The sequence below is a fragment of the Amphiura filiformis genome, chromosome 14 (assembly GCF_039555335.1).
Source record: "Amphiura filiformis chromosome 14, Afil_fr2py, whole genome shotgun sequence".
Lineage (NCBI taxonomy): Eukaryota > Metazoa > Echinodermata > Ophiuroidea > Amphilepidida > Amphiuridae > Amphiura > Amphiura filiformis.
Genome location: NC_092641.1, coordinates 13,687,502 through 13,757,554, shown reverse-complemented (window position 1 = coordinate 13,757,554; position 70,053 = coordinate 13,687,502). Strand labels below are relative to the sequence as shown.

The 70,053-nt window shown below is 36.5% G+C and overlaps 5 protein-coding genes across 8 annotated transcripts in view; 1 reads left to right on the top strand and 4 right to left on the bottom strand.

The window, feature by feature from the left end:
* LOC140169749 (uncharacterized) overlaps window positions 1-7,237 on the bottom strand; it is a 20,647-nt gene extending 13,410 nt beyond the window's left edge. For 2 of the 3 annotated variants that reach the window (XM_072193051.1, XM_072193050.1), the window contains exon 1: window positions 7,200-7,235. The gene's annotated coding sequence lies outside the window, so the exon portion shown is untranslated. Of the gene's footprint in view, window positions 1-7,199 lie in introns of all 3 variants that reach the window. The other variant, XM_072193049.1, reaches the window with a different exon arrangement.
* The window catches only part of LOC140169215 (uncharacterized), a 13,141-nt gene extending 3,493 nt beyond the window's left edge, over window positions 1-9,648 (top strand). The window contains exon 2 of the mRNA XM_072192472.1: window positions 8,795-9,648. Within this exon, the coding sequence (XP_072048573.1) occupies window positions 8,795-9,648 (854 nt within the window). The remainder of the gene's footprint in view (window positions 1-8,794) is intronic.
* A 3,377-nt stretch (window positions 9,649-13,025) lies between these two features.
* On the bottom strand, window positions 13,026-66,352 carry LOC140169748 (uncharacterized). Of its 2 annotated transcripts, none has more exons than XM_072193047.1 (4): window positions 66,120-66,352; window positions 63,161-63,343; window positions 15,906-16,062; window positions 13,026-14,821 (listed from the first exon to the last, which is right to left on the bottom strand). In XM_072193047.1, exons 1-4 carry the CDS (start codon window positions 66,322-66,324, stop codon window positions 14,755-14,757), a joined length of 612 nt encoding a protein of 203 aa, XP_072049148.1. In that variant the 5' UTR covers window positions 66,325-66,352; the 3' UTR covers window positions 13,026-14,754. The 2 variants fall into 2 exon arrangements, with proteins under 2 accessions (XP_072049148.1, XP_072049149.1); XM_072193048.1 differs by lacking the exons at window positions 13,026-14,821; window positions 15,906-16,062 and adding exons at window positions 60,633-61,677; window positions 62,635-62,791.
* Window positions 23,981-39,220, bottom strand: LOC140169747 (uncharacterized). Its single transcript, XM_072193046.1, has 5 exons — window positions 38,876-39,220; window positions 27,851-28,100; window positions 25,982-26,164; window positions 25,141-25,297; window positions 23,981-24,273 (listed from the first exon to the last, which is right to left on the bottom strand). Exons 2-5 carry the CDS (start codon window positions 28,050-28,052, stop codon window positions 24,204-24,206), a joined length of 612 nt encoding a protein of 203 aa, XP_072049147.1. The 5' UTR covers window positions 28,053-28,100; window positions 38,876-39,220; the 3' UTR covers window positions 23,981-24,203.
* On the bottom strand, window positions 40,238-56,528 carry LOC140168938 (uncharacterized). The gene is made up of 5 exons (XM_072192249.1): window positions 56,474-56,528; window positions 51,724-51,953; window positions 51,424-51,606; window positions 40,964-41,120; window positions 40,238-40,723 (listed from the first exon to the last, which is right to left on the bottom strand). Exons 2-5 carry the CDS (start codon window positions 51,950-51,952, stop codon window positions 40,648-40,650), a joined length of 645 nt encoding a protein of 214 aa, XP_072048350.1. The 5' UTR covers window position 51,953; window positions 56,474-56,528; the 3' UTR covers window positions 40,238-40,647.
* Window positions 66,353-70,053: the final 3,701 nt, after the last annotated feature.

The window sequence follows — 70,053 nt, the reverse complement described above, 5'->3', positions numbered from 1 at the left end:
TGGCTGCCCAGTGCTGTTATGTATTTAGTTATTATATAGGCCTAATAATTATTATTAAATGTATCCATCATTCCTTTCTTTTCCCTTCTCTGTACTTATTCTTTCCTAGGCCTACACTTTATCACTCCCTCGCTCTCATTGTCCCCTGTCACCCTCCCTCTCTCATTCCCATCATTTTCCTGATATTTCTATTTATCTACTTGTCTTTATTATATCTTTTTATTTCTCCCTTCCTCCAGCCCTCTCTCATTCTCCATATCCCTCCTCCCTCTTCCTTCCTCCTCCCTCCCAAGACTTCTCACAGAGGTGAATCTGCCCCTCCCCAACCCCCTCCCCTCTTTGGGTACGCCACTATTTCTATACCAATCTCCTTCTTAAAATAAAATTAAATGGAAATTTCTTAAAAACAACCTTTATATGCCTATACTTATACTTACATGTATACGTATAGCGATTACCATTATAGTGTAATATAGATATATGGACTGGACATGGCAGCCTTCATACATTCCCTCATTTCAAATATATAGTTTTGGTTTCTCTATTGTTCAGAAACCAAAAATCAAGGGATTAAAATGTGGAGATGAACTGGTATGCAATCATAACACTATTGTGCTGGGAGGACACAAGAGGGTATATATAATCAAAAGTATAATGGCCTATAACCATACGTATATAATAGCCTATTGTGCTAACATTTTCATTATCGATATCTATCAACGCGGACGACTTTTGATGCTCTCTGCCGTATGTGGCACACTTCCATGACACCATAAAATTACACCCGAGTTTGATAAGTTATGCATAGACATCATGTGCATATATTGAGGGGTGGGGGTGGGGGTGTTTTGTTTATTTGTCTGAAATATAAACGATGCATGATGATGTAGATGATTTGATTATGAATTAGATTATTCCCCGGAAAGCACAACCCATACCTCTTACCTATGTTCCCTCCGCCACCTATATATAACCTCCTCCCTCCCCACACTCGATATCGACTCTTCCCTATTATTCCACTCCACTCTTGAGCCCCCTCTCCCCCTCCTTCCCTTCCCACTTCCAATGCTCTCTCCCCTCTGTTTCTCTTTCTCCCTTACCCTTACCCCCTCCCCTCACACACACATACCCTCTTTCCCTGGCGATCTCTTCTATCTCTCTCTCTCTCTCTCTATTCTCCAATAAATAAATTGAATAAAAGTTAGTTTAAACCAGCTTTCTATGATATTGATCTTCCGTCATGCGACATGCACATAAATAGAGTTGTGTATAATAGTGTTTATAACACTGAAGTCATAATCTGTCAAGTGCCTATTGTAATGTCTGTGGAAATATTTCGATGGTCTATATATTTTCACAGTGAAATCAGCTTAGGCTAATTCGTAGTCTCAAGTCAATGCTTTCAAACTAAATCAATGCTTTCAAATGTAGACTGCTTTGTTCGACTTCTCTGCTCGTGAATATTGCACTGCGAAATTTAAACATTTCTTTTGTATACTAAGAGTAGGTAACTTCAAATCAAATAATTTTACGATCCACACCACTTATAAGAAACTGAAACCAAAACCGAAACTGACTGACACAAATGTTCGGTTTTAAACAAAAGGTAGAAACAATGAGTTCGATATCTTATGATTCAAATGGTTAGGCAGGACAATAGGAAACCACGTGAACAAAACCAAAACCAAAACTAAAACTATATATTTGAAATGAGGCATTCCCTCATTTCAAATATATAGTTTTGGTTTCTCTATTGTTCAGAAACCAAAAATCAAGGGATTAAAATGTGGAGATGAACTGGTATGCAATCATAACACTATTGTGCTGGGAGGACACAAGAGGGTATATATAATCAAAAGTATAATGGCCTATAACCATACGTATATAATAGCCTATTGTGCTAACATTTTCATTATCGATATCTATCAACGCGGACGACTTTTGATGCTCTCTGCCGTATGTGGCACACTTCCATGACACCATAAAATTACACCGAGTTCCGAGATTCGTTTTATAAGTTATGCATAGACATCATGTGCATATATTGAGGGGTGGGGGTGGGGGTGTTTTGTTTATTTGTCTGAAATATAAACGATGCATGATGATGTAGATGATTTGATTATGAATTAGATTATTCCCCGGAAAGCACAACCCATACCTCTTACCTATGTTCCCTCCGTCACCTATATATAACCTCCTCCCTCCCCCCTCCCCACACTCGATATCGACTCTTCCCTATTATTCCACTCCACTCTTGAGCCCTCCTCTCCCCCTCCTTCCCTTCCCACTTCCAATGCTCTCTCCCAGCTGGGTAAGTCCATATGATATCAAGGAGGTCCCCCACCTGACCCCCTCAGATTTGCTATATATTTTAGTCATATGTTGTACCTGTAAAAATATTAAAAACCTGCAAATTTGAGGTCTGTAGCTCTTACGGATTTTCTGTGGCAGCCATTTAAAGTTGGAGTATGGGGTCTAAATTTGGATTCAAAAGTTGCCCTTTAAATAAATGTCATCTTTGGGAGTCTGTGACTTCTTTACAAAATAAGAGAGAGGTCTGAAACCTTGTATACACACTAACTGCATGCCCAATTTGTCAAAAAAAAAAAAAAAAATCTGTAATTGCGCGTTGTGTCACGGGGTCATTAAATATGCAAGAAAAAATGTAATGTTTTGTAAACTGGCAAGTTTAGCCCCTCTAAATTCACATTTTTTGTCAGATTAATTATTTTTTGTTGTCACTGATGCTAAATATAGGATAAATACAATACATATCCAAAAATTGAGGTCACAACTCATTCACATTTCGAACAGCGCCCTCACGAAGATGAAATTTATTGCAAATTCAACATTTTCAGGGGATCCAAAGTCGATGTGGTCCACCTTCAAAATTTATAAAACATTTTTTTTATATGACTACTAGTCTTAAATTACAACTTTGCAAAGTCCCAGTAATTGTCTAGATTGACTTCATATAAAACGACAAGCCCAAAGTTGACCATTTTCTTATGATTGCATGTACTGCAAATGTGCCGAATTTGGAAGGGTTAAAGTCAAATTGGCCCCAATATTGAAAATAAAATGGAAATTAAAGTAAATAGGGCCAATAACTACGCATCTAGTCATTTATTTTCAATATTGTGGCCATTTTGACTTTAAAACCTTCCGAATTCGGCACATTTGCAGTACATACAATCATAAGACAATGGTCAACTTTGGGCTTGTCGTTTTATATGAAGTCAACCTATAAAATTACTGGGATATAGCAAAGTTGTACTTTAAGACTAGTAGTCATATAAAAGTGATGTTTATGAATTTTGAAGGTTGACCACATTGACTTTGGGCCCCTGAAAATGTTGAATTTGCAACTTAAATTTCATCTTTGCGAGGGCGCTGTTCGAAATGTAAATAAATTGTCACCTCTATGTCTTGGATATGCATTGTATTTGTCCTATATCATCAGTGACAACAAAAACAATTATTCTGACAACAAATGTGAATTTAGGGGCTAAAACATTAATGTTTTGTATACTGGCAAGTTTTAGCCCCTAAATTCACATGTGCCGAATTCGGAAGGTTTAAAAGTCAAAATGGCCACAATATTGAAAATAAATGACTAGATGCGTAGTTATTGGCCCTATTTACTTTAATTTCCATTTTATTTTCAATATTGGGGCCAATTTGACTTTAAGCCTTCCAAATTCGGCACCTTTGCAGTACATGCAATCATAAGAAAATGGTCAACTTTGGGCTTGTCGTTTTATATGAAGTCAACCTAGACAATTACTGAGACTTTGCAAAGTTGTAATATAAGACTAGTAGTCATATAAAAAAATGTTTTATAAATTTTGAAGGTGGACCACATCGACTTTGGACCCCCTGAAAATGTTGAATTTGCAATAAATTTCATCTTCGTGAGGGCGCTGTTCGAAATGTAAATGAGTTGTGACCTCAATTGTTTGGATATGTATTGTATTTATCCTATATTTAGCATCAGTGACAACAAAAATAATTAATCTGACAAAAAATGTGAATTTAGGGGGGCTAAACTTGCCAGTTTACAAAACATTACATTTTTCTTGCGTTATTTAATGACCCCGTGACACAACGCGCAATTACAGATTTTTTTTTTTTACTTTTTGACAAATTGTCATGCAGTTAGTGTGTATACAAGGTTTCAGATCTCTCTCTCTTTTTGTAAAGAAGTCACAGACTCCCAAAGATGACATTTATTTAAAGGGCAACTTTTGAGTCCAAATTTAGAACCCCATACTTCAACTTTAAATGGCTGCCACAGAAAATCCGTAAGAGCTACAGACCTCAAATTTGCAGGTTTTAATATTTTTACAGGTACAACATATGACTAAAATATAAAGCAAATCTGAGGGGGTCAGGTGGGGACCTCCGTGATATCATATGGACTTACCCCTCTGTTTCTCTTTCTCCCTTACCCTTACCCCCTCCCCCTCACACACACATACCCTCTTTCCCTGGCGATCTCTTCTATCTCTCTCTCTCTATTCTCCAATAAATAAATTGAATAAAAGTTAGTTTAAACCAGCTTTCTTTGATATTGATCTTCCGTCATGCGACATGCACATAAATAGAGTTGTGTATAATAGTGTTTATAACACTGAAGTCATAATCTGTCAAGTGCCTATTGTAATGTCTGTGGAAATATTTCGATGGTCTATATATTTTCACAGTGAAATCAGCTTAGGCTAATTCGTAGTCTCAAGTCAATGCTTTCAAACTAAATCGATGCTTTCAAATGTAGACTGCTTTGTTCGACTTCTCTGCTCGTGAATATTGCACTGCGAAATTTAAACATTTCTTTTGTATACTTAGAGTAGGTAACTTCAAATCAAATAATTTTACGATCCACACCACTTATAAGAAACTGACACAAATGTTCGGTTTTAAACAAAAGGTAGAAACAATGAGTTCGATATCTTATGATTCAAGTGGTTAGGCAGGACAATAGGAAACCACGTGACCAAAACCAAAACCAAAACTAAAACTATATATTTGAAATGAGGCAGTGTATGTTATAGGTATATGGGCATTGCCTAGTTAACATCACTGTGTGAAAAATAACCAGCCAATATTTAAACTATTCTCCAAACTTCTAGCAAATATATTTCTTTAACATGACCTAAAATTACAGCTAGGTTAGATGTTCAGAAGGGGTCGCACTTTCGTAGAATATGAGTGAGGGCAAAGCATAGCTAGCTCATAGCTAGCCAACTCCCCGTGTTAATTAAATGGAGATTTGACCGAAAATATTGAGCTATATTGGTAACAAGCTACATTTAAACTATTCTATGAAATTCTAGAAAATATAGTTTTGTAACATGTCCTAAATTTTAGCTAATTTAGGTGTTTGGAGAGGGTCGCACTTTTGTGTTTTAGGAAGGATATGTAAACGACAGATAACACCAAAAATATGAAGAAATTATTTCCAAACCGTGTTAAGTCAACAATCATTATGTTGCTCATTTTCAAGAATGCTGGTTTACAAAAAGCAGGCCATTGTCTCATTTCGTGAACAAAGGTACACATACCATTGTTTCCTTTCGTTTCCTTTATAATCGGTTACCCAACTGAAGCTATAATACCAGCTTTATTGCGATATCGCACATGTAAAACAGACACTTGTGCACAACCAGAGAAGATCCGATTTAATCAGTTGAGCTGTTTCAATGAGTGTTATCTTGGTTTAATAGCTTTTAATGGGGTTTAAGTCCTGCAAAGGTCGAGATGAATTCTACTGTAGACATGACTGCATCATGTTCTTCTTGTCTATACTAGATCAAATTGTAACCCCCCAAAATGGATTATATAACAGGTCGGACTCTACTTGTTCTATTTGGATACTTTGATTTGCTTCATAACACGACAAACATAACAATTTGCTGCATTTTATAATGCGTTTTTTTGTCTTTTTGGAACGTCATTTTTTGCTACCAACCGCAACGTGATCGCCTTACGGTAATTCCACGATTGACCAATTCACAATACATTTCACCCTCCAGAGGGCAAACTAACCGATTTTCGACTAATGTAGCTTACCGTTGGCGTTCCCGTATCACGTTTCACGTAAATTTCGCAATCTCTCTAGTAATAGCAAAGAGTACCTATCCTTGAGAGGGCACTCTATTCACGTGTTTCTTTTCCAACGCCAAAAGATCACGAATTTTGGTGGTTTGCAAGTGAAAAGTGTCCGCACTATCGATTGATTGCGTAACTGTTATGAATAATTTATTAGGGTTTTCAATGCAATCACCTCGACCCATTAGATGTACTTGGAATAGCAATCAGGTGAGTTCAATGAACTACGCCATAATACTGATGGAGTTTTAATGGCGTTTAATGGCGTTTCTTCTCTCCATACACATTTGAACAAATACAATAGATGAAGGTCAACACGTATGACCTCCTACGTGACATGTTATATGAGATGTACAAAAACCCGAATATCATAAAGGTCAGTATTCGTTTGTGCATATGGACTGCACATAATACGAAGCTAAATATTACTCATTATATATTATGACAAATATTGGTATTATGACAATACGGTATATACATTGTATATAAAACGACTAATAGATCCTACTATCATGGCGTCAGGTCAATGGTTCATCATATCCCGTATGTTTCTTAAAATTCATTCATATTTGAGACAAATTGCTGTGCCCATTTTGTAGGTGCACAGGTGGATCCGTGTTTTTTTTTTTTCATTTCTTTTTAATGAAAGAATTAAGGTTTTCCACTACACGGCGGCCACAAGGGTGATACTAAATTAATGCTATATATTTAAATGAATACGTGTTCCTGGTTGGCTCTATAGCGATTTCACATAAAAGGTATTTCTAGTACAATGCAGCATCGGTCATTATAGACTCCAAAAATGGCTCTCCATACACAAATGAACAAACACAAATGAGGTTAGTCTCCTCCGTGACCAGCTTGATTTCGATGGAGTGGAACCAAATTGGCTGCGGAGGAGACGGGTCATTTTGCCATGTAAATTTCTTAGTGTCAGCCGGTTGGTAATAGTACAGTTTGCGCCATCATTAGCCTATATGTGTAGAAATACAAAACAGACAATAGCAAGAGTGTTCAGGGTGAATCTCGTTTTCCATTTAAGTGAAATAGGCTTACTATTGATACTAGTAAATTAAAAATACTCCTACCTCTAATTTGCAAAAGCTAGATGTCAAGTGTAACAGTCAACTCCCATGAGATAGCGAGACACTGAACGTACGGTAAACCCCACATGTTATACCTAAACGACAGGCAGCTTGCCAAGAATTAAAGAGCGCGCTCATTGGCTGAACTTTCGATGTGCATTTGCTGACAACTGAAATGTTTCTGCCCTAGTTATATAATTTCAGTGTAAAGTGGAGATTCCAATACATGTTAAATGATAACGGTGAACAATATAAATTATTTGTGCTTCAAAGTTAAATGTGATATTTTTTGCAATAGATAGGGATGCAAGAGGGCCAACTTAGTTTATCCCTCTTTGATTGAATGACACATATGTGCTAAGTGTGTCTATTATCAGATTTGAAAGGTTCCAAAAGTCAAGAAGTGGTTCTTAAGCCGGAAGCCGTGTATGGGTCACGTCAAGACATATAGGGTTCAAATTTCAGACTTGCTAAAATTGCTAAAAGCCTCAAAAAGTACTAGTCCTCGTCTAAAAGATTCAAAAAAAGTATAGTTTGACCTACTTGCGTCATGTAGTTCGTTCTTGAATTATAAACAAAAATTTCAAAGCTGCAGATTCGGTCAGTGTTTTTGGCAACATGGGGGGGGGGGGGGTGGGGGGGTCAAAAAATGAAAAACGCTCCGATCTCAACGAAATGGTTCGTCGTGTAAAAAGAAGCCAAATAAGGAATAGGTATCTAGACGTTTAGTTGCCCAGGAAATATCGCAAAATAGTCATAGTCAGTAGGTTGCAATGGGCAACAGTGGCGTTGACCTTAAGTGCCCAATTTTGTCAGTAACTAAGCATTCTAGACATTGAAATATATTCCTTACTTGAATTATAGCGGTGCACCTCGTGCACACATACACACGTATCAGTGTTACTCATTGTCATATACTAGGGATGCGACCGCTAGTTCGACTCGCTGCTAGTTAGATACACAGCTATCGTCCAACAGTCCGCTAGTCCAAATCTGAAATGCACTGCACCAGTCCGACACGCTGCTAGTCCGAGCTAGGAAAACACTGCTTCAGTCTGACTCTAAGCTAGTTCGAAATTGACAACCACTGCGCTAATCCGTAATTGAAAACCACTGCTCTATTCCGAATCTAGAGAATACTTCTTCAGTCCGGCACTGCGCTAGTACTGCACAGTGTTTACAATTCTGACTGAATTATTATTAGGTGATTCAGAAATTTTATTTTTGGTATCATTTTATAATGAATATTTAATTTGCAGCATTGACTTATTTCGCCAAAGATATCAAGGATCATAGACTAGTAGTCTGTTGGTTTGATATACGCTTCGAGATCCAAAAGTGTCGGTTTGAATCTGAGCTCCGCCCATAATGATGTTTTTCCCGTTGCGATCTGAGTTCATGCCGTCCTAAATCTTTACCACGTAATAAATAGAAAATAAATTGTAAATATGTAAGGACTATATCAAGATGATATTTAGTTTAGTGGTTTAAACCACGTAGCATTTTTTGTGATACTCACACAAAACTAAAGAAGCAATATGCCCAGGAGTTTACAGACCATCTCAACTCTTTGGACCCTGATATAAAATTCATAACAGAAGGTGAAGAAGATGGCGCCCTCGCGTTCTTAGACACCCACACTGTGATCAAAGAAGACAGGAGTCTTAAGATTAAGATCTACCGTAAACCCACTCATACGGACAAATATTTAAATTTTCAATCCAATCATCCTGTCCAACACAAGCTTGGTGTCATTCAAACTCTTTATCACCGGGCTGATTGCATTGTCACAAATCCTGAGGACAAGGAGGAGGAGAAGTCGCACATCAACGCTGCGCTTGAAAATTGCGGCTATCCCAATTGGGCCTTTGACAGAGCTGTCAAGCCGAACAAAGACAAAGACACGGAAAAGGTTAAACGTGAGACTATCACTGAGACAAAGGGACAAGTGGTTTTGCCTTATATAAAGGGTACATCCGAGGCGCTTAGAAGAACTTTTGGCACCTACAGGATAAGAGCGTGCTTCAAGCCTACCCAAACACTAAGACAACTGCTTGTTTCCCCAAAAGACAAAACCGAGAAGAAGGACATAGCGGGGCCGGTTTATTACATTCCATGCCAAGGACAAACCCGTAAGGGTCAGTGTTCCGAATCGTATATCGGCGAGACTGAAAGATCAATTCGCATTCGATTTTTGGAACACCGCCGCCCCAACTCTACCTCGTCTGAGGTCTCCCAACACATCCACATTGAGTCTCCCGGCCATCATGTAGACTTGGACAAAGTTCAAATTCTGGACAAGGAACCCAGATATTTTGAGCGTGGTGTGAAGGAGGCCATCTATATCAGAGTGAACCAGTCATCACTGAACAGAGACGGGGGCCGATACAAGTTACCTAGAGTGTACGACCCAATTTTGGGGTCATGTGTCCGAAAGGTCGCTGACCTCTAATTTGGTTTGCCAGTTTGCTGATGAAAGTCGAAGTGTCGACTGAAAATTCCAGGTACGCACATTTTTGTGTTGTGATCAAAGGTTTAAACCACTAAACTATGTTTACTACCAACACAGATGAACTTTCATTCTAAAGATGATATTTATTGCACATGGCCCATGTCCTTTCGTGAAAGCCGCTTTTTGACATTGGGAGGCAAAATGTCCGAGGTATCCTCGTTGTTCCCTTCCTCATCGACAAGCGGTATGATAGTAAAGGGAGTATTATAATGGAGTGATATAAACAAAGAAATAGATATGGAGAGCGAATTCAACGAAAGAAAAATGGTGGGTTTAAAAACGGAAAAAACGGGCGATGGATATGAATAAATTGATTATGGTCACGTTGGACATATTGAAAAAAGCTTTGTCACCCTGCCGCTTCCGAGACTCTACTGAGCTTTTTTTTTTTTTTGTTTTGTTTTTTTGTTTTTCAATTGTAACACATTGGGTGGGTTAACAGGCCCATTAAGGGCTGGGGTATGAACGTTTGGACAGTATTTATTTTGGGACATTGGAGCACGTCAGACATATCGAATAGCATTCTGAATACGAAGAATGTCATTCTGATATCAAATAATTTTGATTTTTTGAAATTCGCAATTTAATACACATTTTATGGCAAATCATTAAAATTGATATTTTGATATTTAACAGTACTTGAAGTAAACTTTATAAATCTGATGATTTATACGTAAAGTGTATGTAGGTGGGATGAAAAGCCGACGATCAATTGAAAATTTTGACCTATCGTATTGAAGATATGGATTTTTTTCCCAAAAAACAAAAAAAAAAAGGTCTTTTTGGGAAAAAATCCATATCTTCAATATGAAAGGTCAAAATTTTCAATTGACCGTCGGCTTTTCCTCCTGCTACATACACTTTAAGAATATATCATTAGATTTATATAATTTACTTCGAGAACTGTTATATAATTTTTATAATTTGTCATAAAATTTGTATTATATTGTGATTTTCAAAAAATTAAAATTATTTGATATCAGAAAGACATGCTTAGTATTCAGAATACAATTCGATAGGTCTGAGGTGCTCTCATGTCCCACAAAAAATACTGTCGAAACACAATAAACGCTCATTTGAGATCCCTTAAGAGATCCCAACGAATTTGCCAAAAACTAAAACTGTGTATAAAATGCCTAAAAGTAACGGAAGTCCCTAATTGAAAGTGCATATATAACTCTACCTACAGCTCGATAAACGTACACACCTGATTCACTATTGTAAAGTTAACGGTTTTATGTTTAATTTTAATGTTAATCAGAAAATAAATCGGTTGTAGTTTTTTAAACGGGTAGGTTTTAAAATGTTAATCAGAATGCAAAAAGTAATAAAACATTATTTCGAAGGGTAGGTTTCATTTTAAAAGTTACTAATTAAAATGAATTGTAATATTTTTACCTATAGGGGCAATTCGATGAAAGTACACAGTTCTTTTACTAATATCACGTTAAACAGAATTAATTCTAGAACATGTTATTAATAAAAATGCAAAAACGCCCTTTTAACTATATACACACAATTCATATCATAAATATCCAGAGTGCTCCGGCATATAGATTTTTTTCGATGCAAAGATGCGGTAAAATATCACATTTTTCACTAGGTCCATAAAAGACATAAAGATGATATTTTAAAAAGATTTCAAACTTTCTTCGTAACGTATGGAGATAGGTCTTTATCATGTTATATTTGGTTTGGCAAAAATGTGTCATGTATTGCTGCAATTAGCCAGCCAAAATAGGTTAAATTTCACTTTTTTACCCTGAAATTGACTAAAAACTGCATAAAACTAAGAATTGGCTGTTACCATGGCAACAAGCAAAAAATGGACGAACAATGCTCGTCACTGTAACAGGCTACCAAAGTACTTCAAACCCCCAAGGTATAAGCAAAATCTATTTTTTGACCTTTGCCAACCATACTGAAAAATTACCTGAAATTACACTTAAATATTTTAAAAACAGTACAATTTTGATATGTACCGAGTTTTGTTGGAAGGGTCACAAATATAACGGGCACTTCAATGTTCCCTGTCTAGCAAGTCCATGAAGTCTGGAACTCACAATTTGGAGTTGAAACATCCGTTACAAAACTGTTGTTACCCGATACGAAAGACTAAAGGCTAGCTAACTATTTTAAACTGTTGCTATTTGGTAGTTCACAGCATCTTACGAATAGTAGTGAGCTTTGGCAAAAATTGCATTGATCATTTCATAGCGAGTGTGTAGAAGAATTCAAATATCACAGATACACTCTTAGAAAAAAGGGTTCTTCAAGGGTTCTTCAAAATGATATAGAGTTCGTTCACGAACCATGTGCGCTTGAAGAACCTTCTAAGAGAAGTCTCAATGGAGTTCTCGCAGTGATAATAAGGTTCTTCACAGCTTTAGGGTTCCACAAGAAACCCCTATTATACTTGAAAAGGGTTCCTCGTGCACGTATTACATATTACTATACCTCATAAATATTTATTAGGTAATCCAGGTTATCTTATTGGTTAATAACGCCAGCGTCCGAGTACGGTATTTTGACTACTTCCCCGCGCCTGCAATTACGCGCACGCGGGAAGTAGTATAAACTTCCGCACTACACGGTGACGCGTCGGGAAGTAGTCAAATCATCCAACACCTCAGTACCAGTAGTTTTGACTACTTCCCCTCAAAACATGTTGTATTTATATACTACTGAAAAGCAGGGCAAACGCTATTTAACACCACGGAATTTATATTTTCTTGCAAATACATAGAATTTTCTGCCCGTTCACACCACAGAAGGCACTTTTAAGGATAATTTCTAAAGTACGTGTCACCATGCTTCAAAGAACCTTAAATGGTCTGACATAAGTAGAATAATATCTGGCTTTGATCTTTAGTGGGCAGCATCTGATGTTTTGCTGGAGAGATGTTATAGTGCTGATGGCCTTCTTGCAGATTTTATCTACATGGGTGCTCCATGACAGGTTGCTGGTAATGTTTACACCGACCGAGGTATTTGGTACAGTTTGCCTTCTTAAGAATTTAATTGTAAATTGTATGCCGTTTCTCTTGTTTGGATATGGTGACGACTTCACATTTACTTGGGTTGAAATCCATCAACCAGTCCTACATGGATTCTAAATCATTCACTGCTTGATTTTAGATTTGACGAGCTAGACCAGACATTGGATGACTGAAGTCCTGTTTTACTGCAAAACCTTAACATTTGGATAAGCCTCTACTAAATATCCATACAAAGAGGGAACACAAAACAAAGAGAAGGCGAAGGAAAGAAATGAAGGAAGGAGGAAGTGAAAGAAAAAAAACACTTGACGCACGAAATACAAATTCAGAATCTGCCCTGACATGTGATTGAAGAAGTAGAGGAAGTGAAAGAAAAAATGAAAGAAGACTATGATGGAAAAGAAGGAAGCAGTAGACATTGCACATCATTTATAATACCTAGGAGTATTAACTTACCATACAATAGTATCTACAATCTTAGAATTATTGTGTTGGTACACGTGGTCAATTTTACCCCTTGTTTCCATCCCCTGTCACGTAAATTTTGATGGACGTTTTTCAAACAATGTTCTACGTGTAGCTTTAACCCTCCTGTAAGCTATACCCCCCCTCCCCACCAATCAATGTTGCAGAGTCCAACACGGAGTCTGATGATAAGACCCCGATCAACATTGTTACGGGGGGAAGGGGATCGACTTTAGTTCATGGTCCTAAACTGTCCCAAGACTAAATTCTATGATTGTAGCTTGTTACAGATATGATCCTTATTAGAAACCACACTATTAAATGCATCGCAGGCAATGAAGTGATAATGGAACTGATTTTAAGCCGGGACATTAAAATATCCCGATTTAAGGGTACGACCTCTTTCGAGGTTTTGAGCAAAAAATAGGACGAATTTGCCACGTTAAGTATCAAATTTGGCCCAGAAATAATCATTGGAATAATAAAAGTTATACCTCATCTTGAAGGTAAAGGCATATATGTGTCGAATGTTGTTAATATTGATTTTGAGATATTGGCAAAGAAAGTGTTGGAATTCTTTTGTTTTATATTGTTTTCAGCGATTGATAAGTTGACCCAACTTCCCAAAGAAAAGTCATATCAACATGGGGTTTTCAGTTTCTGAAAGCTCTAAATGTCCTCTTTAGAAACATATGTAAAACTCATTTTCGACCAGGGTCGACATGTGACTCGTTCCCCTTGATCATGTCACATATATTATTATTTTTCCATTGTTACTTTCATAGCCTTAATAAGATTTTCACTGGAAGCCTATGACTTGTATATAGATAAAGAGGTGCCAAAGACAGGTGAATTGTGGGATGGTGTTCAATATTTCATTGGTTGCTGAAACAGGTGTTATATCATTGTCTGGATTCTCTTTTGTTATGAATATATTGATATTTATGAATTTTCTCTGCCTTGTGATTAATACATATTGTCAATGAGAAGGGATTTTTATGCTCAGCTATGTTAGAAATGTTTATGGCTTGGTCTGGCAATGCCAATTGCCCTCACCTAGCAACTGTGAACAACATATATGTAGGGCAAATTTGCAATTGAATATCTGAAGTGTTGAATAAAATTATGTACTTTATAAATAATATGCAAAAGTAGAAAACATGGACAAGTTGGATGGAATTCACTACTATGTATCCTTAATATTTATTACATTTGCTTTTTCAATTAATTAATTATCAGTGTAATTTAAATAACGGGTCGATACAATCGTATAGTATGTAATAAATAAGCCCGATATGAACAGTTGAAGTGCTTCCAAAACAATAGACAATGAAATATTTTTTTCCTTTGTTTGTCTTTATCTGGAAATCAATATTTCCGAGTTCCGACTGATTTTGGTTGATCGCATCACATATGGCAATGTACGTTGACCCAGTCCATCTAAGTGTGACAGAGGCATTACATTATTAATGTTTGGACTAGTGTCTGTTTTTTATTTGTGAAATCCAAACTGTGGTGTGTGAAGTAGTTCAAGATCTCCCCTTCTCCAGCTCCTTTGATCACTGACTTTTAATTGAAATGCTTATTCAAATAAGACTAAGGTGAATTGTTGAAGCCCCGCATCCTCACGTTTAAGGAGACACATAAATCTGTTAAAAGAGATTAAGATAAGTTCAACATTATTGTTCTTGTTTCTCAAGTATGTGATTTGGCATTAATATCAGGTTGAAGAAGAGCACCGTATTTATAGTTATTTAAAAACAAAATCCATACAAACTTGATTTTTCTTCTTTCAAGATTGAGACAATAACCAGCAATCTCTTTACTAGATTAATAAACAAATTGCTTAAATCAATAATGCTGATTACATGCTGATGAAAACCAATTGCACGCAGACGTAGAAATGAACCATTTAAGTCGTGCCACTGTCATCAATAAACGGATCATTTTAGGCATTCACTCACTCTAAAATCGCTGGTTATAAAATCGCTCGCTTAAACTTTGTATCCGACAATGGTAAACTTTTAAGAATAGTTAATTATGTTTGTATTATTTCAAATTTAACCAACATTGGGAGAAATTATTTTAAACAACCTCTGGGATGTTTACCTGATAACGGCAATAGGTAAGAAAGGTACATTTTAAGCTGTTTGTGCCCAACTTGACCGTTCGAATATATATATATTTGCCTAGTTAGTGTTGAACAACACAGTGGTCGGGCAAATTGATTTTACGTCCTCGTTCATAAACTTTCTGTGCTTTACCACCCCAGAATCTCTGAAGTCCCTCAAAAACACATTTATGGGCAATGTAAATGGATGATTCCTATGTATCAGGGAGGAAAAGCCGACAATCATATGAAAATGCGACCTTTCGTATTGAAGCTAATAATACACCAGAAAACATCATGTATATCTTCAATACAAAAGTTCAAAATGTTCACATGATGGTCGGCTTTTCATCCCAGATACATATACTTTAAGTACATAGCATTATATTGATAAAATCTACCTAGATTAGGCCTACTTCGAGGAATGTCAATTTAGAATAATTTTCCATTTGTGTTAGCAAAAGAAAATGAAAATGATTTGATATAAGAAGGACATTCCTCTGATTCAGAATGCAATTTGGTGTCTGATGCTCTCTCAGGTCTCACGAAAAATACTATGAAAAGATGGATGACCGAGCCCTTAACCAACAAATTTTCAACCAGCGTATTTAGTGGGTACACACCTGAGTGATGAGATCACATTCCCTGTCTTATCATAGTTAGTCTGGACACCGTTAACCCAGATAATTCCGTGTTCTTCATCGTATGCAACAGGAGCAAAATGCGTACGGTCGAGATTGGGATTTCCAGTAAAGTAGTCACTCAGTTGTTTTGCTCTGTCTGAGACACAATGAACGATAATACATTTAACATTAAAGGTAGGTGACCGATCGCAGCCTTATCTCCCATCTTACCCCCAACGAAATGGCGAAATTTGCATTAGAGATACGAGCGAGAATATATGAAATTCAATTGTGGTTGGTCTTGTCCCGATTTTGCGAACGCAACGCAGATACGACGCTATGCTTATAATGCGGCGATCGAATTAGACAGTGTTAGAGATACGACGTAGACATGACAGTATGAAATACACAAATTGAAAAATTAAAAATCAAACATAATTGCCTAAATAATATCTCACTAATTAGATCGTACTAGATCGTGTTTTAAAACATGATGTATTACAGTATAAAGTCTGCACAAGAAGTAACGCAGCTATTATAAATACGCCTATAGCTTCAGAACTAATAACTGTTTCCACATTATTTCTACATCAGACATAGAAAAAACGATGATTTGTTTACGCGCATTTTAAGACCCCAATTGTCAAATGTCGTTCAATATTAACAACACAGTAGTGCCTTTAAAGAAAATACCCAGATATGAAAGTTGCAGTTTACAGCAATCAATGGTTATTACTCAAGCATTGTGGCACGTAAAACCCTACATTTATCTCCGCGCTGACTTCAAATCAATACAAATAGCTACAACTTTTAAACTCGGGTGTTTGTCTTTAAAAACACTGCTGTGATGTAAATATTGAACGAAATTGGACAAATGGGCTATCAAAATACGCGTAAATAAATCATCCTTCTTTCTATGTTGAAATATTGTGAACACAATTCTTAGTTCTGACGATATAGACGTATTTATAACAGCTGCGTTACTTTTTGTGCAGTCTTTATAACAATACGAATACATATGCCATACTTCCCACAAAAGTAAAAAAATGTGAGATACGATAATTATGTGATGCGAGCGATGAATTATTGAATCGCTGAACTTGTAAGGCAACTTCGTTATGTTGCTTATATTCTTGAAAATTACTGGATGTAATTACGTTATGCTATTATTGTTTTCGTATCATTTTATTTGAATTGTTAGTCAAATTAGTCAATAAGCAAGTTATTTTACCAGCTCGTCCAATGACGGGTTTCTGATCATCGCCCAATCCACCCATCTCCTTGCAATTGAAACTGCGCAACATAGTGTTGCGCACGCCAGTGATCTCCTTGCAATGACACCCACGCAAAATAGCGTTGCACAATCAGGTGATCTCCTTACCGCGCAACTGTGCACTCTTCGTCATCATTACATGTGAGGCGATCAAGCAAAATCAGTCGGAACTCGGAAATATTAAATTTTCAGTTTCTTATAGGATTGTAAAAATCATTACAAAGCTGCATTTTGCAGAAAACCCCATTGAAAATGAACAACCAGTTCCAAAGATATGAGCAATTAAAGAGTTTCCAAAACAATAGAAAACAAAAGGAATATATTTACTTTATTAGGCTATATCTCAAAATCAATATTTCCGAGTTCCGACTGATTTAGCTTGATCGCATCACATATGTGTAGAAAAACAATACATACAGTCTGTCTCAAAAAAATTGTGCAAGTAAAAAGCGCCCTCTTTGGCGATTAGAAAATACCGTTGTGACATGATGCTTACATCAACGTCAAGGGCACAGTCTTAGCTCTCAAATACTGTTTGTTCTGTTCAATTTGCTCTTTTTTAATCTCGAGATATGTTTAGTTAAGAACGAAAGGGTGAAATCACAATTGTGCCACTTTTACTAGGGAATAGGGCTGTACATGTAAATCAATTGATAGCTGATGTTGATGCGTCTAATGCACTCCCCCCTTCGGGGCTCGTACATGAGACGCATCAACACCAGCGCGGGTGCATTATTTTGTTTAATTTCATTAATTTATCCAATTTCATGACCTTGTCAAAGTTCATTAACCCATAAGTGTGTATTATTTGTTTGTCTTTAATAAGATGTCTTGAATGACGAAAAGAACAAGGTAAAATCATTGACATGCACATGTATTTAATTTTACAGCAGAATGTGAAATATTTATTTATCGTTTAATTTGTCGTAGGAGGAAAAGGAGAATCATTATACCTTTATCATGATAAAACATTAAAAACAATTTTGTATTGTTTTGTAATTGATGCATTCTTTTGATTTCTCTTGATAAACTTGATGCTATCATTGATTTACAAGACTTTGTACATCCCCCTTCCCTAGTAAAAGTGGCACAATTGTGATTTTACCCTTTCGTTGTTAAGTAAGCACATCTCGAGATTAAAACAAGCAAATTGAACAGACTAAACGGCATTTGAGAGCTAAGACTATGCCCTTGACGTCAAAATAAGCATTACGTTACAAAGGTATTTTCTAATTGCCACAGAGGGCGCTTTTTACTTGCACAATTTTTTTTCAGACAGGCTGTACAGAGTCTTCATGGTGAATCACGTTCTCTACTGAAGTGAAAAATAGGCCAACTAATAGTAGTACATTAACAATCAACCTACCTGTAATTTGTAACAGCTAGATTTCAAGCGCAACAGACATATCCCATGAGATAGCGAGTCCCTGAACGTACCGCAAACCACACGTGTTATACCTAAACGACAGGCAGCTTGCCAATAATTAAAGAGCGCGCTCATTGGCTGAACTTTCTATGCGCATTTGCTGGAAACTGAAATGAGTCTGCCCTAGTTATGGAATTTCAGTGTAAAATGGAGATTGCCATACATGTGAAATGATAGCGGTGAACAATATACATTATTTGTGCTTCAAAGTCAAATGTGATATTTTTTGCAATAGATGGGGATGCAAGAGGGCCAACTTAGTTAATCCCTCTTTGATTGAATGACACATATGTGCTAAGTGTGTCTATTATCAGATTTGAAAGGTTCCAAAAGTCAATAAGTGGTTCGAAGCCGGAAGCGGTGTAAGGGTCACGTCAAGACATATCAAGACAGTCCTCTCGTCTAAAAGATCCAGAAAAAGTATCGTTTGAACTATTTGCGTCATATCGTTCTTGATTTATAAACAAAAAATTCAAAACTGCAGACACACTGCAAACAAAAAATTTGCCCAGATATGAGAACAATTTTACTCTTAAGGGGAATACTCAATTTTTGAGTAAAATGTACTCCATCAAGGTTGATTAATTGTTTACTCATCTTGTTGATTAGAAATTTACTCAGAATTGGGTTAAGAGTTAAGACCTTTACTCGGCTTTCACTGAGTAAAGTTTACTCAATAATTACTCCAGGGTCGAGTATTCCCCTTTTGACCCAAAATAAGATTTACCACTTGAGTTGAGCAATTATTTTACTCAACATTTACTCTTCAAGGAGTATTATATTTTGACTCAAACTGGATTGAGTAAAAATTAATACTATAGATGAGCAAATAATTTGCATCAAATTAGAGGGAAAAATTTCAATTTACTCAGGCTGCAGCATCTGGAATATAGAAGCGATGCAGCTGTTGTCATTTATTCTCTCTATGCAGGTACCTAAAGTTGAATCAAAACATAAAATTGAATACATGAATCCAAAACCCACCCAAGTCCATGGGAAGTGATTTTGAGAAAAAAACATGTGTATCATTTTAATTCCTTCAGTTAGATTTACCTGGTCAATATGGTAAGTTGTACGTGCAAATGGGTGGGTTAAACTGTATTAGTTATGACGATTAGCATTTCAGGGACTTCGTGGGGTTCATTTTAAATTCTGGACTTGGGTGGTTTTTTGAATCATATACTAAGACAATAATGTTGGAATGAGATTACCACTAGTAAGATAATACAAAATAAAGCACACAGTTATGTATAATGTTGATAAGCATTCTGCCATGTAATATAAACCACACACTTTCCTTGATTAAACCTATTTTTTTTTTCAAAAGTCACTCTCCAGCAATGAATGTGTTACAAGTGGACTTGTATACATACTGGATTTCAATCAATGTGTTACAAGACTCAAATCATGGACTTCTTTCATACATGCTATTTTTCACATGCTCAATAGACACAGAGGATGAATTTGGGTTGTTCTTTCATACATATGACAGGCCTATGTATAGCAACACTTTCCCATGCTTAACTCAATTTGGCCAAAGTATGGACTTGGGTGGCTTTTGTATTCATATATTCAATTATTCACACATTGACATACAAATTAATATGCGGATAAGAAAATAGTCGTTAAAAAAAAATTAAAACTTTCTCAACAGCAGGAAGAGCAATTGAACATCTTTTTAGCAACAGCTACTCATATTACTTAGAACAAGAGTGCAGTCAAATGTTACACGTGCTAAAACATCCACTGCATGCATGGAAGTTGAAACTTAATTGTAAGCATTAACTATTCGTTATGTACTTTAAGATTGCAGTTGCATGTACACATCATCAACAGCTTGTACGTATCTCATACTTAGGGACCTAAACCACTGTATCAAAGGGCCTAGTGTCCAATGTTTCTTTAATGGACTGCAATATAAAGCATTGGATAATATTATACCCAAGCAATAAACATGCTGATACACCATTTGGCGTTTTAAAACAACATATCAGTCGCTTGAAATCGTAAGAAAATAAAAACATTTCCTTTTCATTTATAAATTGAGTTATTGCAATCCGGCCCCTAGGTTTCATTATCATTGAGGGATAGGACTTTTTATTTTTTCGGAGAAGAGCATGTAGGGCTGACTACTTGATTATATTTCTACATGTTCATACTACATACTTTTAGAGAATTCGCACGGGTCAGTTTTTTAAAAATCACATTTGTGTTCCTAAAATGGGGGTTATAGCGCTCTCAACGGGCACTCTCTCCATAGGGCTACATGTAAAAACCAGTTATAGAAAAATGGCCCTAAAATTAAACTGACTCGTTCATTTTTTCCTCAAATTTTGCATATGATGTAGATTTAACATCTGGAATGTAATGCAAGTGGTGTCGTTGCTGCTCTTCTAAATTCATTTATAAAATGTCCGCCCCAGACCAAGGTGATATTCCCAGCTGACGAGCATTTGCATCATCACTTCGTCCACCATGATGTCTCGAAAAACTTCACGTGGTCATTTTACTTCACAAAAGCGGATGAGAAATCAGCGATTTTACTCTTCGTGGAGTAAAAATTTACTTTTATTTCTTACTCCTTTCTTTTATTCCTACTAGTTTACTCCCTTGGGGTGAAAGGGTAATTATTACTCGGATTTTACTCCGTACTTGATCGAAAATCTCGAGTTTTTACACGTAATCCCAGAGCAAGCTTTTACTTCCGGGAGAAGTAATCAGAATTTCGGGTTTTATTCCTTCTTATTTTACTCCTTATTACTCCCGATCTATGCGACATTGCTTGGAGGCAATCAGATCTGAGGCACTTCCACCATAAGCCCACACAGCATGGCACAACAGCTGTGATACATCAACGATGACAGTGTCGACATCATTTGAGCGAGATCTCGATCACACCAAGACGTTTGACAATATCTGACTTGAGTTTTTTGCGAAGGCAACCGAATTCATCAATTAGGGATGAAGGCACAAGACAGAGCTCATAGTTGAACAAAGACCTGAGATCCAACTGACTCCGTTGACTAACCATTATCAACCGGAGGAACATTGCCTCTAAGTTCATGGGCTTGATCTTGTTTCCTCTTGCTTTCTTTTTGAGGTTGCGCGTGGTTTTGATCGGGCTACTGATAGCATTGAAGAATCCACCTGGAAGACTAGCAATGCATTCCGCGTCCATCTGTTCTCCAATTGTGAGAGAATCTGCTACATTCACATCAGTAGATGCAATTTTTCCACTGACAGGATTATACAGATGAGGACGCCGGTCTTCTAGTGGATGACGATACTTTCGTACTTTTGCTATGCAAGCTTGATCTTTGGCATCCAGTTTACTTCGGTGATCCAACTCCTCTTTGTGCTTCTAGCAGGATGGGCTGTTGTAGTATCAGAATAAATTGTGTATACCTTCTATAAAACATGGACAGGAAATAGGAAAGGCATCGATCCATTCCGAGACTAATTCGGGAGATAACGGCATGCCTTTAAGAGCTCCTTTACCAATTTTGATAGCAGTTTGTTATCAGCAGAGACAGCATTCCAATATCCATTATGGTGTCGGCAAACGAGGTCAACAATGTCCTCAGCAGTAAGTGCTCATCTCCAGCAGATACTGAGTGAGATACCGGGCATACTGCACATGACCAGCAAGTAAGAAGTACTTCATCATGCGCTTCATGGTAACGAGCATCAAGTGGACATCACACCCCCCTCTCTCAGATCTGCACGTTCAAACTGGGGGACAAGGAGTGTTGGGAGAAGAAATTTACCCACCCAATGCTGTCCAGTTGGATGCAGGCGTGATGTTTCCAAATACTCCTCTATATCATCAAATGTCTTAGTTCCGGTTGATAGATGTCAAGAGTGCTACTGATACACCTCGAAAAAGAAACAGGAAGGTCATTTTCCATATCCATTAACACATTTAGCTGATCTAGACTTTGAAGACAGAACATGAAACCCAGAAATGAATTCCCCAAAGCAGACAACCCCTGAAATGATATTGTACATCAGGGAATAAAAAGTTACATTTTCAAAATGGCGGATGGCAGACATCTTGGATTTGAATTGATCGCGTCCTTTAAGGAGAAGAGCAACCCAGAAATGGATTCCTCATACCAGAAACCCCTTGAAATGACATAGTGTACATCAGTTTTGGCCAAGGGGTTCAAAAGTTATAATTTCAAGATGGCGGATGGCAGCGATCTTGGATTTGAATTGATCCCGTCCTTTGAGGAGAACAGCAACCCCAGAAATGGATTCCTCATAAAACCATTAAAATGATATATTATACATTAATTTTGGTCAAGGGGCTCAAAAGTTATATATTCAAAATGGCCGACGGCGGCCATATTGGATTTATGCAAATTACAAGAGTTGCCCAAAGTTGCCAATAAGCTAATTTTGTTCAGGGACCCCTTGGGATCACAAATCAAGAAAAAAACTTCATAGTACCAACTATTGCAAGGTTCGAGAAATGTCAACTCGAATATTTGTATATGCTGTTTACTATCCTATAAAAACTGAAAATTTAATATTTCCGAGTTCTGATTTTGCTTGATCGCATCACATATCAAAGAGAGTTAAGAATAGTGATTATACGAAGTAGACGCAAGTATTCAAGCGCTTCGCCCTCTTGTGACCAGATCAGATGTTGGTCTTTGCTCCAGCTAGCCCAACTATATAGTATAGCGCCTTTGACTGTGGTGATCCAAAACCATGCTATATCACAAAACCTGGCTATACCCAGAGAACCTCTAACCCAGTGACTGCTAATACCCCAGGGGTTGAGCGGTTAGTGAATGCGAAGTTTTATTTTTTTTCTTTCCATAACACACAGATAATTTTTACCCAACATTTAAGCTACTTTGAACGAAATGTTGGAGATCTTTTCCGTTGATCCCCGCTCTTTAATTAAAATACATTTTATGTTGTATTATATTCCTCACCCAACAGTGTAGTTGTCCATGGTTGGCTCATGGTAGATAATATATTAATTACTATTATTTAGTATTATTATTTATATAATTGACATTATTTCAAAAACGGGTACTTGTATTACAAATCTGAAAAATGCGTTGGAAGCAGAATTTATTTCTGCACATTTTGACACCTCATTTGAAGCAATTGACTAAATATTGACGTCACAGCGTACATTTAAATCAACGTAACCCAAGATTTGAAAGTTGCAGTTAATTGTATTGATTTTGTATTTAGTGTAATGGAAGGAAATCTGTGTAATGATATCTGAGTGTTTTTGTATTGTAAAAATTTCTATCGTATCAAATGAGGTGTCAAAATGCGCAGAAATAAATTTTGCTTCCAACGCATTTTACAGATTTGTAATACAATTGCCCGTTTTTAATAATGGGCATTATTTAAGGATTAGTTCCTTTTTTTAAGACGTGTATATGCCTTGTTCATCGTCTTATAAATACGCATGTAGATCAAAATACGAATCAATCAATTCGGGCATGCATATTACACTATTTATGTTCGGTCTGGCTTCTGTTTTTGATTCTGATTTGCGAAATCCAAACTGGTGGTGTATATGGAGCTCAGGATCCCTCAACCTCTTCAGCTTCAATATTAATTGAAATGCTTATTGAAATAAGGCTAAGGTGAATTCTTGAAGTTGTCCTGCACCCCCACGTTTAAGGAGAGTCATAAACCTGTTAAAAGAAGAGTATTCAGAAGATAAGTTCAACATTATTGTACATGTTCCTTAGGTATGAGATTTGGTATTTCCAAGTTTATATAGGTTTAAAAAAATAAAAGTCATACATTGTTCTCATTTCAATATTGATAACTAATCATTTCGATTAAAGAGTTATGGTTGATTGTCTTAGGTAATCAATAATGCTGTTTACAGGCCGATAAAAGCATGATAAAGGAAAATGAGTCATCCAAAGTTTGCCCCTGTCATAAATAAGCTGATACCTTTAGGCATTCATTGTCAAAACGATGGTTAAAAATAGCAGGTTCAAGTATTTGCAACTTTTAACCTACGTTCGTTAAATTAATTGCTTGGTTAAACTGAGAGTTCGGTATCAGAAGAGAGCTTCCAATCACCCTACTAAATTTAACGACCGAAAAATGTTTCGTTTAGATGATGTTATTAGGATATGGTAACCATAATCGGAAGTATGTATTATATCTCATAAATATTTATTAGGTAATCGAGACAATAAGACCAGGTCTGGGTAAGGTACTTTGACTATTTCCCTGCGCCTGTGCAATTACGCCCACGCGGGGAAATAATAGAAACTTCCGCACCCCTACTACCACACAGTGAACCACCACTGCCAGGTTCAGCTCCCTGAGTTCTACTGCGAGTAACGAAGGCCATTATTCGCAGTTAGTTCCTTGCCAAGGGGAGTTAAACTTAACTTAATATTACTACAAGCAAAATCAGAGGCAACACCGGGGCTCACATTACCACACACAATACACTGAAGACTAACACCTTACCGATTCAGCTAACTTAACTGCCAAGTAAAGAAAAGAAAAACATGTATTTTTACACAGAGTATACTAACCTGAATGATGAGAGCACCCGGTCTTGCTTGTCATAGTTAGTCTGGATACCGTTAGCCCATATAATTCCGTGTTCCTCGCCGCAGGCAACAAAATCAATAAAGATATGGTCTTCATCAGGATTTGCAGTAAAGAAGTCACTTAGCTGTTTTGCTCTCTCTAAGACACAAGGAATGAAAATACAAGGTTACAATAAAAGATAGATGACTCGGTCCCGGGGACTCGGTTTGCAGCCTCATTTCATCACTTTGCCTCGTCAATGTTGAGATCTTCAAACTTTGCGATTTTATCCCCGCCCCCGTGAAGCAGCAATATATAATTACCCGATCATGAGCCGGTGTAAAAACATTTTTTCTGGTGCATTTTTGATCTCCACCTCGATCTTTTGTTCTGGGCTACAGGATTATACAGTGATATTTTCATTCTTCTACATACTCGCTATGAATTGAGCAATGCACTTTTTGCCAAAGCTCACCACCATTCGTAAGATGCTGTGAACTACCAAATCACAACAGTTTAAAATAATTAATAACCTTAAACAATATCAAGGAGTACTAAATTATCAAACTTCTTACAGATGATAGTTGGCTTAGTGGTAATTCACTGTAATAATCTAATATTTTTAAAGCCCTTTTCTGATGGCTGTGTCTCTTACAGGCACCTCCCTCTGAATTACCATTCAAAATAATAGGATAGCGCCCTATATGACCATTCTCTCCATAAACTTGTGTGTAACCCCAATGGAAATAGCTTTATCTTTTTTTTTTTACAAAAAAACGCCCACATAGAGGTGTGTCACTAATAAATACTGTCCTCTCTATACTATGTCCGCTTGATACTTACCAGCACGTCCAATGGTAGGTTTCTGATTATCAATGACAACCAGGGAGTTTTCAGTAAATGTAGTCGCTATACCTGCGACGTCTTTTGCCGAGAACATGCCCATTCTCAATTCTGCGAAATCCTCAATCTCTTTTCGGAGTGCTGAAGAAGGTGTGGTTATTGCACTAAGAAAAGATTGTTTCTCTTTTATAGAAATAAATAAATAATACAAAACAAGTGTATAAAGACAAATATACGTAGGGATGTGCGATATTATGCGTCGTAGTTGAGATAATAGCGGTAGCAGGAAAACGGACAATGTTTTACACACATCTGTAATAATTCGGAATTCAGGGGGCCAAAAATATCGTTGAAGAGATTTGGATTAAATGTAAATCTATACAATTAGTCATACAGTAAACAACCACCGGAAGAGGACTTCACAGCGATCACACAAATGACAAGCAATTGTAGCGGAAATTATATAACAAGCATTATTTTTCAGGTGACTAACTTTGGAATTAAAAGTGCTCAAACCCATTACGCCCCCACTATTTATAGTGGTTGAGCACTTTCGACTACTTTTTGAGTAGAGGCTGTGCTGGAAGGCTTGGATTATCATGATTTTGACACCACAGAATGTATATACAGTATACGCATATCTGTTAAGTTGAAACCATGACAAATTATCCGTCTGATGATCGGTATACCCAATGATCGTATTAAAGTGAGGGTTATGCCGTGAAACTATTAGTAACGGTTGCCCAAGGTCAATACCTTGAATATGTTTCTAGGCTCACCTGTAACACTGGAAAATAAATATCAAAGTTCAAAAATCGATGGATCAATGGAGATAAAGTGAGCTTCGCATTACTGCAGTTTGTTTATTATTAAATCGTCAGATGCGAATAATACAATTACAAATACAAAATACAAAAGAATTACATTGGCGCACTATGGGTAAAACTGTATGCGTGCGTTTACCTGCGTGTATAAATTGTTCGCACAAACGTTAGTGTCGCGCTGTGACCTACAAGACAAGAAGATTTTCATAAAGTATGCGAGTGGAATATATATATATAAATGAAATTAATATTCATTTAATGTTGGGTTAAAATTATTAATAAAATGATTTTCAATGTTCAGACGTTTTGCTTTGTCATCATTTGGAACTTTATATAGAGGCACAAGAATTTGGATATTCCTTTTGTTTTTTTCGTGCACTCGTCAATATGTTCACTCAGCTTGATGTGGCGAGTGCTTGGATCACGAATTTGTTGTTTATAAACTCTAATGCGAGAACAAAGTTTGTCCCCTGTTTGCCCAATGTAATTCTCATTACAACCATTATCCATTTTTTTCAGGTGATTAATATAATATTGGTATTGACAAAGCATGTAGAATTAATAGACAAGATCTCTTGTTTCCAAAATCCAAAAAATATAAAAACAAGTATATTTTATCTTTTGTTCACTCGTACAATCCTAATAACATAAATATGAGTAATGTAGTCAACAATTCTATTCATATGCTTAAAAAGAGTGAAAGAATGTCTAAAGTTCTTACTGATAACAAGCTAGTAATTAGCAGACGCCAAACTCCAAATCTTAAAATGTTACTAACCAGAGCCGCACTTAATAGCAAAGATAATGGCGGAAGCACAATGTGTACAGACAAACGCTGTGAGACGTGTGCACACATTATATGTTATATATATTTAAACCGGCTTTAGTAGTTATCATAGTATTCATTCTAATTCGTTTTTAAAGATTTACCTGATTTAGCCCAAATCATAACTTACCCAGTAATTTCCTAGTAATGGTTCCCCAAGGTAACACACGCCATTATGGTGTGGTATGAAACGATTACATTACTATAAGCAAAGATTACCTGGACATCGAAACTGGTCCACACCTTCTCTAATACATTTCTCCAAGCATCCCATACGTTGCAATGAATCATGATTATTGTAGCATCCTTCGCAAGTTGCCTCACATCGTTGCTCATCAGTCTCACCTCTAGAGTTGCGGTGTATGGTACTCTGCACTCTGCAGACCATCGCAATGATCATAAAGATGTAGCGGAGTTCCATTTAGTTTTCTTGCAAATGACTAGTTACGTCGCCAGATATAAATCAAATCTTAAAAATGAGAGACAATTTTCTGTAGTAGTATAATTCAGCAGATGGCATGGTGTCATTTATAATATGCTCATTAGTAATTATTAATATTAATGAAAATATCCACGTTCGTTTATTGATTATTATAATTGAAAAGAATCGTTTCAGTTCAGGATGATCATTTCTGCACTAGGCTATAATTTGCAAGTAGTGGTAAGTTCCTTGTCAAAGCAAGCATCCGCTTGTTGAATTTGACTTATAAGTTTAGACTACCTTCTCTTCATCAGCACTGAAACCGATGACCACGCTTAAATACTTATAACCGGATTGAGCTGCGAGACCGTCAGACCGAGATTAGAGCCTTTAAAAATATTCGAAGAGCTTGTTTCCAAAAGGGATTAAATCCCCTTTTTTCCGATATTGATTTATGTGCAGATCAAAAGATGGCGTCCAACATGGCCGCCATTTTTACATTAACTTTTCGACCCGGCATGTTATAAACATAAATTGAGTGCCTATACAAATTGTTTAAAGACACAAGGTATCTATGTTAAGTTTACAGTATGTTGTCATAGATCCTCTTGAGGTGCCTAACCAGTATCTCCGTCTCCTTTCTTTCTGAACGGCGCTACATTAGAAGTGGCGTAGATTACTTTTCGCCATTGGGGGGATGGGGTTAGAAAAATTTCTTGAAGTCAGGACCTTTTGGCGACAAAATAAGGTTATGGTACAAATGCGCGCTAAGCGCGCGAAAAATTTTGCAATATTAAAGCTATGGTGAAATATTGTACAAAAGTTGAATAAATTCGCGCGGAGCGAGAAAAATTTAGCACTTTTTAGGTTGAAATGGCCAAATATGGGGTTAATTTGATTGGAAACCCATATACAGGCGTCAACATTGGGGGGGGGATGATTGTATGGATCATCCCCCTGGCAAAATATTGGGGGTAAATCCCCATCACCCCCGGATCTACGCCTATGTACATTAGACAAAAGATGCTGACAAAATGTGATGGGCCCTGCATATCTGTAATACCGGTAGGTCCTAAATGCCAAAAGCCGAGAAAAATAAGCATAATATCGGGTGTTTCTCTATTCAAATCTTGCAATATTTGAACGCGTACGTTTTCAAGATTTTGTACGCGTTGGACTTTGCGACTTTGGATTTGAAGGGGTCCGCAAAGTGCATGAACGCGTAAATACGCGTGCCTAACCCTAAGCCTAATCATAACCCTAATACTAACCCTAACCCTAATCTTAACCCTAATCCTAACCCTAAACTAACCCTAACCTTAACCCTAACCCTATAACCCCAATTTGGTGTAAAAGTACATGAAGGAATAACCATAAATTTGGATTCTTGAGTAAGGCGTGTTTTTCAATAGACTTGAAACATTATTTGAAACTTAATCCAGATAAACATGCTCATTTCAAGTCTTTGAGCATGCACAATAGGTAATAGTATTAAAATGAAAATAATTTCCTACAATCAATCTAAACTTTAAATTTTATTCATTGTTCACTACTTTTTACATCTTCCGACTGTGATTTTACATGGGTCTTGAATTTTGTGCAACATTGGGACCTATGTTATTTACTTTAATATAAAAATTGGCAAAATAAACATTTTTATAGCTGGGAAGTAGGTCAATATAATCATGATAATTCAGGGCTGCCCATAATATTGCCGAATTCTAGTAATTTATTTACCGGCTTGGAAAATACCGGGGAATACCAACATAACACAAATATGCCACTTTGGGTCACTCAAAACTTGAAACTTTGTGAAAAAATACCTGAAATAATGTGTAAATTTGGATAAAAATTAATTACTGCTGCCCACCCAGTAAATAATTTAAGACAAAATAATGAAGAAGTACAGTGGAAGTAGAGGGGAATAATTTAAGTGAATGGACTTCTCACCTCGTACAATTTTAATTACATGTTTGTGTTTCAAATCCATCATAACAATACTGTCAACTTTTGTCATATTACGGCTCCTATTTCTTGATGATGAAAATCAATCTCTTTATCCCTATATTATGAGCCGTTTGTTTCATCTCATCCAGCTTAAATTACAAGCCTATCATACTTATAGTGTCCGTGTTCATTAGAAAATTAAGATATTAGAGCTCCCAAATGACAAAAAACAGATGTGTTTTTATGATAAATGGGCAGTAACGTGGTTAAAACCAACCTGTTCACCCAGCAAATGATTTTCCCTGATTTGAGGGCAAAAATAACTTAAATTGCACATCTATTAAAACAATTTTTAGTTTTATATTTAGGATTTTTTTCCAAGTGTAAGGATACTTTTTTGGCGCATGAATTAGATGGTATACCGTACAAACTTAAATGTACTATTAGCCAAACACACCATTTTAAAAGGTGACCGAAATATTCACAAATTACATAGTATAAAAAAACAATGTTATTATAATGTGGAATTTATCGCCCACTCCGCAGGCAATTTGTTAAATCAAATTTATGGGAACAAAACAGCTGGACAAGTTTGCCAGGAAAGATTATAGTACATGGCGCTAAGAGGTGATTTTGGTTTGGATTTATTTTACTATATTAGTGCAACCAATATTTTTGGCATCCTTACATCTCAAAGAATAAAACTAGAATTGGTTCCATTTTTTTCTATACCCCATATACGAGGGGCCCAAGGTCATAATGGGGCCAAAAGTTAATATATGCTCTATCGTGCTGTACTATATCTCAAATTGTTCCTCTCATTGCTAGGAATAAAAAAAAGTAAATTATCATATTGTATGCTTAGTTCAGGGGTTATAGAGTAAATAAGGTCAAATATCTCATGCACAGAAGCCACATTTTCAAAATGAACTGACTAAATCGAAATTCGTCTTAAACATTTCTCCTCTCGGCAAACCAAATAGGAAAATAATTTATTTGAGAAATATATACCTCAGAATCAAATAAAATCATGCATTTCTAATGTTAAGGGGGCACGCAGGATCACTGAAAGTCGGAAATTTTAAACATTATTTTGTATTGTATCTTTAAAAGTAATGATGATAAGTACATAAAAGTAGACATTTTCAGAAAGGAAATGAAACATAGAATCCAACTAGTATGGCAGATTTCTGCAAAAATGATTTTCCATGCCAATTTTTTTCGGTCCGCCATAACAACTTACCCAAAATATCAAAATGGATGAACAATTGCATATTTGTGTTCTAAAGACACGCATCTAGAAAGTGTTTTCTTAAATTTTTGAATTTTTTCTTTGTTTTAAAAATATGGGTCAAAAAAGATCAAACTTTGACTTTTTTTTCAATTTGGACCAAAATCTGAGATAATTTAAGATATATTTTCAAAACGAAGAAAAAATTCAAAAATTTGAGAAAACGCTCTCTAGATGACTTAATGAAATTTTTTGACATTTGACGTATTCGATCTTATAACTTCTGAACTAAGCACCTTAGAAGAATATCACAATTGACTTTATTCTGTGTGATGAGATGAACAATTTGAGATACATTACATTTTTCCCCCACAGTGACCTTCAACCCTTCGTGGGAACCACAGGGGGCGTTGAAAAAAATGGAACCAATCAAATTGTTATCATTTCAGGTTTAGGGATTCCAAAAAACATTGCCAATGTCTGATTTTTAAGACAATGGATTGGCGTTTTATAAATTTATTTTACAAAGATTTTAATCATATGAAATTGTAGGCACATGTCTGCCTTTTATGGAATTTTGCAGACTTTTTATTCGTTTATACACTCCGATTAACATATTTTAAAAACACATTTTTTTAAACACAATACCGTTAACTTGACATTAATAAACCATCGAGCTGCAGCTGAGTAATAATAATGACAAGTCAATGGATTTAAATAAAACCTACTCTTCTAAATCACTCAATTACTTTTCTCATTAAATTTTATAAAACATAATACCATTAATTTGACATATTCGCGAACCAAGTGTATACTTCCATCGAGTTGCGTTACATGACATTAAATAAGGCACAAGTAACTAAAACATTCCATTTACCAACTTGTATTGTCTTTCCCCCTAAAATACTGAACCCCTGTATATCATAGACCTTCATCTTATCCGGGACACTAGTTGAAATTTTAAATGAGAATTCATTCAAACCGATGAGAATTGGCAAAAACTATAAGATTCAAAACTTTCTCATTTCTATGAAATACTAATTAATGTGTCAACAACATGTCACATTGTTTTAAAAGAGAAAATTGAACACGATAACACAATGTGACACATTGTGGACACATTCATTAGTATTTCTCCTTCATATGGATGCGAAGGTTTCATAGAAATGAGAAAATTGTCAATTCTCATCGGTTTGAAAGAATTCTCATTTTAAATATTTATTAGCGAGAACTGCTACACTCAGTGATCGTTCCCCAAAAACATTTTCGGGTGGAGCAGTCACTGGGTTTCAGCGGTTCTTGGGGTATAGTGTATAATGAGGCTTACAAACAGAAACAGAAAATAGATACCGTAAACATTCGCCTAATGGCGCAACTGGGGTCTTTTGCCTTGGGGTAAATTTCATGTGCAAATTGAGAGCTCCCTCCTCTGAAATCCCAACAAGAATTAAGGTTCCGTGCCTGGTGGGCATTTTACGGAAGGGCACTTTTAGGCTGTGCCTAAAATACCACTTATGTCAAGGGAGCACATAGCGCCATTAGGCGAACGTTTACGGCAGTTATGCTCATGTTACGGTAATGTATTTAAATTTCATATAAAACAGATTTCGACTTTCGACTTTTTGTTTATCTTTCGACACATAAATATAAAAGTTGAGAAACACACGAAAGTTGAGAAACAACTAGCGAGTATCACCTGGTTTGTGAAAATGGTTATACACCCAGCTTTACTTTAGTATTTTTTTCCGTGCAGTCGTTCTTAGTGTCTCACAATGGCAACAACGGCAAAAATAGATATGTAGAATATAGCTGTCAATTGGTATCAACGAGAAAACATTGATACATGTATATATATTTTCATCTGGCATCAACAATGATCTGTTAAAAATGAATCAAGTGGTATACGTTTACAATGACTTCTACCAGTGATAACATATTGTCAAATTCAGACACCAAACATGACGGGAGGGGGTGTTACATACCGACATGTGTATAAACTGCGGATGATTTAGCAAACGATATAAAGTCTGCACAAAAAGTAACGCAGCTGTTATAAATACGCCTATAGCTTCAGGACTAATAATTGTTTTCACATTATTTCAACATAGAAAGAAGGGTGATTTATTTACACGCATTTTGGTACCCCCTTTGTCAAATGTCAACCAAACAACACAGTAATGCTTTTAAAGAAAAATACCCGAATTTAAAAGTTGCAGTTTACAGCGATCAATGGTTATTATGCCAGCACTGTAACACTTAAAGCCCGCCATTATCTTCGCACTTACTTCAAATCAATACAAATAGCTGCAACTTTTAAATTCGGGTATTTTTCTTTTAAAACACTGCTGTATTGTTAATATTGAACCAAATTCGACAATTTGGGTATCAAAATAGTCCGTCTTTTTATGTTAAAATATTGTGAAAACAATTTAGTTCTAAAGCTATATAGTCGGGCTCTCATTCACGCGCGGATGGGAAATAGTGTTCACTTTATGTTTGATACGGTTACTAGACTGAAATTTTGCGTAGAACACGCTCCCGTAGTCCACTTTAATTATAAGTGTGCCTAAAGTGCTTTTTCCGGGGGGTGCCCCTGCAATGGGGGTCAAAATTACTAAAAATGTTTTCTAAGGCCAATGGTGGCGATTTTGGTGTCTAAATATATGTTTATGGACACGAGAAAGTGATTTAGACAGTTTACGAAATCCAAAATGGCTTCCTTATGTTCCAAAAATCAAAATGGCGGCCAAAATGGTGAATTTTAGCCGAAACTTATTTGAACGGCTTTTTCAGGCCGATGATGGTGATTTGAGTGTCTACGAATATGTCTGTGGACATGGAAAAGTTATTTACATAGTTTATCAAAATCCAAAATGGCTGCCTTATATAAAAAATTCAAAATGGCCGCCAAAATGCAAAAAAAATTATTCAAACTTTTATGATCGGCGCTCTCGGCCCGATGGTCGTGATTTGGGTGTAGGTATATGTTTGCGGACATAAGACAGTCATTTACATTGCTTATAAAAATCCAAAATGGCTGCCCTATGCCCAAAAATTCAAAATGGCGGTCAAAATGTCGAATATTAGTATATATCATTTGAACGGCATTCTAAGGCCAATGTTGGTGATTTTGGTGTCCAGTTATATGTTTGGGGACATGACAAAGTCATTCAGCTAGTTTACAAAATCCAAAAAAGTTGCCCTATGGTCCAAAATTCAAAATGGCGGCTAAAATAGTGAATTTTAGTAAAAATTACTAGAAAGATATTCTTAGGCCGATGGTAGCGATATTGGTGTCTAGGTATATGTTTCTGACATATAGTCCCCTATAGTGTACATGACCAAGTCATTTAGATAATTAAATCTTAAATGGCTGCCCTATGCTAAAAATTGTGGTGGTCAAAATTGCAAATTTTATATTGATTTCACATAATTATCATATAGACACCCCAGCTCTTGGGACTTAATTTTTGTTTTAAATCTAAGGTCGCCGTGTCACAATATAATCACTTGTAATTGGTACATAGAAGCCCATAATAATTATTCAAAATGGCGCCATTAACCAAATAATCACATTTGATGTCCATATTTGATCTATTATGATTTAAACCGGGGTATTTGAAGATCGGCCATAATATGAAACATAATAATCATTATAACGCAATTAAGGAAAGTGATTAACCTTAGAACTACGTAGGGGGTTGTACCACCCCTAAGGTTTTCATCAGCCATAAAAAACACGCTGCGTTACGCCCAAACGACTTAAACTAATCGTAGATCCATCCTATATGCTCTTTTAAGCGATACAATTTCCCCAACACCTTACCCGGGGTATGACCGACCATCAAAGATGATTGACCATAGGGGGTGAGGCAAACCATAGGTTTCTACAGTAAATACAGTTTCATTTCACTCTTGTAAAATTATTCCAAGATATATTGACTTTTTACTTGTTAGTTAGGTTAAAATAGTCATTTTCTTTTATATTTAGGAGACAATTCGGTGAAAATCGCATGTTCGTAGAATTGTTGAAAGATGATAAATTTTGCCTATACTTTTGTAAATAACCAGAATTTAATACATGAATACAAAACCCACCCAAGTCCATCGAAAGTGATTTTGAGAAAACTTTTAAAACAAATGTGTATCATACATGCCGGTTATAGACCATTTTTGATTTCACATGCTAATAGACCCACGTAGAGGGTTCATTTGGGTTCAACCAAGTATGGACTTGGTTGGGTTGTGCATTCATATATTCAATTTTGCAAGGATGTGCACATTATGACGTCATAGCGATATTATGTGGGGAATGTTTGTACTTCTTTTGGTATCACTGGATAGACGAGACCCATAGCTATACATTGGTACCAAATACAATTGAAAATTATGGGCAACACCCCCCCCCCCTCTTCGTAGTCCGCGGTACATAATAATGGCTCAGTAGTTCTAGGGATAAACGTACACATATTTTCACTTTTGATTTGTTATGAGTTAAAATAATATTATGTCCAATCTACTAAAAGTAAAAAGTTTTGTTAATCATATCTGTACTCTCCTCTCCCAATGGACACTCGCCTTCATCAGCCAAAAAAATCGAGTGTAAATGCAACTCTCAGTATATTACTTCCTCTTCAGATGGTTGGTTGAGGTAATGAGTCTGTGATCCAACAATTACAGATTGGTCTTGCTCACCATTTTTAACTGGTGTAGCTCAGCACATGTTCAAGGCAAACTGGGCTAATCGTAGAACAATCGTTATAGGGGTGCTGAGCCTTCGTCCAGAGATGCCGTTTTCAAGCAACCAGCCGTAGTTGAGAGGATATCTGCTTATGCGAACCATTAAAGCAGTTAAGCATGCCATTTGCGACGAATATTACTCGCAGGATATGACATTTCGTGGATGTTCTGCATGGTCAAGGAGCCTTTGCGAGGGAGTGGACTTTTATGCGTTTCTTCTTCATGCCGCTTATCACCATATAGCGACTGTTCCTTGCAGTCAGTAGGCAACTGCGAAAGCTGGATTTGTTAGAAAGCCATCACATTCGCTTGTTTGGTAATAATATGGACCAAGACCTGATATCCTTCTGATAAAGGCGAGTGCAATTGAGCAAGGATTGATAATAAACAATAATTTCCACTTTTAGCACATTAATTTCACGCATAACAGATCAAAAGTGGAAACTTGTGTAAGTTTAACCCTAGAACTACTGAGCCATATTTTGTAACACGGACTACAAAGGGGTGGGGTGTTGCAACCCCCCTAATTTTCAATTACAAACGTCATATGCCGTTATATTTGGTACCAAAGTATAGCTATAGGTCTAGTCTCTCCAGTGATTCCGAAAAAAAGTCCACATTCCTCACATAATTTTGCTATGACGTCATAGTGTGAGCACACCCTTGTAAAATTGGGAAATTGTGGCTATCTTCAAAACTATAGGCAAAATAGATTCGGTGAAAAACAAGTAAAAAGTTAATATATCTTGGAATAATTTTACAAGAGTGAAATAAAAATCATTATGGGCCTCACCTCCCCCACCCCATGGCCATCTTTGATGGTCGGTCTTTCCCCCGGGTAAGGTGCTTGGGCAAACATTTTATCACTAAAATGAGCGCACTGGATGGATCTACGATTAGCATAAGTCGTTTGGACGTAAATACGCGTGTTTTTTTTTATGGCGGATGAAAAACCCCACTGCTTAGTTCTAGGGTTTATCACTTTACTTATTGCGTTATAATGATTATTATATAATGTTTCATATTATGGCCGCCAAGGTCTTCAAGTACCCAGGTTTAGAGATAGAACTAATTTACATTTTACGGGATATACAACATTTTCAATCGTCTTTGAACTACCTTTTTAAATCATAATAGATCAATGGACATCAAATGTGATCCTTATAGTGTTAGTTAGTATTAACATTTGATGATGTTTTAGCATAGGGAAGCCATTGTAGATTTCATCAACTATCTAATTGTCTTGGTCATGTATACTATAGGGCCTATATGTCACAAACATATACCTAGACACCAATATCGCTACCATCATCCTAAGAATATCTTTCAAGTAATTATTACTAAAATTCACTATTTTAGCAGCCATTTTGAATTTTGTACCACAGGGCAACTTTTTTGGATTTTGTAAACTAGCTGAATGACTTTGTCATGTCCCCAAACATATAACTGGACACCAAAATCACCACCATCGGCCTGAGAATGCCGTACAAATGATATAGACTAATATTCGACATTTTGACCGCCATTTTGAATTCTTGGGCATAGAGCAGCCATTTTAGATTTTTATAAGCAATATAAATGACTGTTTCATGTCCGTAAACATATACCTACACCCAAATCACGACCATCGGGCCGAGAGCGCCGTTCAAATAAGTTAGAATATTTTTCGGCATTTTGACGGCCATTTTGAATTTTTTGTATAAGGCAGCCATTTTGTATTTTGCCTAACTATGTAAATAACTTTTTCATGTCAACAGACATATTCATAGACACTCAAATCACCACCATCGGCCTGAAAAAGCCGTTCAAATAAGTTTCGGCTAAAATTCACCATTTTGGCCACCATTTTGAATTTTGGAACATAAGGAAGCCATTTTGGATTTCGTAAACTGTCTAAATGACTTTCTCATGTCCACAAACATATATTTAGACACAAAAATCACCACCATTGGCCTTAGAATACATTTTTAGTAATTTTGACCCCCATTGTAGGAGCCCCCCGGAAAAAGCACTTTGGGCACATTTTTACTACGGGAGCGTGTTCTACGCACAATTTCAGTCTAGAAACCGTATCAAAGATAAAGTGAACACTATTTCCCATCCGCGCGTGAAGGAGAGCCCGACTAATTGGATTTATGGACATCTGATTCAGTAGGCTTAATCGCATTCGGGTGTACTGATATTACGTTCACACAAGTGGTACTAATGATGACAAAATACCCACTTTTACTTGATTGATTGCCAAAATATTTCCCTCTTGCAGTAGCGTATACAGCCTTTTTTAAACGAGCGCGAGAAATTGGAGAAAAAGAGAAGAGAAACGCCTGTGTCCATGTGATTTTGACAAAATTAATCTAATATTTGGACATTTCAACATTTAAAACAGCAAATTTAGGCGAATTTGTTCCATTTAAGCTTCAATATGTTATATTTTTCATGATCCTTTCTTAGCTCGCCAAGAAATTTGAGCCCCCGGTTGCTGAAATTCTGTATACGCGCCTGTCTTGCATCGGTAAAACTATAAAATTCATAATGATTGAATATAGCATTTGAAAATTAATTCTAAATTGAAAAGGTATAGCTCACAATCTTGCTCCATTCCACGCCAACCTCGATCGCTTGCAGAGCGTAATTAAATGACTGAGTGAGCCTTGTATAAACATGGAGGCACCAAGGGAGAACAGTGACAGTGCATTGATTAGTCACCCCAGATTAAATAATAAATAAATAAAATAAAATAATAATCTCTATTCCAGAAAAATACAACAGTAACAGTACAGTTTTTATCATCATTAAATTGTGAAGAAAAACAAAACAGACATTAGCAAGAGTCTTCATGGTGAATCTTGTTTTTCACTGAAAAACAGGTCTACTATTAATAGTAGTAATTTAAAAATTAACCTACCTGAAATTTGCTAGAGGTAGATTTCGAGTCCCTGAACGTACCGCAAACCCCACATGTTATACCTAAACAACAGACAGCTTGCCAAGAATTAAAGCGCATGCTCATTGGCTGAACGTTCGATGCGCATTTGCAGAAAAAATAATTATTTCTGCCCTAGTTAGAGCATTTTTTGGTAATTAATAGAGATTTCCATACAATGTTAAATGATAGCAGTGAACAATTATTTGACACCTATGAATTATTAACAGATTAGTGCTTCAACGCCAATCAAAATATAATATAAATGTCGCAATAGGTGTGGATGTAAGAGGGTCTACTTTACACACTCTCTTTGATTTAATGACATATGTGACCGTACAGCACGAATGAGCCGTAAATGTCCTCAATTGTATTCCGAGTTACAGTGTAAAATGGGCATGAAGGTCATATTCATAGGTATTTCAATTTGGTGCTACGTGTGTCTCATTAAATGAGGTACACGTAGCACCAAATTGAGGTACCAATGAATACGACCTTCATGCCCATTTTACACTGTAACTCGGAATACAATTGAGGACATTTACGGCTCATTCGTGCTGTACGGTCACATATGGGAAAAGGGGACTAAAGAAGACATGCACATTTTACCATACATTTTTGGGAATTCCCAGATCAGAATTTTATCCAAAAAAAAAAAAAAATGGGAATTCTCATTTTGAGAAAATCTTTTCTTGGGATTTCCCATGTCTTCATTTGGGTTGTGAGAATAATGGCCATTTTTTTTGGAATTCTTTAGGGGCGTGCCTTTAATTTCTGGAATAGCCCATTGCATGTAAGCTATTCCTTGATAATTACAGTGATAGTGCAACAAATATATATTCATATCAAACAATCTATCTAATTTATATATACTGCGCCAAAAAGTATCCTTACATAATCCTAATTTAAAAACTAAACCATAATTTGGGTAAATTATTTTTTAATAGATATAATCCTCCACATTATGACACCCCATTGAATTCAATGTTCATCCAATCTATTCAAAAATGAATTACACAAATATGGTTTAGTTTTAAAATTGGGGATTTTTCTCAAGATTTTTTTATATAAATAGTGTACATGCCTCACACAACATAAGTAACCGACATCCAGCCATTCCATGAAGGTGTGGATACCAAGCCATGTTTTCCAATCTACCAATCCGATAAAATACTCCGATGCGATCAAACGGGATCACATCAATATTTTAATTAAAATTGCACCAAGCGGGTGTTGTAACATACACCAGGCACAAAAAGAAACTCGTCAGTTATATTCATCCTTGCTGTTCAATAACTTGATAATTTTGGATTATTCTGAAATATACATTTTGTTAATAGGACCTTTCTTTCTCATTTGACAGCCTCCAAACTCTAAAACCCCAAAATGAGAAGTTGCAATTTTAACGATTCAATTGTGCCTGTTACACTGTGTTCTTTATTGATTGGCCCGTGGTGCTTGTGTGCAATACAACGATGCGTTCCCATTGAAAATCGTTGAAAATGCAACTTTTGATTTTGGGGTTTGAGGATTTGGAGGCGCATATCTTGGTCAATTCTTGTTCTTTTTTCACGAACAGGGTGTCAAATGAGAAAGCAAAGTCCAATTAACAAAATGTATATTTCAGAATAATCCAAAATTATCAAGTTATTGAACAGCAAGGATGAATATAACTGACGAGTTTCTTTTAGTGCCTGGTGTACAAATAGTCACGTGACTTAATGAGATAGTTAGCTTTGTCTTTTAAAATATTGTTATTTTTTGTATTGAAACAGTGCGACGATGAATTCTTGGAGCTTTCCATCGATACGTTTTAACAGAGACATGAACCTGAAAAACAATTGAATTATAATAATAGTTTAGTTAGTCCTAATGTATATACGACGATGTGATTAAAATACCAAATGTGTATCGAAATAAAAAAAAGGTGTCGAATAAGTATTCGGTTAACAGAACATATATTTTATTCGTTTCACAATCATTTTGCGTTCGCCTTTTTTTACACATCAACTAATTTGACTGGCTACACCTTTGATTGTAGGCGTATGTTCAATAATTTGTTATACTAACCCAAGTGACGAGATAAGCTTGTTTTGGCTATCATAGTCCGTAATAACGCCGTTAACGCAGATGATTCCATACTCTTCACCGTAGTCGACAGGATCAAACTGTTGACGACCAAATTGTGGATTTGCAGTAAAATAGTCACTTATCTTTTGAGCTCTGTCTAGAATAACGGAAAGTGAATATTTTAAGATAAGCAAGATCGATAAAAGCTTGTGCAATATTATTTTTAAAAAGATATAGACCTAATGATATTGTATTTACCAAAGAGTACAAGTCTGGATGATTTATAATTCTCTTAATATAATAACACTAGGGGTCTTTTTATATGGTCAATTTTTGGGTGTCTATTGTTTAGAAACTCAAACGGAAGGGATTATTAAAGTGAGTTGGTCTGTAAGCTGTATTTGGGCTACATCAATCCCTCATTTCAAATCATTAGTTTTGGTTTCTCTTTTGTTCAGAAACCAAAAATCAAGGGATTAAAAAGTGGAGATGAACTGGTCTGCAATCATAACACTATTGTGCTGGGAGAACACAAGAGGGTATATATAACCAAAAGTATAATGGCCTATAACCATCCGTATATAATAGCATATTGTGCTAACATTTTGATTGTCGGATATCTATCAACGCGGGCGACAGTTGATGCTCTCTGTCGTAGGTGGCACACTTTCATGACCTACATGTAGAAATCATGTGCATATATTGAGGGGGTGTGGGGGGGGGGGGTTGTGTTTTGTTTATTTGTCTGAAATATAAACGATGCATGATGATGTAGATGATTTGATTATGAATTAGTTTATTCCCCGGAAAGCACAACCCATACCTCTTACCTAACCTATGCTCCCTCCGCCACCTATATATAACCCCCTCCCTCCCCCTCCCGCCTCCCCACACTCGATATCGACTCTTCCCTATTATTCCACTCCACTCTTGAGCTCTCCTCTCCCCCTCCTTCCCTTCCCACTTCCAATGCTCTCTCCCCTCTGTTTCTCTTTCTCCCTTACCCTTAACCCCCCCCCCCCCCCCCCACACACCCTCTTTCCCTGACGATCTCTTCTCTCTCTCTCTTCTCCATCTTTCTTTTACTCTAAGTCTAGGCCTATCACATAATGCGATGCCCAAATTAATAACTAAATTGAATAAAAGTCAATTTAAACCAGCTTTCTATGATATTGATCTTCCGTCATGCGACATGCACATAAATAGAGTTGTGTATAATAGTGTTTATATCACCGAAGTGTCTTTTATATCACTCAAGTGTATAATCTGTCAAGTGTCTATTGTAATGTCTGTGGAAATATTTCGATGGTCTATATATTTTCACAGTGAAATAAGCTAAGGCTATTTCGTAGTCTCAAGTCAATGCTTTCAAACTAAATCAATGCTTTCAAAAGTAGACTGCTTTGTTCGACTTCTCTGCTCGTGAATATTGCACTGCGAAATTTAAACATTTCTTTTGTATACTTAGATCAGGTAACTTCAAAGCCTGTAATTTTCTTCTTCACACCCTTTATAAGAAACTGAAACGAAAACCGAATCTGCCTGATACAAATGTTCAGTTTTTAGCAAAAGGTAGAAACAAAGAGTTCGATATCTTGTGACTCAAGTGGTTAGGCAGGATAATAGGAAACCACGTGACCAAAACCAAAATCAAAACTAAAACTAAACATTTGAAATGACCGACTGTGTCCGTTTCGTCTCCGTAAATAATCATTGATCGATCTTTGCGTGATTGCACGCACATTTATGCCTGTGCTTCTGGTAACACTGGTTAGTATCATTTCGATGTTAGAATATGTTCACGAGTAACTCCCGTTTAGGCGGGAGTACACATTTAAGTCAACGAAGCCGTGCAATAATTGCTCGCAAATGTTGGGCCGTAAAATTTAGATACTTCCTTTGTCTAAGGGATGAAATCAAAACTCGACCGGCGGGTGACCGCTGGTTCCGCCCGGCTCTGCCCGGTTCCCATTGTTTAGAGCAATAGCAACCGGACGGAACTGGAAGCCGGGTCGAGTTTTATTTTCGTCATTAAATAAGCCCGTGCCCTCGTACCCGAAGTCAAAAAGTTACACAACTTACGAAAGGGAAAACGAAAATTTACTTCCTTCAACTTGTCAGTGAGTGACAAAAGACTAGAATAATCACACATGAGTCTAACACTTGTAAAAGCTTGTAATAAATCCTCATTGTGTGATTACATACGTTTTAAGAATAAGCCCAACCTGGAGAACTATCTTCAAGATAAATTGGATTTTTTGGTGCCAGCTTAAAGTTTAAGGCAAGATCAAATACACTGCCTCTAAACGGTAGAGTTGCCTCTTGGCATAATAGTAAAACTTCTGGTTTATGTGATTTATGTCATAGTAATATAGAAGATATTAGGCACTTTATATTTTCTTGCCGAGTGTACAATGATATTCGTTCTAATGAATTCAAAAGATTGAAGGAAAGTTTAGAAAGGAATGGTCTATTATATGTATGGGAATTATTCATTACAAGCAACATTGATGAGAAATTATTTATCTTGCTTGGGGGTGACTGCACCCAATTTTTACCAACTTTTCCTAGTGACTTAGTTCACACTGCTAATGTTTGTTTTGATGTCACATGTAAATCTTTATTGAAAAGAACATGGAAGGCACGTAATGATTTCCTTAAGTAATTAATTCTTCACCACACTGACTACAATCTTGTCTATTGTATAATGTATATGGTCGAATCCAACGAAAAGTGTAATCGGCATGTTCAGGGCCATAACTTAAAAGTATTAATCAATTGGCATTCGTTCTTGTATTGTGTTTATTCGCCTTGATCATATGCTTCGCGCCATATATAATAAGACCCCCTTCTGTGAAAAACTTAGACACAGAGACCCCAAAACATGCTATTTTTACCCATTTTTTTTCAAAATATTTCTTAAAGTATTTTTAAAAACATATAAATCAGTTATGAAAAGAAGTCATTGGATTGAATCTAAATTGATTTCCTGAAAGGTGTGTATTCAAAGATTGCCTGTTCAATTTTTCACATATTTGTACATAATTATGAATTTGTTGTGATAATTTTTGAATGGTATTTTTTACATTACCTACGAATACAATTTTTCATAGCACTAGATATATCTTTAAAAATGGAAATCACTAATAAATGCGCAATTGATACAAGCTTTGATATGTCCAATACTGAAATGCATTGCATTCGGACATCTTTATTATTGTGTTTAGCTGCCAGAAATTCTAAATGGCACAAAGGTAGGTTTGGTAAAAATATGCATTACCTCCTTATATACATGTTAAAAGCTGTGCCATTTCCACAAAGTGAGAGAATAGTAAACAATAGTTAAGCAATAGGTGCAGGGTAATACACTCTTTATTTCTACCAAGTTTCAATAGCCTGCGTTTAAAAATTTCTGAGATGTCAACAATAAAAGCAAATATTCGTAGGTAAATTTCGGTAACCGAATGTTACCTACGAATACAATTTGACATCATGACAGTATTGTGAAACACCGCGATTCATGCCAATGCCCATATTGGTACATAACAAAGGCCTGTATGTTTGCTATCAAATCATATGTCAATGAAAGTTGCGAATTCACATACATGCCCACCATGCAAAACTGAATACGGCTTAATTGGTGAAAAATATGTACTGAAATAGACGACGGTCTGCTCATTTGAAAGAAAAATCAGATTCAAAGAAGATTAGAAGGGATAAATACTTGGATTTGTCAACTGTCATGTGTGTTTCATTTTAAATGTTTACCGACCTTGTGGTTTCTGAGTAATTTGTGTCCAAATTGATTTATTCGAAGGTAACTTTTGACGTTTTCGCTAAGGTTACCTACGAATACCATGAAAAAAACGACTGTTCTCATTGTCTCATGATCTAGACAACACATTGATGGACCCTGGTATAAAGCTAATTGTAGTTGCCCTCAAACGAAAGGCCACAAGACGTAACTGACTCCAAGATGGACTTCACAAGTCTGCAATAACGGTTTTAAGCGATTTGTGTGCAATTAAGCAAATTGTTTCTTACTTCAATCCTCTTTCAACCGCTGTGAACCGACATTATTAAAGGCCCATTCAGTGATTTGCTCATCCGGACGATCGTAAAAATCATCAAAATTCAGATTTTGGTACCTTTGTAATTGGCATAGATGTGCTAACATAGCCTGCTAGTGGTTCGGTCGAAAGCCGTGTATTTTAGACAAAATAAAGCATTTGCATGATTCTGGACTTTTGATACTGACAGTACAAAAAGTCCGACTCGAGATCGAGAAGCTCACTCTCCATCGTACCAACACGCGTTGCGTATTGTTTCTACTACTTATTACATCAGTAGCTACTATTTTAAACAAAATACACAATTTTAACTGTTTTTCATATTTGAATTGACCGTTAGTTTGCCTCGGTGACCTTTAATTGCTTATTTTGTTTTCTACTACAAAAATTAAGCGTCTGTTTTAAATCAATTTAGACTCTACTTCCCCCGTGTTAGAAACACTGGACTAGGAAGTTTTTCCAGTCGATTGGTGGCGCACTGTACGACAATCTCGATTTTCTCGAGTCGATCTGAGTTGAAGTAGAAAACCTTTCTAAAACTTCTGTTTTTGACTAATTTGTCGATGTATTCAGGGAAAAGTGGTTTAATGAAATTCTGTAGACTTATTCTTTATTTCTAAGCAACTCTGACAAATTTCCATTTTTTAATGTTCCTGTGAAATCACTGAAAGGGCCTTTAATACATGATAGGGTCTAAAGTATCAATAAACGCACATAAAAAAATAATACATTCAAAGTGCTTTATAAAATGAAGTTTTGATTACGATATCCACCAAAAGTCTAATTCTTACCTACAAATACTGAAATGTTACTTACGAATACAGCATAATACATGACATGTGTAATGAAGTGTCTCTACCAATGGAAATTAATTGTCAAAAACTTTAAGCGGTACCCCAGGACACTATTATTACCCATATACGGATTCATTCAACAATTATTTATTATGTAAAATTGCTGATTAACTACTTGTATATCAAAATAAAGTGCTCAAAATCTTGCAAAAAGCATCAAAATGTTTTGATCTAAGGTAATAGCATTTATTCATTTGGACGTACCATCTGAAAGAGATCTAAAACTACCATTTTATTAATTCATTACCATAATAGCAAAATTTAAACCTCTAAACTCAATATAGATATTGTTAAATCGCTCATGTTACCTACGAATACCCGGGCTTTTTCACCTTTTCATTGTACAAAGCGTTAGGTGTATGCGTATAATTCCTAATATTCTTGAAAACATATATCCTACTCGTTCTAATACAATGTGTAAATTGATTCATACTCATTTGATAAATAAAATACAGAAACTGACCTAAACTTCATTTTCAAAAATAAACTAGCATAAATTGACTAAGATCATATTGATCGCGTTATAAAAATAAAAACAAATATTTTCTGGTTGAGCTAGCATTTTCCTGACACCCTGTGGTCTACATTACACGAAAAAAGTGTTAATGGGAATATTCCATTTGTTTTAGGTTGATTAGTATTGCGATAGTGAAAGCATCCTAGTGGTATTCGTAGGTAACATTGGGTTTTGATATCACATTTACTATCACACGTCCTGGATTTATTTTTCAAGATTAGTAATGGCACTTTACAGCAAGTCGCCTATCCCAGCCAACAGAAAGTGCACCAGCAGTAACAACATCAAATTCCTACAGCGCTTTATTTGATCAGGTAGCAGAAACTGCTGTTCCTTCAGCCCCCAGCATCGACTTGATGACCCCAGACAAACATGTCCCCGTTAACTCAGCAAAGTCAAGGCCTACTACTAAACCAACTCCAAAACCAACAAGACAACCTACAAAAAGTACTAGTGAGAAACCACCGCCGAAAGAATGCCCACAGATCTTAATTTTTAGTAACTCTATATGCAAGCGGATAGATGAAGATAAGTTCTACAAAGGAAGGTCCACAAAAGTATTTGCTAAGAGTGGAGCAACCATAGTTGAGATTCAGAGACTTGTAGAAGATTGTGAGTATGTAAACCCAAAACATGTCATCCTACAAGCATGGACTAATAATGTAAAGCGAGAATCAACCGAGGCTTGTGAAGCCAAAGCGAGACGTCTTGTCAATGCAGCTCTTCAGAAATTTCCCAACGCGCACATTATTGTATCAAGTATTCTTCCCCGACTGATCCCCCTTGCAAGAAGTAATGTCTTAAACGGAGTTATATATGAACTGAACACCATCTTTGAACGAAATTGTCGCGCTAGTGCTCGTGTATCATTCGCAGACCATGCCCCATTATTTGTTACAGAAGGAGGACATATTAGAGAAGACCTATATTGGGACAAGGTTCACCTGAACAACCATGGCATCAGCAGACTTGTAAGGAACTTTAGAAATGTAATAGACTCTCAGTCAACCCCTTTTATGTGGAGTCAACATCAGCAAGGAACATAGGTCTTTCTTCTCATATATATAATGAACATGGTAAAAAAGAATGTGAAATTAAAAGGACTATTTCAAGCAATCAAACTGATCATTCATATTGTATAGGTTCTACATGTAATGATAACACATCTTCTTCATCTATGACTATTGTAAATAATTCTAATAATAACATCAATAGCCAAAATGTAAATTCTATTTATTCACCTCATCATCATGTCTCAAGTGTTACCTATTGTGCTCATGAAGTCACTCCCTCTCATCACAATCATCCATTCATTCATTTTCATTCAAGTGTTGTTGATGTTATTGACCAAGGTAATAGTGATGATACAAGTAGATTATGTTTTCAAAAAGCAGATGTTTATCCTGAAAGTACTTCTGTAAATTACAATTGTTCCCACAATATACCTAGTAATAACAATGTTCATGTAAATAATATAACAAATGATATAAATATTGTAAATAATATGAGTGATGACACTAAACATGTTAATGCTATTCTAAAGAAATCTGTACATATAACTAGTGCTATTACATGTAGTAGTAATAATGATGTTTCAATCAGTACTTCTGCTATGGAAAATGAAAATTCTCATGATGTTTATGCCAATGGTGCAGACAATGGAAATCTTGATGATGAAGAAATTACTAGTGTCACAACATGTGACAACAATGAGTGTACAAACAAGTGTTGTAAGGTAAAAGATAAAAATAGTACCGGTAAAAAAAGAAAAAAAAAAGATTTTTGTGGTGAGTGTGTAAGAAAAATCATAAAAAATGATCTTTATGTAACTTGTAATAATTGTACTCTTGATTTTCACCTTAGATGTGTTGATGATAATGATGTTAAGCTAAATAATAATTGTTATTGTAAGAATTGTTTTCACAAACTTGCTAATGATGAACTTCCTCTTAATGAGGGCTTTATTGATTTAAAGTGTAAGATTAGGAAGGGCCTTAAAATAGCTCATTTAAATATCCAGGGTTTAATCCACAAAGTTGATGAGGTTAATTTCCTTTTGAATGACAATGCTATTGATGCGTTATGTATTAATGAGACTTGGTTAGATCATGGAATTAAGAGACATGGAAGTTGGTCGATCCAACACCTATTGAATTATTTACGTAACATTCTATAGAGGGTACGTATCAAGCTATTGTGGTAACAATGACGTCAGCGTGTCTTTGATGTGGATCAGACTTGCCGCCTTTATTGCCAGTTCGTTTATTTACAGGTTTATTATTTTGAGCAAAAATCGTGTTTTTCTTGATTATGTTTCAAGTATGTTGTTTTTATTCGGAAAAAGTGACAGGGATGTTAGATTTGTAATCCATAATTACAGAAATCCAATCAAAATATCGATTTCTACCCTATACTTACAGATTTTCTTAAACTTCAAAATATTGGAAATCATGCATTTACGTCTAAACCGCTAATTAGCGGTAATAATTGATATGCGCACTTGGCACATGCGTTACATTGTAAAATGAATCTCGCATCTATTTGTGTGCCCGGGGTTGCCCGAAATTGCTGTGACCAGAATGTTCCAGAGTCGGGTATTATCTTTACATTTTGCGTAACCTGAAATAAATTGTATTTCATTTCATTTTCTGTTTTAAAACTGCTATCTGAAAGTCTAGCATATATACATTTAATCGGTAGGTTCTCACATAATTACATACTTTTAATAAAATTGTATAAATTAAACTGGTAGCATTCTGACCATTACGTAGGGATTTTATAAAATCTGTTTGTGTTCATAAAACTAGTCATGCACTGCGGTAATATAACACAGCCCATTGTCAGGACTTAGTACACGACCTCGTACTGCTATTGATTTTAAGCGGGAACTTTGATTTTAGACATGGTACACGTTGACCATGCGTTGACTCAATTGTTCCACTTTCACCTGTACTGCTTTTGTTAAGTATCGCGGCAAGTATGATACTCATTTTGATGTAGTATTTGACCAGCTTCCATGTGTATTACTTCCATGGTTAGATAAGGATGTTGATGACTCAGAAGTAGAAATAGATGGTTATAATACTTATAGACTTGATAGACAAAATGGTAAAATACGGGGTGGAGTTTTATGTTATGTTAAAAACAGTATTTTGTCAAAACAAAATGAGGATTTATATGATAATGATATTGAAGGTATTTTTATTGAACTTAATTTAACCAATACAAAGCCTTTTTTAGTTGGCAGTATTTATCGCCCACCAGACTGTACTGTTGATTTTCTTGATAATCTTGATGATGTATTTAAGAAATGTAACAATTTATATGATGATGTATATATTTGAGGAGACTTTAATTTAGATCAGGTTAAAATTGGTAATTTAAGAAAAGTGACAAGGTTGGCAAACAATTCTAATATGAAACAAATTATAACAGATTATACAAGAATAACTGAAACTAGTAAAACAAAAATTGACTTAATATTTGTATCAAAACCAGAACTTATTATCTCATCTGGTGTTCATAGTTTAGGTCTTAGTGATCATTCATTAATATATGCTGTAAGAAAATGTAACAAGTTGAAACTTCCACCAAAAATTGTAAGATCCAGATGTTTCAAAAACTTTAATGAATTAGATTATATTGATACAATAAAAAATATTGATTGGGGTAGAATTCGTAATATAAATGATGTCAATGAAGCACTTAATGAATGGCAGTCTTCATTCACTGCTGCCTGTGACAAGCATGCACCATTTAAGGAAAAGAAAGTTAAAGGTTGTTTACCTGAATGGGTGAATAGTGAATTTTTGAGACTAAGTAAAGATAGGGACTACTATTTTTCAAAAGCACATAAGACAAATAATGCTGAAGATTGGAGTAAAGCAAAGTCTCTTAGAAATAAAGTAAACAATATGAAATATTCACTGAAAAAGAGTTATTGTAACGAGGCTATAAGTAACAACATAAATAATAGTAAAAATCTTTGGAAAACAATTAAGAAAATTATACCAAACAAAACATCAAGTATACCTACAGCAGTTGTTAAAAAGAATGGTAATTACTCAGGTAACAAAAAGGATATGGCAAATGAATTCAATGAGTTTTTCACTTCAATAGGTAATGAACTTGGGAGTAAATTTAATAATAACAATGATAATTATGTATGCACTTGTAATACTGTATGTTCTCATCAAAATCATAGTGAAAGATGGTGAAATCAAAACGGAAATTCTGACAAACTATGATATATAGCTCACGGTGATGTGCTTTAGAAAGTTGGGGAAAATCCTTCATTAGCGAACTATATTACTTTGAAAAGCTAAAAGGTTGATCCAAGAAAAAGCTCGCGGACCGAGCTGAAGCCTATAAAAATCGAATATCTTGCACTAAATGACTAAATTTCAGGCCTAAGTTTAACACCAGGATTTTAAAAAAAAATCAGTATCAAGCATTATAGTTTTTCCAGCCATTTACTGAAAAAATGAAAATTATTGCTTTTCATTTGGCTGAGAAAAAATTTTTACACTGAAAAGGTGTAACTCAAAATTTTGCTCATTTCAACACCAATTTCGATCGTTTGTATTGCCTCATTAAATGACTGAGTGAGCCTTGCAGAACAAAAGAATCGGTTGTGCAGGTAGCTGACTGTGAGGAATCATAAATTAGTTATGATAACTAACAGGTATAATTATATTGAACTCGACACACAATTGTGAACTCCTCTTCGGCTCGTGCAAAAATCGTGCAACATCGTCAGCCTACTACGCTAATTGCCTAAGTCATTTTTTTTGTAATTTTGAGAAATACAAAATGTGGTTGAAGCACACATCAAATAATTTATCGCCCTAATTATTTTGGATTAGTCTATTTAATTTATATCATTATCAATTGTTCCACTGCAAAGATTCGTGAATGAATATGTTTAAACGCATGCTTGAACAATATTTTGCATTTTGTTCTCAAAATTACAAAAAAAATGACTTAGGCAATTAGACATACTATATTATGTTTATTTACTTGCTCTTCCTATAACGGGCATCTGATGATCAATGATATTCACGGAATCCTCAGTGAGTGTTGCCGCTATACCTTCGACGTCTTTTGCCGAGAACATGTGCGATCTCCTTGCGAAAAAATTCTCAACCTCTATTTGTAGCAATGGAGAAGGTGTGGTCACTGCACTAAGGAACGATTGGTCCCCTTTGATAGGAATGAATCGATGGTATACAAATATTAACTGTCTATGAGTGTGATGGTCGAAATATAACCTTGGAACAATTTATAACATTTTGATTAGGGTATTATTATTATAATTACCTGGACATGTAAAGTGGTCTACACCCTCTGCAATGCATTTCTCCAAGCATCCCATCCGTTCCAATGAATCCTTCTGATCGAAACATTCTTCACAAGTTGCTTCACATTGCTGCTCGGTAATCTCAATGCGGTGATTATTGGCTCCTGGTCCTGCATTGCAACTGTAGATGTAGATTGTCGCACTTATCAGTACAATGTGGAGGACATTCATTTTTCTTCCGGTTTCCATCCTGTTAAAATTATAATACGGAAAGGTGATTGTCTGTTTTCTGCATAACACTCTATCTTATGAAATCTTAATAGCATCAAGCACCTTAAGGGATCCAGAATGAGCGTTTATTGCGTTTCGACAGTATTTTTTGTGGGACATGAGAGCACCTCAGACCTATCGAAACATGTCGTTCATACCCCAGCCCTTAATGGAATATTTTATCAAGATTTGTATTTTATTCTATAAAATATTTATTTCATTCTATAAAGATTTTATAATTTTATTCTATAAATATTTTATACTATAAAGATTTCTATAGTATCAAGCACTGATACTACACCCGTGACTTTACCCTTGGATAGCTTACCGTAATTAGTTATTCTCCTTCACACCCTTGTTGCTCTTCTTGCTTATGGCAAGATTTATCCCTCGGCGGCCGAGTATTATCACATCCATTGGGCAAGTACGGTGCATAAAACACATATTTGTTTATTTTTTATTTGATTTGTTCGGGTTTTGACAACCCTGGATAACCCAAGAAAGCCTCTATTGAAGCTTATTTCCATTGGGGTCCATTTGAACACCGGGACGGGTTGGGAACAGTCAGGGGTTAATACCCTACTCTTTTCGAAACTGGCTGCGAGATACATGTACAGGTATGGCTCTCTGTACACGGGACCGACGGCTCAACGTCCCCTCCGAAGGACGGAGTACTTTCATGATACATTTACCCAATTCTAAATGAACCATGGGGAGAGCGGAAGTCTGGATTTAATCTACAGAAGTTGCTAATTAATTTCAGACTTTTTTTTTTTTTTCAATATCCCAGCAAATCACCACCGCCGGGAATCGAACCCGGGACCTCATGCACTAAAGGCAAGTACCCTAACCATTGCGCCACGCTCTCCCCCCCCCCCTGCAAAAGGTGCAGGACATATATAAAGGTGCTGTATCATATGCGTAGATCCGGGGTTGAGGGGGGGGGGGATAAATCCCCCAATATTTTGCCGGGTGACCCATACAATCATCAACCCATGTTGACGCCTGATGATGGGTTTCTGACCAAATTAACCTCATATTTGCCCATTTTAGCCCCCAAAGTGCAAATTTCTAATGTTTCGCCGGAGAAATTCTCGAGTGCTGTTGGCCTTCTTGCAGATTTTATCTACATGGGTGCTCCATGACTGGTTGCTTGTAATGTTTACACACATGAATTTGGCACAGTTTGTCTTCTTGAGAATTTCATTGTGAATAATATATCGAAATGAGATGCAGTTTCTCTTGTTGGATGTGGTGATGACTTCACATTTACTTGGATTGAAATCCATCAACAAGTCCTCTTGAAAATCTTTTAGCGCCAGAAGCATCATGCCACTTGTGAATATGCAAACGTCATGTTTTATAGGTAATAAATAGTTCTTGAAACCTTGAAGTATGAGTTGATATCAAGTTCCGTAGATTGGTAGCTACTACCGGTTCATGCTTAAGGGATCCATATTCCCCCAAGTTAGGATACATGACTTAGTTCTTCAAAACTCAAATCGGACAGCAAATCTTAGGCTTCGGAATATTAATGAATTCCAAAACCTGAGATTCGCTGCCCGATGAATCATTACCTAATTTTGGTATCAAAACAAGGTTTTAGAAGCAATAACACTATGATAATACCCTACACAAGCAGAAACAAAACTAGAGAAGGCGAAGGAAAGAAATGAAGGAAGGAAGCAATGAAAGAAAAGAAACACTTCATACACGAAATACAAATTCAGAATCTGCCCCTGACATGTGATTGAAGAAGTAGAGGAAGAGGAAGTGCAAGAAGAAATGAAAGAAGAATATGATTGAAAACAAGGAATCAGAAGACATTGCACATCATTTATAATACCATTTAACTTAATACCATACAGTAACATCTAGCATGTTACATATCCTTAATAGAAACAACACCATTCAATGCTTCATAGATAATGAAGTGACAAATGTAATATCACGGTTGATCAATTACATTTGCTTTTTTAATTAACTTAATTCTCAATACAAAAAGGCAGGTGCAGATCGACACAATCCTACAAAATGCAATAAACAGCTACTGTATGTATTAAATGTGATAAAATAATGAGATGCGTGCCAGATAGTTGAGCAAATTATGTTAAGTAGACCCAAGAGTGTTTTGACCAGATGTTGAACTTGAATCGAAGGAAAACTTCAACAATGAGTGGCGTCACATTTTCTTATGAAACCCCTAAAAGTCCACTTCTTGTTTTTGTAAGTAATAAATAGTTCTTGAAACAATATAAGTTGATATCAAGATGCAAGATGAGTTGATATCAAGATGTTAGGTTAGTAGGTAACTACTGCCGAGTTATGCTTCATTTCATTCGGCTGCGAAGCAGGCGACTACAAAGTTTCTCCATGTACTACGATCTGAAGCCAAAGTGGCAATGGCATCTGGCAGTAGAAAGTTGTCGAAATCCCCCAACAGTTTTTGCACATAAGACAAGTAGGATGTTCTTTGCCTTCCAGGTCTTCTTTTACCATGTAATGGGGTGTAGAGAGCATATCTTCTGCATGGTTCATCTTCCTGCATCCTCAAGATATGTCCCAGGAATCGTAGTTGTCGTGATCTGACAGAGTTGATAAGAGGCACAGTGTTGGTGATGGCATAGACCCTTTCATTACTAACATGGTCGGTGCGCTTGATGTTCAGCATTATCCTGTAACATGATGTACCAAAAGCGTTGATCTTATTTTCCATATCGGTAGATATCACCCAGGACTCACAGCCATAGAGCAATACTGTAACACAAGTGGTGTTAAACAGCTTGACTTTTGTTGCAACAGTGATTGTTGGACTTCTCCACAGATGCTCCAGTTTCCAAAATGCATACCAAGCAAGCGCCTTCCGTCGGGAGAGGTCACTGGTGCTAGAGCCCATCATGGAACCAAGATATTTAAAATCAGTGACATACTTGATGGGTTCTCCGTATACTTGGAGTGGTGGCTGAGGATTGCAGTTGATGGTCATGTACTCAGTTTTGGGAACACTGATGATGAGACCCAGGCTTTCTGCTGCAGCCGCTGTTCTGGTCAGCTGTGCCTGTGCCCGCGGGATGGAAGATTCAAGCAAGGCAATATCATCAGCGAAATCCAAGTCGTTCAAAACCTTGGCAGGATAACGCCTGGAGCGACGCGGGTGTGTTTCAACACCGCTGTTATTCCCCTTGGTAGCCATCGTCATCAAATAGTCGATGAGAACAATGAATAGGAATGGGGCCAGAACATCCCCCTGCAATACTCCAGTAGTCACTAGGAAGGGATCCGAGATGTTGCCATCTACCAATACGGCACTTTGCGAATTAGTATACAGTACACGTATTGCCTTTACGATGCTCTCAGGGATACCATAGTGCCGCAAAACAGAAAACATCATCTTCCTGTTGATTGAATCAAAGGCTTTCTTGAAGTCAATGAATGTTATAGTTAGTGGAAGTTGGTAACTATGGAAAGCCTCCATGATTCTACGGAGGATATGCGTTTGCTGTGCACAGCTTCTGCCTGGTCTAAATCCGGCCTGGTTACTTCTTATTACAGGATCAATATGGTCCCTGATTCTATTCAGTAGGATCCTATTGTACACCTTAGCTGCAACTGACATCAGTGTGATTCCTCTATAGTTGTTCATGAGGCTGAGGTCTCCTTTCTTTGGAAGGGGAACTATAACATTGGTAATCCACTGTTCTGGTGGCGTAAGCTTTGTAAAAACTTCTACGCAGAATTTATGGATGATGTCTACCATAGCTTCACCACCACCCTGGAGTGCCTCAGCGGTAATCGCACAGTCCAGTCCAGCAGCTTTGTTTGTTTTCATTGTTTGAATGGCTTTTCTTGTCTCTTCCAGGGTAGGGGGATCAGCACAAATAGGCAAGTCCTGGTCGGCGGGTGGTGGGAGATCAGATGTTGGTGGTCCATTGTCATTGTTCAGCAGGGCACAGAAGTAGTCCTTCCACTCAGCAAGTAGTTCTTTGTCGCTTGAGGGGATTGTCCCATCTCTCTTCTTCACTTTGGGATTTGATCTCTTCTTCTTCCCCGAGATGTCATGGATTATTTTCCATGTGGTGTTGTAATTGCCAGTTATGCTTAAGGGGTCCATATTCCCCCAAGTTACGTTACATGGTTTAGCTCTTCAAAACACAAATCGGCTTTAATTACTAATGAATTCCAAAACCCAAGATTCTCTGCCCAAAATTACCTAATTTTGGTAGCAAAACAAGGTTTTAAAAACAATAAAAAATATTATAATCCCCTACTAAAATGTCTACAAAAAGAGGAAAAACCAAACAAGAGAAGGCGAAGGAAAGAAAGGAGGAGGAGGCAGTGAAAGAAAAGAAACACTTTTGACGCATGAAATACAAATCCATGACATGTGATTGAAGAAGTATATAAAGAGGAAGTGGAAGAAGAGGTGAAAGAAGAATATAAATAAAAAAGAAAGTAGAAGACATTGAACATTATTTATAATACCTAGGAATATTAACTTACCATACAATAAAATCTAGCTTGTTTACAGATCTGATCCTAAATAGAAACGACACTATTCAATGCTTCATAAGCAGTAAAGTGACAATATAACCAATTTAATATCGTGGTTTAAGATGAATTATATTTGCTTTTTCAATTAATCTTGATTCTCAATAAAATGGCAGGTCGACACAATCGTTTAAAATGCAATAAACAGCTACTATGTTTCATTAAATATGATAACATATATGATGTGATGTGATCAGGCAAAATCAGCCTGAAGTCAGGCATATTCAATTTTCAGTTTTCTACATGATTGTATAAAACATATGCAAAGGTATATTTTGCAGAACACCCCATTGAAAACGAACATTTAGCTCCAAAGATATGAACAGTTGAAGTGTTTCCAAAACAATAGACAACGAAAGATTTTTTCCTTTGGTTGTCTATAACTGGAAATCAATATTTCCGACTTACGAATGATTTTGCTGGATCACATCACATATGACATGCGTGCCAGAACATGAATTTATGTTGTTTAGACCCAAGAGAATTTGACCAGATGTTTAACTTGAATCACATGAAGACTTTATATCTTTAGTATTGCTTCGTTCAAACCTTTTGCGTGCATATGCCAGTACATTAAACACGTTACAAAAATTACATCCTTTTATTATGAGATAAGAAATCTAAATCTATGTAATGCTTCCGTCAATTGCAAGCCCGGCTACCAGGGACCCGGGCACTGTAGACACAATACCGGGACTGTCACCCTGAAATTACCAGAAAGTACATCCCCGGTACCCGGACTGTACCTGGATGTACAATCAGTCGTCCCGGTAGCGGGGCCATGAAAATACTTAAATATTGGATTTGCTGATTAAAAACATTGAAAATTAATACAGCACTTTGAAACCCGGCTGGCATGGGCGGGGACAGTACCGGGGGTTTCACCCACAATTTGTGCCCCGGTACCCGGGACAATACCCGGGGCATAGCGGGGATTATTACAATTGCCTTTGGTAATCTCCCCCGCTACGTCCCCGCTGTGCCCGGGTCCCTGGTAGCCGGGCTTGCAATTGACGGAAGCATAAATAAACTGTAATAACGAAAAAAGAACAGGAGTTATGTATGTGTAGACTCGTGTTAAAAAATGCGACGCAACAGTGGAACAAATTGGTGCGAAGAGTGCAAAAGTTTGGCACACCAAGGCCAATTAGAAATTATATATATACTCTCGCATTGAAATGTTTTTCCGCACTCCCAATAACCGCAGAAAATGTTGAATTGTAATGATACTACAAATGGAAAACGTATCAAACCTAACTGTCACTAAAATATAATATAAACCCTTTAATCAATAATAGTCATAATTGCAGGAACCTGGAAACATCATTTATTACAAAAATTTAGAAAGGTAAATTACAAAAAAATTGAAAAAAGTGGCGGCGCTGTTTAATGAGGCTCATTATGACGTCAATACCCTGTTGCTATCAAAAAGTTATCATGATCGACTGACAGTTATCCCTTCTGGTGACCGGTAATTTTTGGCATTTTGAGCCTGATCTGATGTTAAACCTGAACAATTTTGGAAGTCGAAATTAAACTATAATGTGCTGCTAGATAGGAAGTCCCTGCAGTGAGGCTGCATGATATTAACTGTATGGAAGTTACCTCTTTTGGATCATGGCAAATAACATAATCGCTTAACAATTACTAATACGTTGTAATCGGGGGATACCTTTATTCCTCTAGTATCACATTTCATATAAACCATGATCATTTGTTATGCATCACATGTTTTAAAAAAGAGTTCAAATACCCCGGGCGTCATCTGTTGTTATGATGGTCGTCAAGGACTGACGTCATAATTAGCTAATTAAAGCGCTTTCAAAGAAATCTACGTTTGAAAAATAACATAGCACATAAAAAGTGTAATTATTATAATATTACACATAATTCCTAAATCAGAATTTCATCTTCAGAAGATAGCAAACATCATTGACTATTCACCTTCATATCCTATTAGACTAGTCAACTTTCAGCTGAGAAATAGAAGTCTTAGGTGCATTTTTTAAGTTAAAAACGGTATCTATGTTTTTTATTTTCTATTTGGGTATGCTGAATCCAACAATCATGGATACCATAAATAATTGTTATGTTTGACCTTCTAATTTGCATAAAAACAAAATAACCACCAAAATCATTAAATTAGTATGTAAAACTAATGATTTTGGTGGTCATTTTGTTTGATGCAAATTAGCAGGTCAAAGCAAATCCCTTTTTTTTGGTATCCGTGATTCATGGATTCAGCATACCCAAATTGACTTAAAAAGTCATAGATACCAAACACACCTTGATGGCTTATGCCCCTTTCCAAGAAATTCGACTAGTCTATTACAGGCATAGGCACACCTTTTGGATCCAATGATGATGATGATGATCATCATCATCATCATCACCATCATCATCATCATCATCATCATCTTCATCTTCATCATCATCATCATCATCATCATCATCATCATCATCATCATCATCATCATCATCATCATCATCATCATCAAGACCTAATAATTCTATTTATTTCCTTATTAATTTAACATATTTATGATAAGGATAATGAACTGAGTGCAATGCATTCGTCAAGATAATCGCACGCGCCGTGGAGTTATTGCATTTAGCTCGAGAGCCGATAGGCTCGAGAGCTAAATGCAATAACTCCATGGCAAGTGCAATTATCTTGACGAATGCATTTGCACGAGTACATTATCCGTCATACACTTTGAGTGTATTAAAACAATAGGCAATATTAATTGCTGCATTCGTTATATTAGTTTTAATATTAGGGAAAATATCTTACATTTGAAAAACACCGTCAGGCCATTGACCAGCTAGGTAGCATTTAACTGGTAAAGAAAATCAATCCCTGTATAAGTTAGCTATCAATGGTATCGATTGCGCCATACGTCATACTTTAGTAACTTATTCACGCATGGTTTGTAACCAATTGACATTATGTCGTGATCATTTAATATCGTGGTTTCGAACACATAGAGCACTGAACCAGTTCACCTGGAAACGATCGATTTAGATGTCCGACTAGTACTACGGTGAATTGAGATGAGAGACTGGACTTTGAACTTTAAAATCTATTTATATTAAAACACACGACATTCGGATTTTACAATTTGTTCAGTATTATAAAGCATGATCATGATATTATGCGCTAGTGTGTGTTTCCCAGGCGTGTTTAGCTTATTTTAGATATAGACCTACATGTATTTCATTTGTAAAATGCTGAATATTTTGCAATGGTGTCATCTTGTATAATTATGATCCACCTGTTTTTGGCCCTTTTTAATTAATAGAAGCTCGATTATTCTCATTTGATATTTGATTTATTTCAGGTCATTAATCATAATTTATGACAATGATATTTGCAAAATAGAACACCGTTTGTAACTATACCATTTTAACACCACAGAATGTATATTCGTACTTTTTTGATGGTATATATATCGAACAGACAATTATATAGTTATGTGACCTCTGTGTCGAAAGCGCCACCTAACTCTACTATATAGTTATGTGAAAGTAGTATTTCTAGTATTTGAGCGTGCACGTATTATCTAGAATCTATTGTTTAGCGCGCGGGTTTTAGATAATGCATTGTTTAGCGTGCAGGTTTATATAATTTGGGCTATGAAGGGTAGTTCGCGAAAATAATGCACGGGAGAAGAATACATAACGATGAATAGAAACGGGCACTAGAAGTGTATAACTCGCATATACCATTATGCGTGAAGCTGAAAGCCCAATGCACGACATATGTCGTTTAGATAATACTATGCCTCAGTGAACCGTTCAATAATTCAATTCATCAATGTCATTTGTATAGACCACTTGGCATGTGATGTCATTGCCCGGCAGTATGCGCGCGCATTATGGCAATTTCCATTGTTCTTTGCCCTGCAGTGTGCGTACGCATCGTAGTTTGCTTAGGGCACGTGCATTTTAAATCGCCCGCCACATTTCATATATACAAGAAAGCCATTGAACAGTATAGCGGCTCGTTCAGGCATATCGATAGACGAGTCCCTCGCCTTTATTGATAAACAGTGATGTCAAGTGTTCTATACGGAAGGTGAGTTCGTGGCATACTGTCGGTTTCAGACTTTCTTACACTTTTAGAATATATTTTCTTCAAAAAGGCCTTGAATACCGTTCTTCTATAGTCAATAAGACAATTTTCATGTCCTAAAAGCAGTGGGTTAGTTTTAAAAATACTTTTATTAACTTCGCAATAGCTTTTATACCCAAAAATACTTCGTAATGTTACTTGAACCTATTAGCTCAGTTGATAAGTCGTCTGTTTTGTTCTCAAAAAGTCCGAGTTCAATTCCTAACGATTTAAAATTCTTATTTTTTTTTCTTTCTTATTAAAATTACCAATTTCTCACTTTACTGAATTTCTGTTGAAATGAAAATGTGCAGGATTTTTATTTTCATAAATAACATCACAAATAAAAGCAGATTATCAACTGAGCTAACACACTGTACTTGTTCATCCATCATTGTATGTAGTCTAAATTAATGCTAACACGTTGATTTACTCCGTTGCGTCATTTGTGGTAGACTGCATTACATTGGAAAAACAAGTGTGTTCGATTCCTTTATTTGTATTTTGATCACGAGATGTTGTGATAACTTTTACTTTCTTACTAAAATAAAGATGGACATCTTTTTTCAAATATTCATTTGAAATATGTTGTATTATATTCATTACCAAACAGTGGCGTAGTCCATTGTTGGCTCCTAATAAAAGTACCATGTCTTTGGGAGACAGTCTTTATAAATTGGTTGTTAAGAAGCAAAGGACGCTTGAGCGAACTGATACTAAATTAAGAGAGAGAAAAAAACCAACTAAATCAGAACCAGCAACGATCATCACATGTACATGATTTATATCTGTGCCTTGTAAATATACATCGCCAGCAGGTAACACATAAATAAAGGCATAAATACGAACCATGCAATCCGCACATGCGTATTACACTATCAATATTCGGACTCTGATTTAAAAAAAAAAAAATATTTTGTGCAATCGTAACATACTTCCCCAGCTCCTTTGGTCACTGACTTTTAATTAAAATGCTTATTAAAATAAGACTAAGATGGATTCTTGAAGCTTCGCATCCACACGTGTAAGAAGAGTCATAAACCTGATAAAAGAAGAGTAGAAGATAAGTTCAACATTATTGTTCCTTAAGAATGTGATTTGGCATTCTTATCAGGTTGAAATAGAATTTTAAAAAATACTAGATTTTTTTCATTTCATGATTAAGACAATAACCAACAATTCCGGTGCTAGATTAATAATGACTAATTGTCTTAAGTATCAATAATGCTGATTGCAGGCTGATGAAAACCAATTGCAACATGAATCATTTTTAAATGGTTAATTTAAAGTTTCGCCACTGTCATCAATAAGCTGATGTTTTTGGGCTCAAGCATTGTGCCCAACAATTATAAACTTTGAAGCAAAATTAATTAAAATTTGTTTTGGTTAAAATTTGACCAAAATAGGGCGAAATTATTTTAACCAAAACCTGATAACGGCCATTAACAAAGCTCTTTGAAAAGTGCCCAACTTGACCGTTCTAATATATATTTGCCCAGCTAGTTTTGAACAATACAGTGGTCGGGCAAATTGACTTCACGTCATCGTTCATAAGCTTCCTGTATTTTACCACCCCAGAAGTCCCTCAAAAACACGTGGATGGGCAATGTAAAGGGGGGGGGGGGGACCGACAATCATATGAAAAGGTGATCTTTTGTATTGAAGATATACATGAAGTCTCCCAAAAACTTCATGTATATCTACAATACGAAAGGTCACAAGTTTCACAAGATAGTCGGCTTTTCATCTCCGATACATATATACTTAGCATTAGATTAATAAAGTCTACCAAAAATGACAATTTTGAATAATTTGCCATAAAATTTGTGTTTTTAAAAGAAAAATCAAAATATTTGATATCAGAAGGGCATTCCTCTGATCCACAATGCTATTTGGTGTATCTGAAGCGTTCTCAGGTCACTCCAAAAATACTGTGAAAAAGTGGCTGACAGAGCCCTTAACGGCAATTTTTTTACAAGCGTATTTAGTGGATACACACCTGAGGGATGATATCACATCGCCTTCCTTATTATAGTTAGTCTGGATACCGTTAACCCAGATAATTCCGTGTTCTGTACCGCAGGTAACAGGAGCAAAATGAGCATGATCGAGATCGGGATTTGCAGTAAAGTAGTCACTCAATTGTTTTGCTCTCTCTGAGACACAAAAATGAGAATACATTTAACATTAAAAGTAATACAGGTAGGTGACATTTTCCCCACCATACATCATCAAAATGAAATCAAATGGCATCTAAAGAAAGCTCATTTTTCATCAAAATAATAGGCCTAATATATGCTAAGTTTTATGATATGAACAAAAAGGAGGATCAGCAGGCTCATCCCTCTACTGTAGCATATACCACACATATTGTGAAACACCGAACCATTGAATCCGTTTAACTTATAGCTTGCAATGAATTGGATGTAGAGTAAAACAAGTGTGACCTGTTCCGTTACATTAGTTAGATAGTTATACTTCGTTTGTTATAGTCAGTCAAAGTAGTCAATAAGCAAGTTATTTACCAGCTCGTCCAATGACGGGTTTCTGATCATCAATTATAATCAGAGAGTTATCAGTAAACGTAGCCGCTACTCCTGCGAAATCGTTTGGCGAAAACATGTTCGTTCTCTTTGTGAAGAATTCCTCAATCTCTCTTCGTAGTAATGGAGATAGCGTAGTTACTGCACTAAGGAAAGCTTGTTTCCCTTATAGAAGAAGAAATTAATAACATAGAACTTAGTATTAGTAACCCTCGTCTAAGTGAGGTTAGTCTACCGAAGAGGGCGTGAGTTGTTGCAACCACCTGCTGAAATTTCTATAGACGAATCCAACGAGCCAAGTGATGGTCAGAATTCAGTCGGCCATTACTGGGTCCCGTCTGCACAAAACTGGCGTTGTTACTGCCCAATTCGTCGTCCGTATTCCATAGTGGCGTATAGTGGGGCGCCGCGAATAAACAACTTTTCGAGAAAATCGGGTTTGAAGAAATGCCAATTTAAAATCGAGTTGTGTAAATCAGACATTCATTATATTTTGTAAATGATGTGAAATTTCTGTAGTAAACTAAATAGATTTTATTGTTATATATTTTTCAAAAGAAATAAATACATACTATTGCTGGCAAACTGAAAATAAAACTATACGTCACTATGGAAAACAAACAAAACGCAATACCCTAACCTAACGTTAACTGTACGCCATCTCGGTCGCCGTGTAATCCCTATGGCGTTACTTTTCGTCGTTCGTATTCCATAGTGGCGTATAGGTCCGATACGTGTACGCCACTATGACATACGATGTTTTTCATTTTTGCCGATATTTCATAATTATAAAATGTGTATAAAAATTGGCGTATGGTCGATACGCCACTATGGAATACAAAAAATGTCACTTTGTAACTATACGCCACATTTAATTAATTAATTAGCTAATTATGACTGATGAGACTTAGAAAATGAAAGAGAACATCATTAAAAACATATGTGCCAATTTTTAAAAAAATGAGCAAAAATCACTATACGCCACTATGGAATACAGCCGACGAATTGGGTGTATTAAATCCGCTTAAAATCGATGTTGAATTGTATTGTGTTGTAAACTTTCATCATTCTTTTGTCTATGTGTAACACGGGTGATGGAACGCAGCTTAATATCCCCGCCAAGGCCACATCATTTCACATTTTAGGTGGAATAGACCTAAGAGGGACCTAGCTATGGCTGCCATTGAGGTGTAGGAATGCGTGAAATTGGATTCGGTTATACTAAGAATATTATCTTGTTCTGTTTGATATTAACGTATAATTCTCTACTATCTACTGATATCAAAAATATTATGCAGTTATGATATAATTTTGTCTCATTAAATATCTTTAAAAATTGACTAAATATGAATAGAAATTGCTAATCTAATACCAAGTTTGAAATCAATAGACCTTAGAATATTTTGATAACAAAAATACAAATTATTCTGAAGTTGCACCCCCCTGGCCGAGGGTCTCCCTCACACCGGTTAAGGTGGTAGTTCAATACGTTTATCGATAAAACCAGTGTAAAGGGTGGTCCCACAGTTAACAACGGACACAATCGAGGTTTGTCATTGGCTGATATGCCATGCCGTTGATCACAGCGGCAAGCAGCATGAAAGCCTGACACGGGCATTAGCGTGCCGGGAAAAACTATGATGATAGACGAGAGTATAGGGAATTTGGCGTTGGTTTTGGGAGACTTTGACCTCTGACATATCGGGGAAATTGCTGTAATTATTATTACTTACTTTATTATTGTCATAATGTTATCATTAAAAATTTCTAAATTATTAATTTATTCAATAATATTGTTTTGGGGGTTTGTTTTCATTCTTGTAAAACATTTTAGATCATATTTTTGTACGCACAAAAACCAATTTTTCAGAATTTTCCCTAGAGGCCAGAGGGCAAAGTGTCCCCAACTGCAAAAACTGTCCCACAATGCATTGCAAACTTCCAAAGCCAATAATAACGGATACCCCTTTCTCGATTGTTGACAACTGTACAGGTTAGAGACTTGTGGATTATGGGAAACTCATATGCACAAAACAAATTAGGCCACGTCCAACTTTAGACCTGGTCTAACTATGGAGATTAGTCCTATGGAGAAGGAACATTTGAGTATTTACATCCCTTATTCTAGATACTATTGTGTCCTGTTAAGGGCAAATACATGTAACTTAATATTAGTTATATTAGATGTCTGCAGCTTTAATTTTAGGACTTTGCTAGTCTGTCCACTTAGAAGTACAAACCAAACCTGTGGCATCGGGGGTCGATGCTTTGCGTCACACGCGAGCGCGACGCGACGCGTAAAGAGCGTGGTGCACAAATCGCGCAGCAGTTGGCGCGCCAAAGAAGCGTTGCACTGAAAATTATTCTCATACCTCCAGTTTCCGAGGTCTATTTACTTTGTACTTCTATGTGGACAGACTGTAGGCATGATAGGAGTAAAGTAGGATAAGAAATGATTAAAGGGACCCCTCCCTAAGTCTATACCCGTAGTTAGACCAGGTTTAACGTTAGATCTGGTCTAACGTGTTTTGTGCATACGGACCTTAACCCTAATCCTTACTCATTAATTTCCCAGTAAGCGACATGAAAGTCTGACAGTAAGAGACCGTTCACAAACACTTGTAAGGGGGGGGCTGATGCAAAAAGGGGGCCCTGAATTTTTTTGACCCTCCTAAGGGGGGGGTCTTGAAAAAATGACCACAAATTTTCCTGGAAAATTGAGTTTATATGCTTTTCTATGAGGTTGAACCATAATTTTCATGTCAAAAAAGGGGGGGGGGGGCTGAAATTTTGAGGTCTGTAAAGGGGGGCCCCGACAAATTTTCGCGATTAAATTTTTTTGCATCAGGCCCCCCTTACAAGTATTTCTGAACGGTGCCTAAGTGTTTCCTACTATTTACGCACTACTCTATCGTCGGGTATTATTATGCATTCAGATTACCTGGACAAGTAAAGTGATCCGCACCGTTTTCAATACATTTCTCCAAGCATCCCATCCGTTTTAATGAATCCTCATGGTTAGCGAAACATTCTTCACAAGTTACTTCACATCGCTGGTCATCATTTGCACTCCTGGAGTTGCGGTGTAATGCACTCTCTACTCTGCACATCATTACAATGATCAGAAAGATGTGATGGAGTTCCATTTTGTTTGACTTTTTTTTCCTGCAAAGTGATTAATTATTTAGACAAAAAAATGTATGGATCTGTTTTAAATGCGCATATTTTATTTATATCCACAAATCATGACCCCATTTCTATGTGAAAGTTTACCTTGCTTGGATGGAGAGACAATAGAATGGATGCATAGCGCACAGCGTCATCATATCATCCCTATTATATTCGTGTCAGAAATTGCCAATTGCCATGATAGCAGGGTGAATCTAATAGTTCTTCAACAGCCACGCGTGGTGATTTTGTTCCGCCGTGTTTAATACTTTCGAGATATAGGCCAACTCAAGATTTTTTTGTCAGCTTTTGTTTTCAATACGCAGAACGGATTTTCAATACGCAGGTTTAAGCTTATCATATTCTTTCAACACATATATTCAACTCCAAGTCTTACAAAGTTATTTTTATTTTACAAATAACAAAAAAACCGAAATATATCCAAGGATTTGAGATTATAATCATACAACAGTAAGTACACCAGAATAGTGCCACCTATAGATAGGAATAAAACCAGAAATGACTTCAGGCATGTCAAGTACCGGTCACACAATTCATCTTGAGTTCTCAATTCTATTCGCCGTAGAAGTGATGTAATTACCGTAGCAATATATAAATACATAAATATTGAATATATCTCCCTATCGCCCTGCACTACATCGTTCACGCGGTACATATGCAACGAACCATAGATGTCAAAGAAATGCTAATCACTCGCACCTTTAAGATTAGTATCTTTGAAAAGAGCGGAATTGTATTTAATCTATGTTTGGTGACATTCACAGGTGACAAGTGCAATCTGCTTCTAGTGCAGGGCGATCTATTCAAAAATTGTATTCATCTATTGGTTATGGTATATAGTTAATCCAATTACTACGTCAATTCTACGGCGTAGAGAGACAATGCAAATACAAGCTTAATTGTCCGTCATTCAACAATACGATAAGGCCTGGATATTTTGAAAGAAAACTCATTACTGAATTTAATTACATCGCTGTACTATAATGATTAGTTTTTAGCCAATGCGATGCCAATCGCTCAGCGCGCGCGGAGTGTAAATTTTAACTACCAGTTACTCTCAGCAGCTGGCGAGGCATTTATAGACCGGATCGTTTACTACCGGACAAAATAATCATTTACCTGGTGTGTAAGATGTGTAGCGTTTCCAATTTATCAAAAATATGCTCTTTGCCAACTTTTACGCAAACTTGCCGGTTGGAACGACATTTTCCCAAAAAGAACCAGTCTAAACGGTATGAGCATCTCCCACACCCATTTGTTGATGGATTGTAGAACGACATCCCTGTGGCGATCGCCATACGACACAAAAAAGTACGACAAACGTATCACCATATTGAGTGATTTTTTTCAAACTTCAGAAACCGGGGAATACCCCGACGCCAATAACCCCAAAACCACCCGTCCCTCACACATCCAATAAGTGTCCTCACGCAGCCTGTTTATAGGCATTGAGGCAACAGTAACTAAAACATTCCATTTGCCAACGTGCACTGTCTGTTCCCCCTAAAATACCCCCCTGTTTATAATAGACCTTCACTGTATCCAAAGAACTGCTACGACCTCCCCGAAAAAAATAGGGTGGAACGGTTCTCTGAGTAAAGTGTTTTAAAGGCCCTATAGTGGGGCTAGTACAAACGGACTGTTCCCCATAATTTGGTCTTACGCCCGCGCGGAGAATGTGCAAAATGTTTACAGTTTGGAATATTCGGCAATAAAGACCATTTTTTGTAAAAGTATATATAGTAGATAACGAAAATGATAAGAGCAACTCTATAACTTACCAATGCTTGTAGCTAAGACCTAATGCAGAAATGGACTGGACTCAAACAATACTTTTCAATTATCATAATCAATCAAATTAATTAATAACGTCATAATACTAAGCTTTCCACATGTCACACCATGCCATCTGGTGATTGTGGTTGTCATGTGGATTTTTTTAACACGAGCTGGAAATTTTGTATATAGTTATTTTTTGTTTGTTTTAGATAGCCAAGGGTGTATTCTTTCAGAATCTGTCGGGTGAAAATGGCTCACTCTTGAGAGTTTTGAGAAATTCAAGATGGCGTCCAAAATGGCCGTCATTTTATATTATTGGCTATAACTTAATTCCTTCAAAAGGAACTTAAAATGGTAAATTTGGTGTTTATTCAAAGGTTCTTTGGGTCAGTACATCCAAATAATTTTTCAAGGTCATGTAGGGATAACATAATGGTAATGGTAAGAGATATGGTGCCTCTAACCCTAACATGCAGCTACAATCAGCACTAAACCTAACTGGAGTTGATTTAAAGGAATCAGAACAAGTAAAAGATGTCCCCGCTAGCTGACTTGCCTGCGGAAGGGATCCGGTGCCTTTAATCCTACCATGCAGCTGGAATCAGCACTAAACCTAACTGTAGTTGATTTGAAGGAATCAGAACAAGTAAAAGATGTCCCAGCTATTATCTGACCTACCTGCGAAAGGGATCCGGCACCTCTAACCCTACCATGCAGCTGGAATCAGCACTAAACCTAACTAGAGTTGATTTGTAGGCTAGCTGACCTGCCTGCTCTAACCGAGGATGACTAAAGACTAGGTACAGTTGAGAAGTATTTAACACCAAGGGATCAAGTAATTGTCCCTACTTGACCTCTATAATCTCTTGGGATAGAGTCCACAGGGCCGTGATTGTAAACTGGAATCCTTTGAAGAAAGTGCAAGACACAGGATCCTAGCCTTTATGGTGGATGTGCTGTTGACATGTCCTTCTGGTTTTCTTCAACAGGAGCAATGTATGGTCTTGTGACTAATTCCCAACTACAAAACGTCTTGTTTCTCGCCATCCACAATGTAAAGGTGGCTCGTAGCGCCGCTCTTGATAGTATCTAGTGCCTTCATTACTTCCTAATTTGTCAGGAATTTGAAACCTGTTCTTGGTGTCTCATTGCTGAAACCTCTGGATCCAACTTCTACAGGAAAGTATTTCAGCTCCCATCTTGCTTCTTTCTTGTCCTTCTCTGATAAGGTCTTCAACATTTTGCACTTTTTCTGTAGTTTTCTGTGCTTGTGCCATATTCTCTTCTGCAGGTATCGTCAGATCAAGCCTAGTATCGTCTGCAGGTATCGTCAGATCTTCCCACTTGCTGAGTAGATGCTAATGCCTGGTCTCCTGACTTGGTCACTATCTTTGTTGGTGCTGTCAGGTGCCGTGACCATGGTGACTCGCGATGGCGTACGCGATACGCGTACAACACTAGAAACAATTATTATTGTATTGCATCCGGGTATTTTGCAAAAACTATACAATATACTCTGAACAAATTCATCAGGATCGTTCATAAAAGTCACTGGTAAATAATGTTCTCAAGACAGATCCAAATAAGTAAAATTAGGTACTCACTAGAAATATTTCGATTCCTGTCAGGAATCTTGTTCACTCTGGTAGTGGTGAGTGGTATTGTTTCTAGATCTTATCGGAAAAATCCATCCAAATCCTAGGTGCAGATAAGGGTAGAGCCACCGTCATATTAGATACCACCGAATATGAGGAAAAGCTTGGTAATCTGCTTAATGACACCAGCACATATGAAGAGCTGAAGGAAGACCCTACCCTTAAATATAAAAGGAAGCTTGTCAGCATTCTAAACAGACTCTTGCGTGAGGAAAAAATATCCCAAAAGCACAAAGATTTCTTTTTCCCAAC

Coding starts and splice junctions, on each gene's coding strand:
- LOC140169748 (XM_072193047.1), bottom strand. CDS start 66,324: ATGGAACTCCATCACATCTTTCTGATCATTGTAATGATGTGCAGAGTA. Junction 16,063..63,160: donor ACCCGTCATTGGACGAGCTG/GTAAATAACTTG, acceptor ATTGTGTCTCAG/ACAGAGCAAAACAACTGAGT. Junction 14,822..15,905: donor AATGTGATCTCATCACTCAG/GTGTGTACCCAC, acceptor CTCTTTTAACAG/ATTTATGTGTCTCCTTAAAC.
- LOC140169747 (XM_072193046.1), bottom strand. CDS start 28,052: ATGGAACTCCGCTACATCTTTATGATCATTGCGATGGTCTGCAGAGTG. Junction 25,298..25,981: donor ACCTACCATTGGACGTGCTG/GTAAGTATCAAG, acceptor CTTGTGTCTTAG/AGAGAGCAAAACAGCTAAGT. Junction 24,274..25,140: donor CGGGTGCTCTCATCATTCAG/GTTAGTATACTC, acceptor TTCTTTTAACAG/GTTTATGACTCTCCTTAAAC.
- LOC140168938 (XM_072192249.1), bottom strand. CDS start 51,952: ATGGAAACCGGAAGAAAAATGAATGTCCTCCACATTGTACTGATAAGT. Junction 51,607..51,723: donor AGACCACTTTACATGTCCAG/GTAATTATAATA, acceptor TTCCTATCAAAG/GGGACCAATCGTTCCTTAGT. Junction 41,121..51,423: donor GCCCGTTATAGGAAGAGCAA/GTAAATAAACAT, acceptor CCGTTATTCTAG/ACAGAGCTCAAAAGATAAGT.